Consider the following 72,089-nt stretch of genomic DNA (forward strand, 5'->3'; position numbering starts at 1 on the left):
TTTAGCCTGAATAAAATACCGGGTATACGACTTAACCTTAAATTTATTTTTAAAACTACAGATATATGTAATTTAATATGACTTAGTGTATTTTGCCAGTTTGTAGAGTTAAGTCAACTAAATCAAATCGCCACGCTCAAGAAGACAGCCCCCGATTTTGCCGATTTCCCGCTCAGTTTTGCCAAAAGGAAAATAAGAAGCAGAACCCTTCAACTCTGGAACGATCGTTATTTAAGTGTTTGTTAACTAAAATGTTTTTCCCTTCCATTTTCCATGCCTATGATTTCAGGAGAATGTAGAATGCTGGCTACGAGCTCACCCAGATGCTTACGGGTCACGGTGGGTTCATGAGCTACCTGCATCGCTTCAAGCTCTCCGAGATCGACAGCTGCCCATGCGACGATGAAACTCCTCAAGATGTCCCTCACCTGTTGATGCATTGCCCCCTTTTTTCAGCTTTCAAAGACAACAACTGGAGGCGCGATGCAGAAGCTTGGGTGAAGATCTATGCGACATCCCATCGGTGATAGATAATAAAGAACTCACACGAGAGGTAGTATCATACATGCTCAATATAGTGCAGGCAATTGGTAAAATAAACCAAAGTAGGGAAGAAAATACCGAACACTCCTCTAGTGGAACGGCAGGCCTGTTGACTGCTGCCAACAGGCCGGCTTCTCCTGAAGAGTTTTAAGTGGTTTCCTCTCCACTTGAGCAAATGCTGAGAAGTTCTTGATTGGCCCACATTAGTATATCCCTCCTGATCCCAACAGTTTATTTTTAAATTTAATTGCAGAAAAATCCACTTTTGAAATATAAACCTTGTATATTATAAGCAAGATAATAAAGCAACTCCCGTATAAAAAAATATAAAAACTAAGTCAAATCTGAATATTTTCAAGTTAACGTTTTTCGCCAGTATACCCACGTTATGTTTTTTTTAAATTTATTTACAATTTTAAAAAACCCGTTAGGGTTACATTAGAGATTTAATATTGTCTAGTCATTTTATGTCTCGTCTAGTCTAGTTAGTTCAGTCACCATGTGCTTTTTCAGATTGATTTTAAATTTGTCTCCAGTAAAAGTTTTCAAGTAGTAAGGTAAGTCGTTGTAGTGTTTAAGTCCATTATGTAGTATTTTTGACTGTCCTGTGTTTGTCTTTGCTTTTTCAATATGATAGTGTTGTTGTTGTCTGGTGTTAAATTTGTGTATGTCAGCATTTTTGACTAATATTATGTCGTCGTCTTGTATGTTTCCCAGTGTTATTTTGTGCACAATTTTTAAGGTCTCAATTTTAGTCAAGTAGTTTATGTCAAACTGGTGTGTTTTTTGTACACTTCAGTCGTAGAGGTCAGGTAGGGTAGGTTGTATGTTAGTTTAAGAATTTTATTTTGTTGTCTTTGTATTCTTGTTATGTCTGTCTTGTTGCCAGTTCCCCAGAAGGCGATTCAATAGACCATTTTTAGAAAATTGAGTTATAAATGCCAATTTGTTAATTATCTTATTACTTATTACGCGTTCATGCAGCTAAAGAATCATTATTTTTCGGTTACTAAATAGTATTTTCAGCATTTTTGACTGATTCTCCACTGACTGATTTTACTTATTTGATTTTAAAAGCAAATAAAATGTTTGGTGAAATTTGCAAAATGGTCTGTTGAACATACAAGAAGTAGGAAGGTGAAACAGCAGCAATTTCTACGTCCATTACTGTGGGAATCTTCGGTACTAATGAAAAAACTAGTGTGTACAGATATGCTTTCGTTGAGAGCCCCATCGGCCGAGACTCTCGACAAGACGTTCTCGATAAGTGTGTACAGCCGCCATTAAATGTTAGTAGATAATTGTATTAGGTGTTAGCATAAGTTGTGAACAAAGTAAAACAAAATGGTAAAGGTTATATTTCATTCAAAAGAAAATTTTCTGCCCTACAATATATTTTTGCTTGGGGGGAGACACATGTTTAGACTTTTGCCAGTTATCGGCAATAAAAAGGTGTCTAGTGAGTTTTCCATGTTGGTTTGCATGTTGGTTTAATTGGTGTCCTGGCGAAGAGACGGGTACGTCTCGAAACCGGTAGATATAGAAAAGTCGGTAAGTGGTATTATACAAATATTTAATCATAAAAATATTCCTTATTATTAAAGGGCAACAAAATATATCATAGAAAAAAAAGAGCTAATATCTTTAGTTTGAATCCAGGATAGTGTATGCTTTTTAAAAGATGGAAAATTTTTAAAGATTCCCGATGTGGTTGATTTGAAATATTTTTTTAAAACGGTGTTTCACACTAGAATATTTCATAGTCCCTAGACCAGTACCTGACGCGTAAGACTGATCATCTTACCTGCATGTAGCAAAAAATGATCAAGATACGATGCGATTGGTGTACCAATGCAGTTCCCTATGCACCATTAGGTGTGGAAAGGGATAGATGATGACGATAATGATTATTAAAATGAAATGTTCATCTTTAAACTGTCGCCTATTAAAAACACTGAGTCTAATTCCTCTTTAATTCAATGAAATAAGCAGTTTTTATTGAAAATGATGCGGTGTTGTTACCTAAGAAACGACACGTCTTTTTATCTACGACAGTGGGGTGTAGATCTAAAAGGGAGTCAGCGCTTTTTCAGTATTTTCTCGGTTTCTTGAATCTTTTTGTTGTAGCCAAAAGACGCCATCGGTTTCTTGTTTTTGGTTAGCCGATTCCCGTCGCTGTTTTCGACTGTCGAGTGTTGGGAATTAACATTTTTGCCGGCAATTTGCTGCTGCTGAGAACGACTGCAGGCTCTGACCTTCTCCAGGGCGATGGCGTCCACGACCATTCCCTTGTAAATATTCTGGTGTGGGTTTTTCCAAACTGTCTCGGACCATATTTCTACCGTCTCCACTTCCTGGATAGTCCGGCTGGCTGCCATCGATATCAAGAGTGGTATTCTGAAAAATATTGCGACAATTTACTATTGTAATATTTACAGTTTGTACAAAGGTTTCTAGACAAAAGACTGGATTCCACCACCTAGGAAGTCATCATATATTTATTTACGGACATTGTCCATTTATACAATTCATAAGGATAAATATTACAACATAACAACTAGAAACCTCGGACAAAACATACTCTTTCATACCGATAACCATAGAACTAACTATGGTTTTCATTCTCCTATGCCCAGAATTCTTAGGTCTGCCAACAAACATACCAGTCTTGATTTTTTGATAGCAAGTTGTCTTCTTTCAAACGATCACTGAATCAAATTCAATTATAAACACCTCTCCTTAAAAATAGAAGGTCCTTAAAAATGCCCATTGGGCGCATACATCAATAAATAAATAATTTACATATTTCATCGTATGATACCCGTATCGTAAATAAATCACTTAAATAACTTGGCTTCATTAACAGATTTTACTCTAATTTTACTAAAGTTCGCACTATCAAAACTCTTTATTGCTCAACTGTTAGCCCTCTTCTAGAATATGCCTCCTAGAAAAGTGGTCTGATCTCCATTCTATGTGAATCGCATAAATCACATTGAATCAGTCCAACATCGCTTGCTTCGAAAAGTAGCGTGGATGCTTGGACTAGCGAGAGGTAAATATTCATATACTGATAAAGTCAATGTACAATATTTCTAGTCTAACAAAAACGATCACTGAATCAAATTCAATTACAATTCCCTCTTATACTTAATAAAGAAAACATTTGCTCACATCACCCAAGATTTGTTCCTCAAAATTTATAAAACATATGTTCGTCCACTCCTGGAGTATGCCTACCAAATCTGGAGTCCCTATTTTAAAAAAGGGATAGAGTTGTTGGAGAAAGTCCAGAAAAGAGCAACTAAAATGGTAGTTTCTCTGAGAAATAAATCATACGAGGACCGCTTAAGGGAGCTCGGGTTAAGTTCACTGGGAGCGCAGGCAGCGTGGGGACTTGATCTTAACTGAGCAATATAATGTACCCGAGTTGAAATCAATGTTCACTATGAATGAAAACCGCCATCTCAGAGGTCATTCATTGAAACTCAACACTACCTCCTTCTCATCCAGCCCCAGGAAGAACTTCCTGACAAACCGAGTCGTGGAGAAATGGAATGGCCTTCCGGAGAAAGCGATCGATGCTAGTTCAGTGAATGTTAACTAGATGCACACAGCAATGTACAATGTTTAATAACCACGTACACTTGATATACACGCATCAGCTCAATAGCTGCTAGTACTTGATTTCTTTGATAACAAGTTGTCTTCTTTCAAACAATCACTGAATCAAATTCAATTATAAACATCTCTCTCCCGCTTCCACTCCCACCAAGTCTACTATATACCATTGTGTCTTTCTACTTTCCTTTATAATAATTTTCTATGCATAAATATGTCCTTTAAAATGTCCATTGGGCATATATATAAATAAATATATTAATATTAAATAATCATTTAAATGAATAACAACTTACTCGGTGAGTTTGGAAGAATATTCTGGAAGAACGATCTTGCAATGCAATTACTAACGTATGCAGGTTAGTGCAGTTACCTGCCATATTTATTGAATTCATTTTAAATACATTATAATTAAATGCACAATTTGTATACAATGCGAGTTGTTTTAATTATGATTCTGCTGACAGGAAAACCATTAAAACTGCAAATTGTATTTAAAAGTCACTAGAAAACTAAGATTTATTTATTTTAAGGCCACAGTGTCTAAAGTGACCACTTAAACCAGCCAATGACAGGTCATAAGCCCTGTAAATGCCTAGACTTCCATATTCCCCTTTTAAGAAAGTTTTCCCTCTGTTGCAACAAATTTACATCTGAATAACTCCCCGGGGAGGAGGTCCAGCCTGTCTGCAAACATTTGGACATACTCAGTTTATTGTTGACTGATGATTTCATATACGCGTGTCAATATATGAGGGTATTAAAAGCAAGCTTAGAAATCTCTACCAAAAACTGAAAATTATTTATTCAAATGATTTAGAGAACAAGTGGGTTTTGAGTTTTTTCCGAAACATCACTTCACTCTCACAGCCTCGCACCTCTGCTGGGAGAGCATTCCATACCGTAGGGCCTGCGACCATGCGGCATCTACAGGGCTTATGACCTGTCAATGGCTGGTTTAAGCAATAGGCAGAATGGTGAATGTTACACAGTGTGTAAAGTGGCCACTTAAACCAGCCATTGACAGGTCATAAGCCTTGTAGATGCCTAGACTTCTATATTACCTTCTCTTAAATGTTCTTCATCTCTGTTGTAATTTGTTCATAAGTGGTAATTTTATTTAACAAACCAAATTACAGATTCTATTATTATTATTATTATTATTATTATTTTCGATAACTTATATAGCCACATTTTCGTAAACTCAAGGGCGCTTTACATAGTGATTCTATTGTTAAATAAATTTAATTGAAGCTTTTAAATTTGTAATTTAATTCAAACAATTTATTTTGTTATCAAATGCTACGGATTTATTCAAATGATTTAGAGAACAAGTGGGTTTTGAGTTTTTTCCGAAACATCACTTCACCCTCACAGTCTCGCACCTCTGCTGGGAGAGCATTCCATGCCGTAGTGCCTGCGACCGCAAATGCGCGTTCACCAAATTTAGTGCGCTGCGTAGAGGTATAATAATCTTTTCTATCGCCGTAGACGTAGCTGATCTAAGCGTGAGACGCCTGTCAGCTAGTTCATCTGGAATGCAGAGTTCCCTTAGATTCCGGAGCAGAGTTGTGCAGTGACTTATACGTAAGCCAACAGAGTCCTAGGCAACTACTTTGAACGACGTCATTAGTTCCAAAAACAACCAATGATAGTGTTGTGGTAGGTTTTCGGTTACCGAGAAGCCAATTCACCAATCAGGACAACTCATCAATGATAACTTATGACGCCACAGGCCGTGGTGTAGTCCTGAATAAAAAGTACCGGAGCGCAACGCCACCACTATGGTGAAGTGGGGGGAACACAGGTTTAGAATTTTGCCAGTTATCGGCAATAAATAAGTTTGTTGTTCTTTCGAATTGTTTGAAGAGACTTAAGTAGAAATATTTGCAAAACGTAATATTTGTTCCTGACCAGAGCCAGGGCGCCGCGCCGCTCAGATAAAAAGCGCCGGAGCGCCGCTCCGGTGCACTCCGGCCGGACTACACCACTGGTCACAGGCGGAGTCATTTCAAAATTACAAAAACTTTTGAAAAATCATAGCGCTGATAATACGATACACAAAAATGTGCTTTTGAAAATTTTGACTTAGTTTGAGAGTCCATTAACAATTTTATATTTTATTTATAAAAACACTGATCTCCTCATTAAGTTAGTATGGTTGCAATTGAAAAAAGGTAGTAAATATATTCAATAAATTATTCATTAACAAACAACAATAGATTAAAAAAGACAAATTATAGCGTTTAAGAATGTGTCAAAGCAGTGTCAAAGTACATTTTAAACAATGACTCATCCATAGAATTAAGAATAATCCAGAAGGAGCGTAGCATCATATTTGAATACATCGGACTGTGTCCAATAATTCCCCCACTATGCCCCCACTTTCGCCGCGCGCATACGCGATGTCGCCGCGAAAATGTTGCACGATGGGAAAAAAATCATCATAACACAAATGTAAGGTAAAAAAAAGCAATCTGTTAATTTCTCTAAAATTTTATTGTGCATGCGGAAATATTGATTGACAAAACAAAGAAGATAAGTAAAGGGTCATTTAATAAGAGTAATTGAATTAATGAACTCCAAACTTAAAATATAAAACAAACTATATTTTACATAAAATGGGGTCTAGAATTTCAACCGTCCATACGCTCAGTAGCTGCAAGACATGTTGTAATTTAACTTCTATTTTTATAAATTTGTTTTTTATTGAATTTTTTAAAATATCACTTAAACTCGAAACTTTATTGTCAAATAAAAAAAAAAACAAAAATGTAAATAGGGGCTAGATATCTTATCGTCGATGCGCTCTGAAGCTGCAAGACTTGCTGTAATCTAGCTCCTATATATCATAATTGGAGACGAAGAACTATAATCCTAACTGTCCATGCGCTCTGTAGCTGCAAGACGCGCCGGTATATTTATTTATTGTACAGCACCCTTAAGGTTAATTTTTAAAAAACGGCGCTACATAAATTATCCAAATATATATATAAATATATAAAACTGATATTTTTATATCATGTTAAATAATATTTGATGTTTTGAAGATAATATCGGTCAAATGTCTACCACAGAGTTGTTTAATCTGAGGCCCAATTTTCATTAGTTCTCTCATTGGATGAGCAAAGTAGGGTAAATAAAATTTACTACTAAATTTTGTTAATAATATAAAGGTAATATCTAAATCATATGCTACTTACAACTTTTTTATCAGTGAAACCGAGAATACACATTTTTTTATCTAATTTCCCTTACTTATGACATTAACTGCTTTTGTTTAATTTTATTTAATAAAAACCTTAACATATTATTATTTTTTAGTTACTAAAAAGTATTAATTATAGTTCAAGGTGCGAACTGCCGCCAAAAATCCTTGCCCCTCTTCCCATCACCAACCCCCCTCTGTCTTACATCTTAAGATCTAGCGACTTCTAGCGACTTTTGAACCTCCGTTTAGCGACATTTGCTTGTGACGAGTTGGCAGCACTGGCCACTCTGATGATTAAAGATTAAACGTCAAATGGAGTGTAAAACAGCTTCAAAAACGGAAAAAACGAATGCGGTTTGGTCAATTCCACCTATTTATATAAATATTTGGATAATTTATAAAGCGCCATTTTCGTGAAAATCGCCTCAAGGGCGCTGTACAATAAATAAATATCCCAGCACGTCTTGCAGCTACAGAGCTCATGGACGGTTGGTATTCTAGTTCCTCGTCTCCAATTATGATATAGGAGCTAGATTACAGCACGTCTTGCAGCTACAGAGCGCATGGACATTAAGTAATCTAGGCCCTTATTCACTTTTTTTCAGTGAAATTTAGAGTTTTAGTGATATTTTAAAAAATGAAAAAAAAAACAAATTTATAAAAATAGAAGTTAGATACAAGTCTTGCAGCTACTGAGCGCATGGACGGTTGAAATTCTAGACCCCGTTTACTAAATTTAGATATTTGATAACACCAACCTATTGAAGCTAGATTACTAATCGTCTTGCGGCTACAAAGTGCATGGACGAGTGAAATTCTATAGCAACTTAAAATTATATCAATAAATTTACAAAATAAACATTTAGCACAATCTGAGCTAATTAAGTGTTTTGGGTAATGCGTAAGGTCGCAATAAATGGTCTAAATGAAAATGTTCCCATTTCGTCGTACGTGTACGTATTTGTTTTTTGTTTGACGTTTAATCATCAGTGTAGCCATTACATGAAGCAAATAAAAATAGTCAAATGAATCACTCTCGAGGGGGCAGAGAAGATCCAGAATGTCGCCAGGCGGGAATCTTCGATTAAAAAACTTATAATGCCAAGCAGGTTGGCCAACATTAGTAGTTAATAGACAACAATGAAAAAAGTACCTACCTCAATATAATTTAATAAAACGAATATTTTTTAAGAGGTTTAATTCTTGGTAACTAATTACAAGAAATGAATTATATTTCGACAATTGTTTTTAGTTTACGCTTTATTATTATTTATTTGCTTTAGGAGTACAATAATCCACCTTTATATGAAAATAAACCATTCTTATAAAAAAACTTTGAAAAATCGGCCGCGTAAGTTTGGCAAAATGTTTCATCACAGATTTTGTGATATTTTTATAGGGATGTGGGTTTGGTAAGGTGGGTACAATAATCCGTCTTTATTTAAAAATGAATTTGACAAAACACTCTTTAAAAAAAAAAAAAAAAACAGCCATGTAAGTAGACGTAAAATGTTTCATCAGATAGATTATTTTTTATAGGGATGTGGGTTTTGGTAATGTGGTGGTACAATTATCAGTCTTTATTTAAAAATAAATTTGATAAATCATTCTTTAAAAAAAAAAACAAAAAAATCGGCCGTGTAAGCGGGCGCAAAATGTTTTATCAAATATTTTTTTATAAGGATGTGGGTTTTGGCAAGGTGGGAGGGGGCATTGGAATTATGGCTATGGCCTTCGGGAATCCCTCCCGCATTTGCTTAAAAATAAGGAAACCATAGAAACCTTATCGAGAGAGATCTTAATGAAAGGAATTGATTTGAGGAATTATGTGAAGGTATGTGTGAGGAAAGGGCAGTGAAATAAAACACAGTATTTTTAAGGAGAGAATTCGCTGTCGTTGTCAGAGTCGCCTTCAGGATCTGTCTGACGTCCAGACTCAGCCTCATTTTCTGTTGCCTCATCAACATCGGTTTCGACTGGTATAATACCATTGTTGATCAGGAACTGAAGCGCTGTGTTCAATTCTTGCGCGATCTCCGCGATTCTTCGCTCTCTCTCCAACTTCTTGTCGTCCGCCAGCCGCTTGGATCCGGGGTACAGGAGTGCGATATGCGAAATCGTCGCGTTGAAGACTGAACCTTTGAAATTCCTCCTGAAAACGAACTCTGCCAACCGAGAGCGCAATTCTTTTCGCTTTCTTCCTGTGGCGGGAAGGTACTTGTGTTTGATCAAACCCCACAGGCCTTTGATCGTATTCGTGTGGATAGTTCGGTTGACCACGTCGTGCGAGTAGGAGTACCCGGGCAAACGGTCTAATCCGACGTACGCGCTCGATCCGTCGCTGATGATCCGCGTGCCTTGAAAGCAAAATAAATACTTTAAATTTCATTTCAAACGTAAAATATACTTTCTATAGTCCTTAAAATATAGCTTGATTAAAATACAGCTGCCAAACTAATGACTAGTGGTGGGGAAATACTGATCACCGACCATGTTCCGATCAAATCGATTTTATCAGTTTTTCATGCAAATATGAAACTCTTGTTTCCGAAAATTGATATAAAAACGCAAAAACAAGCCTATTATGGTGTGTTTAAGACAATTATTCATTAAAAAAAACAAGACATTTTTTTTTTCACATGAACAACATCAAATGAATTATTTTTTTCTCGGTCGATTTACATTGATCGATTTGTCCATCTCTAACATTTTTGCAAAATGATATAACCTTGTAATGTCATTAAAAATTGGGTTTATTTTTTGAGCAAAAACAAGCCTATTGTGGTGTGTTTAAGACAATTTACCAAAAAAAAAAATTTTTTTTTCTTAAACATCAAATGAATTATTTTTTTATTCGATCGATTTACACCGATCAATTTGTCCTTTTGTTATTATTATTATTATGATGCATTATCAACAAAATCAAGAAAGGGGTGCTGCGTTGGCTTGGACGTGTAGAGCGAATGGACAGCGAAAGAACGGCTAAAAGGATCTACAATGCTAATGTTGATGGATGAAGACCGAGAAAGACATGGCACAATCAAGTCCATCAAATACTTGAAGATGGACATGTCAAGAGTAAACAATAACCGGCGTGCGTGCATAAGATGTATGACTGTAGAGGAAGCGAGGTCTATATGCAAAGATATAGTGATATGGCGTTCTATCCTCTCTGCCTACCCCTACGGGGAAACGGCGTTATGGTTTGTTTATGTTGATTTATATATCGAGCATTGTATTGTAAAAAAAAATTAACACGCCATATCTGGCGTGATCACGTTGATTTTTCGTGTCAATATAAATCACTCCTTAGATGTTACTACAAAGTTATGTCGTCACTTTTGCTGACAACTGTCATTCAACAAGCGATATTTTAAGGACTATAGTCGAATAAATAATTCAATAAATACCCGGAGCGATTCTCTGCATTATTATGGGCCACAACGTTCGGCGCCTCCGATCGTATATTACTTCGAGAAAACATTTTTGTGGTCCGTCGTCGGCACCTGTAATTTGTGAAAAATATTTAGATCGGTTTGTTGCGTAATATTTATATTCCGTGCGGAAGAAACTTACTTCTCTCCACTCCGCCGAAAATCCACAGCTCGGGAACCAGCCGACCGCGGTTAGACCTCTTCCGTGCGAAAACGGATTTGTCAATCTCGACAACCTTCCCCGGCCCGCCGATCGCGGGAAGGTTGTCGCAGAACGACAAACACATCTCCCGGAGGTAGCTACCGTGGTCGGCAGCCGTGCCGCTGGAGATGTCGCACTCGCTGATGATCAGTTTCACCGGCACCCCTTTCGACCACATAAAAATCGTTTTCAAAATGGTCGAAACGGCCAGGTTACACTGCTCGAAGTAACTACCTACGAGCGGGCTTTCCTTTCTTGTTTTACCGCCGTTTTCCGGGCAATTTCTGCAGGCGAAGGTGAATCCGGCGGTCAATTTTTTGTTTGTATATTTTTTCATGCCTCGATTGCACTTGATGCATACTTTTTCATCCGGTATCAAATGTTTCAAACGACAAAAATTGACCGCCGCCTCCTCGGTGTTCGTAACGGTCAGTGCCAAATTGAAAATTGTCATGTCTTTCTCCCTGAAAAATCACAAAAAAACATTAAATTAACAACGACAAATTGAAATTCGTGTTTTAGGTTGAAATGCGTATTTCTTTCACGTTACATATTAATATATTCGTCGACTTTTGATCAAGAAAAAATGTTGCGACAACGAGCGTGAGATGCGGCTTCTTCCATAGACAAAGGATAAAGGAAAAGGAAATAGATACTATAGATACCGAGATAGATCGGCAAGAAGATACCTTTATCTGAGTAACATTATTTTTTGGTATGTGTATTTTTTGTACATACACAAATCTGGATTTCTCCCGAGGGGGAGTAGGTATATATTTTTTATCAATATTCCTACAGAGATGAGGTAGAATTTTTTTCAAATTCAGGATTATCGATATTCGAGCGTTTACAGGGCTTACGACCTGTCATTGGCTGGGTTGAGTGGCCACTTTACGTTTTTTTAACAACATTCCCCATTCCGCTTATTAGCGAATATCGACATTGGCATCATTTTGATTCCTGTATATATCCTATTAAATGAGAAAGCATTCACTAGCGTGTTGGAGCACCATCTATGTATTGATATTGAAGTTAAGTATTTTTAATTAGCATATTACTTTATTTTATGTATTTAAGACTCTTCCGAGTTAAATTAAGTACTAGTAATCGCCTGCAGATGATTCTGCAATTTATTTATACTTATATTTTGACCAGATCTTATTACACAACATTATTTTTTGGTCTGTGTATTTTTTGTACATACACAAATCTGGATTTCTCCCGAGGGGGAGTAGGTATATATTTTTTATCAATATTCCTACAGAGATGAGGTAGAATTTTTTTCAAATTCAGGATTATCGATATTCGAGCGTTTACAGGGCTTACGACCTGTCATTGGCTGGGTTGAGTGGCCACTTTACGTTTTTTTAACAACATTCCCCATTCCGCTTATTAGCGAATATCGACATTGGCATCATTTTGATTCCTGTATATATCCTATTAAATGAGAAAGCATTCACTAGCGTGTTGGAGCACCATCTATGTATTGATATTGAAGTTAAGTATTTTTAATTAGCATATTACTTTATTTTATGTATTTAAGACTCTTCCGAGTTAAATTAAGTACTAGTAATCGCCTGCAGATGATTCTGCAATTTATTTATACTTATATTTTGACCAGATCTTATTACACAACATTATTTTTTGGTATGTGTATTTTTTGTACATACACAAATCTGGATTTCTCCCGAGGGGGAGTAGGTATATATTTTTTATCAATATTCCTACAGAGATGAGGTAGAATTTTTTTCAAATTCAGGATTATCGATATTCGAGCGTTTACAGGGCTTACGACCTGTCATTGGCTGGGTTGAGTGGCCACTTTACGTTTTTTAACAACATTCCCCATTCCGCTTATTAGCGAATATCGACATTGGCATCATTTTGATTCCTGTATATATCCTATTAAATGAGAAAGCATTCACTAGCGTGTTGGAGCACCATCTATGTATTGATATTGAAGTTAAGTATTTTTAATTAGCATATTACTTTATTTTATGTATTTAAGACTCTTCCGAGTTAAATTAAGTACTAGTAATCGCCTGCAGATGATTCTGCAATTTATTTATATTTATATTTTGACCAGATCTTATTACACAACATTATTATTTTGTGACCGATGCCAGTTCCACTAAGCTTTGAACCTTAAATTATCACCTAGGACTAATACCGTTCACTACACAATATTAATTTAAAAAATATATTTGTTTATTTCATTACGAAATAATGTGCATTTTTTGTATTAAAACTAATTATTATTATGAATTGTATTATATACTTGCTTGCTATTTTATTTTAGTTTTCATTATTATTACGATTAACCTTTATGTAAATATTATTATGTCCCAAAATGAGTTTGTTGTAACTCCTGGGAGTACATTTTTTTAAAAAATATTAATAGAAAAAAATAAACATTACATTAATATTGTATAATAAACATTCGTAAACATACTCTTCTTATGATTTTTTTCCACTTATGAAAAATGGTTGGAATAGGTATGTAAATAATTATGAAATAAAAAAAGTGAAATATTTATACTTATTTCATTTCACTATTCAAATAAATCACACGATTATTTTAAAAATGTCAGAAAGAATTGAGTAAGAAAACTGAGAGAAGCATTTCGGATTATTTTTTGAAAATTCGTTTAACTGTGTCTATTTTCTCCCATTCCGCCAATTCGCATGATTTTTACCCTCGGGCTTTATGAGTTAAGGATTACCTAATTTTCAGAAATAAAAAACTACCTTTTCATGGTATACTATTCATATAATAGTTGATTATGTAGTGATCAGCATTGGATTCCTGATATCCCTGGATGATTTTTTCCTTCATGCAGATCGTTGCGTGTTCAAGTAAGACTGAATCCACTAATTTTCATAAAATTCAAAATCTCGCAACTCAACGTATCATATAGGATATGAGTTTTCTCTATAAAATTGTTAATAACCGAATCGATAGCCCAAAGGTTGTTAGAAGCATTTCATATCGAGTCCGTGTCCGTAGAACTTGTCATTCTGTACTTTTTGACATTCCGCGCTCACGGACTTATTAAATGAAAAATAGCACTCTTCAAAGAATCCAGACTACCTACAATGACAGTTTTAGTGACATCGAAATATAACAGTAAATACTATAGTTTTATCAGATCTGTCAAAGACATTTTTAAATTGTCTTCTGCTTAACTTTTGACTTTGACTTTTACATACATATACTACCTCTATCTAATGAATTATTGTTGGTTGAGAGCAAAAAAAAAAAAAGCCAAAAACAATTAAGAAAAAGAAGAAAAAATGTTGTCTATGGACCTTGATGTTTATTATTTATTAATGTTTATAGGTTATTTTACACTTCTCACGTTGGTAGCATATTTAGTTTTCCACAACCGCCGAATCGCGCCGTATCAGCCGGAATTTTTGTTGCCGGCTATTTTTTCTTTTGAGTTTATTTTTTCTCATTGATAAAATTAAAATGTTTACAGTTTCGTTGTGATCGTTTTCCGTTCAAATTTAATTCACCGTCAGTAGAAACAGTTCATTATTCACTTCTACGATATTCCAGCGTGTACCGAGCCGTAAGTATTGAAAATGTTGAATTTTTGTTCGAGTATATTTTGTACGAACACCATTGTATTTCGCCGAGATTCGAGAATTGTCTTCGAAGCCATCGTCATTTCGGTTTCGAGATGGAGTCAAATATAGCTAAAAATGATATTAACTAGTACTAGATACTGTCTGAGTTTTGTTGTTAGACTAAGACGCAGTCGGAATCATTTGCCAAAAGTGTTGTTGACAGATGGGTCGACGATCCATGAAATCTTCGGTGTCATAAATCAATAAATTGCAGTATGTCCCGTCTGGCGCACCTCTGGGCCGCCCGAGTTCGGGCGCGATGTGCCTGACGGGCACTGTCTCGAAAATGGCCGTTCTTAACTATTTATGTTGATTAAAAATTTTAAAAAGTAATCACTGACCTGTGTACTAAGATCATAAATTTAATTTGATGGAAGAAAAAAGTTCAATGACTAATAAAATGTGATATTGCAATAAAACAAAGGTGATCCGATGCTGAAAAACGCGTAAGCAAACATTTAAATTAGGTAAATTACTACTACTACCATCCCGCCATTTCTCCGTAGGGGTAGGCAGAGAGAATGGATCGCCCCACACGTCTATCTTGGCATACATTCCTGGCTTCTTCCACATTCATACATGCCCTTCGGTTCTGTCTGCTTTTGACATGACCAGACTTAAGATTTTGGTTTGTCTGATCATGCCACGTCTTCCTCGGTCGTCCTCGTCTCACGTTATCATTCATTTTTGCCATCTATACTTGTTTTACCATTCTTTCGTCGTCCATTCGTTCTACGTGACCAAACCATCTCAGAGCCCCTTTCTTAATCTTATTAATTATACTTGACTCAGATTTACACTCTCGCCTGATTTCATAATTCGTAACCCTGTCATACATTGATTTCCCACACATTCGTCTAAGAGATCGCATTTCAACCGCAAAGATATCCGAACGGTAGCTATTGTAAATTGTAGGTATCATGTTTACTGCCAGACATGTGGCCAACAGGCTGCCGTTTGTCGATTCCTGGATGTGCCGTTACCGAGGGATGGTGTGTATTGTTCCAATAACTGGGTGTCCGTTTTGAACGCAACATTTCCGCTCAATTTTTTTTTTAGTTTTAGTACATAATGTAATGAGTAAATTTATTTTAAAGAAAGAAGAGACGAGTTAAGAAATGCGGGCTTGATGCGGTTGGACAGTTGCAGGATGCTGATCCAGGGCGGGCAGGAAGAAGAGGTGGTGGTCGTCGAGGACGAGGACGAAGGGCGGCTGAGCGGGCTCGAGGCGCGCCTGGGCCCGGCCAACTTCCACACCGTGCTGGCGGCCGTGTGCGAGATCGCCAACCCCAGGAAGAGGGAGCGCACGCTGCGGGCGCTCTTCTCCGCCGTGAGGGGACCCCCGCCCACGCCCAACCAAAAGGGATACTTGTAATTATACCATTTTAATTCTCATATATTATGTAAATAGACTAAACTTGCTCCCGCATAAACAGTTTAACAAATATTAAGTTTTTATCCAAATTTAAAAATTAGCACCAAAAATAAAAATAAACAAAATTGGTTTAACAATGCTTCGAGTATGTCCAAATTCATGTCAGGTATTTAAAGATATCGCGTGTCTTAAAATGGTCTACTTTGCTCATGTTCGCAGTTTGCTCGAGTATGTCTCTTCTGTTTGGTCTCCACAATATGTCACACATAAAGAAAAGTTTGAGAAAATTCAATGGACATTTCTTAGACATCTTAACTGGAGATGCAGGTATACCGATCTCAATTATATGTCTTCCTGCAAAAAATACCACTTGCTTACTTTAGAAGATCGCCGTCTACTGTTGGACATGGGGGTGCTTCATGACATACTCAGTGGACGCCTTGATAGTCCGGCTCTTTTGTCGGAGTTATCATTGAATGTCCCCGGCTACCGCACCCGTCACACGTCGAGCTCTCTATTTCATGTGCCTGCAGTTCGTACGAACTATGCCCAGAACTCTCCACTTATACGTTTTGCTAGTGAATATAATTTGATTTTTCCCCTTATTGATCCATTTGATTGTTAAAAAAATAACATTTAAAATGCGCGTCTTAAAACATACTTTTTGTCTTATACTTAGTTTCAATAATAAAGTTTTATTTTATTAAATTTTATCTCTAATTCTTAATATTTTATATATATTTATATTTTCGATACCTGACACCCTCTTTCCAATATAACACCCACACACCCACCCTCTCACTCACTTACACTCACACAAACACACTAGTATGTATTGTACGTGTATTTAATGTATTTCTGTGGATATCTGTCATTGGTTTTATTCTCTGTATATGTTATTTGTTATATTTTTATTACATGTATTACTGTTGATATCCCCAATAAATAAAATAAAAAAATAAAAAATAAAATAATTGCAGACTGGCTGGATTTTCTCCCTGGGGAGTTATTCATGGAAGTGAAATATAAAAATTGTAAAATTGTTTGTTGCCTAGTAGGTGAATTGGTTCAGCCGGATGAATCTCCCCGCATGATAACGGTTTCAGCTCTTATTTCACAAAAGCCAACAGATGGAAGAGTTGGGGAAATGTGGATGTACAAACATAGGCAGAATAATGTATGCTACACAGTGTGTAAAGTGGCCACTTAAACCAGCCAATGACAGGTCCTGTAGATGGCTAGACTTCAGTATTCCCTGCTCTAAAGTGTTCTTCATCTCTGTTGTAACATGTTAATATTGTTGATGAATCCACCTGGCCCATAAAAAAGTATAGAAATTTAAAAAAATATTTTTTAGGCGTTGCCTAGTATGTAGATGAAATAATTCAATAAGATGAATCTCACCTGCATAAATAGAGGTTTCAGCTTTTTAACTTCACAAACATCAACAGATGAAAGAATTGAAGGAATAAGGAAACTTTCAAGCCTTTCAAACTTTAAGCCCTGTAAATGCCTAGACTTTCATATTCCCTTAAAATTAATGTAATTATAATAATTTAACGCTTCGATAGGCATACTTGACTCAAAACTGTCATTTTTATAGTCCTTCAAATATAGATTGACAGTTGTCAGCAAAAGTGACGACTTAACTTTGTAGTAACGCCTAAGGAGTGATTTATACTGACACACGAAAAATAATTAGTGTCTGGCGTGTTAATTTATTTTTTTTATACAATGCTTGACAAATAAATCAACGTAATCCTATAAAATCATCTTTAAAACTAAAATAAACCTGATGTATTTTGTTGATATTTCTTGATAAAACTCCATAGTTGGTCTTGAACCAACCAGTCTTGAAGATGCCTGCTTAGGCGAAAGCGCTCGTTGGTCAAAATACTAAAAAGTAAAACTAAACCAAGAAGTTTTATTGACAAGTTTATTTATTATTTTATCATAATCATTGAAATAAACATAATTATAAATGACGTTCTTACAAGGTTACGTCATTTTGCAAAAATGTTAGTCATGGGACAACTTGATTAATGTAAATCAATCGAATAAAAAAATAGTTCATTTGTTGTTCATGAAAAAAAGTATTTTGTCTTATTTTTTCTTAAACACAAGTAAATAATTTTCTTAAACACACTATAATTTTGTGTTTAAATTTATTTCGACAAAGAGGGAAAACGTTTTTGAGAAGGGAATATGGAAGTCTAGGCATTAACAGGGCTCATGACCTGTCATTGGCTGGTTTAAGTGGCCACTTTACACACTGTGTAACATTTACCACTCTGCCAATGCTTGAACATCCACATTTCCCCATCTCTTCCATCTGTTGACCTTTGTGAAGTAAAAGAGCTGAAACCTTTATCACGTGGGTGAGATTCGTCCGGCTGAACCAAATCACCTACTAGGCAACGCCTGAAAACAATTTTCCAATTTTTCTACTTCTCCTTTTACCAGGTAGTTAATTCAACAATGTTTGAGTATGTCCAAATGCTCGCAGACTGGCTGGATTTTCTCCCTAGGGAGTTATTCATATTAAAATTTATTTCAACAGAGAGGAAAAACATTTTTAAGAAGGGAATATGGAAGTCTAGGCATTTACAGGGCTCTGAGGAAATGTGGATGTTCAAGCATGGGCAGAGTGGTGAATGTTACACAGTGTGTAAAGTGGCCACTTGAACCAGCCAACGACAGGTCATGAGCCCTGTAAATGCCTAGACTTCCATATTCCCTTCTCAAAAATGTTTTCCCTCTCCGTTGAAATAAATTTAAAACAATATATTTGTCTTATTAACCTTATAAAATAAATTGTGTTCCAGCCCTATCCACGAAGCTGTGGTCAACTGCTCGGGGGACCTGGAGGAGCTCGCCCGGGACTTGGTCGCTCGAGGAACGTCTCTCGACCAGCGGACCACTTGTCCCAATAAGTTTGTAAGTGGTTTTATTGTTTACGCATTCTACTGTATCCTCCTCGGAGTGATGACGCGCTATTGATGGATGCATCGAGAAAATAGGAAACGGGATGGCTGAAAACATACTAACATTATACCCATCAAAAACTGAACAACTGTGGGTGGCTTCAGCCAGACGACAGGATTGATCCAGGATACGGCCCTACCCAATGTAGGGAGTACCGCTTTACCCACCGTTAAACTACTGGGAGTTTTACTCAATTCTGACCTTTCTCTTGATGCTCAACGATAAGTTTATGCTTCTACCAGCTGAGACAAATTAAATGCATACGCAAAAGTTTGCCGGTTGATGCCGCCCGTCAATTAATAAATGCGTTTGTAGTGTCTAGAGTCGATTATTGTAATGGTATCTACGCAGGTCTACCAATGAACAAAATGACTCGCCTACAATCTGTATTGAATGCTGCAGCGAGACTTATTTTCAGAATCTCTTAAGTTCAGTCATATCATTCCACTACTTCGAGAACTACACGTTTTCCACAGAGGGTCGAATACAAGCTCTGTTGGCTTATGTATAAGTCACTGCACAACTCTGCTCCGGAATATCTAAGGGAACTCTGCATTTCAGATGAACTAGCTGACAGGCGTCTAACGCTTAGATCAGCTACGTCTACGGCGAGAGGAAAAGTTATTATACCTCTGCGTAAACGGCGCACTATATTTAGTGAACGCGCATTTGCGGTCGCACACCCTATGGCATGGAATGCTCTCCCAGCAGAGGTGTGAGGCTGTGAGAGTGAAGTGATGTTTCGGAAAAAACTTAAAACCCACTTGTTCTCTAAATCATTTGAAGAACATTTCAGAAAAGGTAATATAGAAGTCTAGGCATCTACAGGTCTTATGACCTGTCATTGGCTGGTTTAAGTGGCCACTTTACACACTGTGTAACATTCACCATTCTGCCCATATTTGAACATCTATATTGCGTGTTAATTTTTTTTTTTAATACAATGCTGGACAAATAAATCAACGTGAATGTATCAAATCAACTTTAAACAAAAAAAAAACTAAAATAAACCTAATTATTTACGACGTTCTTACAAGGTTACATCATTTTGCAAAAACGTTAGAGATGGAACAAATTGATCAATGTAATTGCAAAACTATTTACAAAGCAATTATTGAACCGCACGTTAACTACTGTAGTAGCATTTTATTTTTATCAAACAAAGAAAACATAGATAAACTAACTGTATTACAAAATAAAGCCTTTAGAATCATTTTGAAAAAAAACAGATACACGAGGGTAAAGTCGATGGTAAATGAAATGAAATTATTAACATATAAACAAAGAATATTTTACAATACAATGATATTTGTTCATAAAATTATAAACTCTAATAAAAAAACAGAATTTTGGAAAAAAATTGATCGGAACCAGCATGAACACGATCACAATACTAGAGAAAATAACAAAATTAGACTTCCATTTAGGAAAAAGGCAAAGTCACAAAATTCAATTTTATTTAAAGCAATTAAAAAGTATTACGAAATGGAAAAAAATATTTATGAAGAAAAAAACATATCAAAATTTAAAATAATGGTCAAGACATATGTGATAAACAATTTATAAATTAAATATATTTGCAATGTTATTATTAGAACACACATAATAATATGTATGATATGTGTGCCCTACTTTAAAATTTAAATAATTAAATAAATAATTTGATCGAATAAAAAAATAATTCATTTGATGTTGTTCATGAAGAAAGTATAAATGTCTTATTTTTGGTGAATAATTGTGTTAAACACACTATGATAGGCTTGTTTTGCATTTTTATATCAATTTTCTGAAACAGAGTTTCACGTTTGCATGAAAAAACTGATAAAATCGATTCGATCGGTACATGATCAGTGATCAGTAATTTCCCATCACTATTGATATGAGTTTGACAGCTGTCATTTTAATCCAGCTAAATTTTAAGGACTATAAGTAACTTTTTCTATACTATCCAAATATTGTATTTTTGTGTTTCCCCCAGAGTGCGCTGCACCTCAGTGTCCTGAAGGAGAGACACGACGCGATGAGGCTGCTGCTGCGGGTCGGGTGCAGCGCGCAGTGCACGGACGCCCGGGGGCGCGCCGCTCTGCACCTGGCCCTCCTGGCCCCCGGCAGCGAGGCGCTGCGTCTGCTGGTGGCCGCGCTCGCCCCCCTGGGGCAGGACCTCATGGCTGCCGTCACCAGCTTCGACATCGACGGTACAGCGCACCATTGCTTATCCTTGTCACTCGTCTACAGATCGTTTTAACGGCAATATTAGTATAATATTTTGAGGTTTTAAAAAATTGCATTATGTGTAAATTTGACTTCTGCACCTTGTTGGATGCTCGAATCCTTCGACCTCGGGACTGTAAACAAGGCCTGCCCTCTCGCGATACGCGTGTTCGAAGAAAACAGGGAACATTTGATTTTACGTAAACTATTTGACGTTATGGTTGTGAGTGTCAATCCTGGAATTAATGAAAGGAGTAAGGACTTACGGTTTCCTCCCTTTGGCACTGGTCCAGAAAGACACCGTTATCGTTTGCACTGGTCACTTTGCACGTTTTCTGGTATATTGGTGATTCGAAATCACTGTCACGCTCGCGGTACGGTTTTCGTTGTGTTGTGTTGTCACGCGTTGCTTTCTTGACTCGCCGTCAGGGCGGAGTAGGTACATTGGGATTCAAAACAAGGACCACCGGAATCAAAGAAAAGAATGGCTTGACACTTGAATAAAAGAAAATGAATCCGAAACAGCACCTATTTTTAACCCTCTTTTACTGTGCCAAAAACGTCCATGCGTTACGGTTCTGTGTACTGTTCAATACACATTATTATTCCTAATAGGCAGACAGCCTTTGCTGATGCCCCTATATCTCGTGCACTGCTTTTTGTCCAAGTTCTTCTTCCTCAAAAAAAGCATCCAAACAACTGGACTTGGCAATTTATTCCAGTCTGAAACTACCCTGCTGGAAAGGAAGTTTATCTTGGGATTGAGGTGGGATTGGGGACGATGGAACTTCCAGTTATGGTCCCGTAAATTTGTTTGAATTGAAGATGTTAGGATTTGCTCTGCGTACTGCCAGGGTTTTTGAAAATACCCGCGTACTGAGAATTCTTTACAACTCCTTGGTGTAGACTCGCAGTAGACTCGAGAGTGGCTCGATGATTTGGGGGCCACATGAACTGAAGTACTCTCTTATGATAGAGAAAATCCAAAAGGAGATATCTCTACACAGAGAGTGCGGGTATTATCCTCGGCTCTACCCAACCGAGTCTCTCCAGGGTATGCTCGGCTACAGCAGTTTCGAGACTTGAAGGAATGTGTGTTTGACTACACATTTTTATTAACATATTACAACATAGATGAAGAACATTTAAGAGAAGGTAATATAGAAGTCTAGGCATCTACAGGGCTTATGACCTGTCAATGGTTGGTTTAAGTGGCCACTTTACACACTGTGTAATATTCACCATTCCTGCCTGTATTTGAACATCTATATTCCTTCAATTCTTTCATCTGTTGATGTTTGTGAAGTTAAAGAGCTAAAACCTTTATTTATGCGGGTAAGATTCATCTAATTGAATTATTTCACTTCATCTCTGTTGTAATATGTTAATAATTATTAAAAAATGGGGAAACCAAACAATTTAAAACAGTGTCAAAAAAGTGTTTGTTTATTATTTTTTATATATTTCGTTTTCAAAAAAGACTTGATTTACTTTTATTTATTTTTTTTTACACTTTTATTTTATTGATATTTTTAAGATTTTTAAAAAAATATTTTATGTAAAAATTTATTATATTGTGTTACAAAGAGAAATCCCTGCAAAAAAACTGCTTTTGCAGCTTGGCGGGAATTTAAAAAAGAAAAAGAAATTAAAAAAAAAAAAAATATTTAAAAAAAATATTATCAGCTTCCCATGGCGTCGAATCCAGTCCTTGTCTACAAAAATTTGGACAAACTCAGAATATTGTTGCACATTTTTATCCATTGTTGCACTGTGTGATCGATAATTTTGAAATTATGATGAGCATCGGTTTGTATGTTCCTGATAATTACCTAAGACAGCGTCAGCATAGACTGTTTCATAGTCTGATATACAGGACCACCCTACCACCTGGCTGTTGGAAGGGCTCCCGCTACGCTGAGCAACATCGCTCTGGATGTTGATCTGTTCCATGTATCCGAAGGGGTTTTCCGGAGTAGGATTCTCCTATTTTGACAAGTCTCTATGTATTTTTTGTCTTTTTATAATATTTACGTATCAAATTTTAGTTTGTAACGTATGTATTATTAGTCAAAAAGGGAATCGTGTGTTAGAAATACCACATTATAAAACGAGGCTCGCACAGAGACGTGCATCAATTGAGCGGCTAGGCTGTTCATTACATGCCGGCGCTGAATGAATTAAGATAACTAATTTTTCATTATTTTTTACTGATAATATTTTATTGATTCCAAACTTTACAAATTTTTCTTCTTTTAAAAAACACGCACTATCCTGGATTCAAACTAAAGATATAAACTCTTTTTTTCTATGATTTATTTTGTTGCCCTTTGATAATAAGGAATATTTTTGTGTTTTTTTTGTAATATTTTTTATTTCCTTTTTTATTTACTATAAAAAAAAATACCATATTATCTTTTACTGAATATTTTTTTTTTTTTTCTTATGTTATACAAAAATATTATAACTGTTTATTATTTATTATAGGAGCAAAAATTCATTAACATTTTCTTGTATACCCACGAACAAGCCATGCCTTTGTGGGATTTTTTGTTCACTATTTTTCTATTAATATGTAATTATGCTTTATTTTTTTAATACTCTGTTTTATTATTATGTTTATTGTAAGAAAAAAAAAATTTAAATAAAAAAAAAATTAATTGAAAAACCATATTAGCCCAATGTGAAAATGACAATTGTGTGTAAATCAACGGTGGGTTATTTTGAACGCAGGCTACACCCCCATAATGCAGAGCGTGATGCTGAGCAAGGTGGAGCACCTGCACGTCATGCTGTCGGCGCTGACGCACGAGAACGCCCGCAAGTTCGCCGTCAACCTCGCCAACCCCATCAACAAGAGGACCGCCCTCTCCTTGCTGGACAAGTGCGACGCAGGTCAGCGGCGTGTCTTTATCACTTTTGTTGCGTGGAAGGTAAGATGATCAGTCTTACGCTTCAGATGCCAGTCCAGGAACTATAAAACACTGCAGTATTTAAACAATTTTAATTTAAATATTTCACAAAAAATCGCAAAGGAATAACATTTTTGTCCTGTCATTGGCTGGTTTAATAAGGCCACTTTACTCTCTGTAATATTCACCATTCTGCCTGTGTTTAAACATCCACATTTCTGACTCCCTAGGGAGGAAATCCTGCCAGTCTGCAAGCATTTGGACATACTCAAAAAATTGTCGAAGAAAAATATGTATACACATACAATAGACATATTAAAATCAGTATATTATGAACATAAAATGAGTAAATAAAACAGCAGATCATTATCATAAGTACCTTTTTAAAATTAATCGTTAATCATTACAAAATATCTATCAAGAGATGATTTGAATTCACAGAGACTCGAGTTAAAAATGTCCATACGAGAGGTACATTCGTTTCCTAGTCTGTGAATGCGCGGTATTGGTGAGTGACAAAGATAGTTAGTTTGAGAAGGGTGACAATAATATATACTATTTTGTCTTGCTCAATAATCCTTCATCAGTTTATCTCGGATCTCCAGATAAACGACCGCTGTGCGAGAAGATCCTCCTGAGCTTCGGGGCCATCCTCAAGCCGGAGGGGGGCGGGGGGGCCCGCCGGCCCGGGAAGGTGGTCACCGGCGACGGGGAGCTGACGCGCGCGCCCCCGCGCCGCCGCAGCCGCCAGCTGCTGCTCAAGGGCGACGGCCGGCGGACCAGGGCCCCCAAGCCCGTCAACCTCACGCTCATAGTGCCGGAGACGCTCAAGGACACCGCGCTGACCAACAACTGGATCAACTGCTCAGTCACCAAGGTTTGTGTACCGCTTTTATCTCGTATATATCTCGTGTACCGCTTTTTCTCCCCGTTTTTCTTTTACTACCATCACGCCATTATTCCGCAGGGGTAATCAGAGTCTCTCTTTCTTCTGTTGACTATTGTCCAGCCAGTCTGCAAGCATTTGGACATACTCAAACATTGTTGAATCAACTACCTGGTAAAAGAAGAAGTATAAAAATTGTTTTCAGGCGTTGCCTAGTAGGTGATTTGGTTCAGCCGAATGAATCTCACCCGCATAATAAAGGTTTCAGCTCCTTTTATTTATTTATTTATTAACGAACACTGTCCATGTATACAATTTATAGGGTTTAAATATTACAATGGAAGAATAGTTTAAAACTTTGAAAAAAGAAGAAAAGAAGCATTGACAAACATAAGGGACATCCAGACAAGATCTGGACTATTTATTTAGTGCTCGTTTAAATCGCTGTAAACTTAAACCAAAAAAGTCCAGATCTTGTCTCGAGCTAACAATACGACAAAGACGGGTCATTGGATAATTAAGGCCATAGTTTGTTCTATGCTGATCGATGAACGAGTCGGAATATGGAATTTTACTTGTCCCAGTAATGATGGAACATGGATTATACCATTTAGTATGCCGAACATATATATGGAGTCAATATTAGTTCTACGTTTTTGTAGACTATACATATTTAACATTGACTATATCAGCATGAGAATAATTACCTCTCTCTAGTCCAAGCATCCACGCTACTTTTCGTTTGATTCAATGTGGTTTATGCGATTGACATAGAATGGAGACCAGACCACTATTCTGGGAGGCATATTCTAGAAGAGGGCGAACAGTTGAGCAATAAAGAGTTTTGATTGTACGGACATTAGTAAAATCAGAGGATATTCTGTTAATGAAGCTAAGTAATTTTAATGATAATTTTACTGTATTATCTATATGCTCGTTGTATGTCAGTTTATAGTCCAAAACAACGCCTAAATCTCTGATGGACTTAACTACATCAATTTTGGAGTTTCCTATTAGGTACTCGAAGGAAATCGGTTCTTTTGTTCTATGAAATGACATTATTTTGCATTTTTAAATATTAAGTTCTAATTTATTGACTTTACACCATCGGTTAAGAGAGTTAATGTCTGATTGAAGAAGAAAACAGTCTTGTAAAGTTTGAATTATTTTGAGAATTTTGTTGTCGTCCGCGAAGAGCCAAAAGCGAGAGTAAGAGAATGATTTAGCAACATCATTAATAAACAAATTAAATATCGCAGAGCACTTGCAACAAGCTCGCAGAGAAAGGTATGGCTTGACCTAATCCAACAAATACTTGAAGATTGACTTGTTAAAAGTCACAATAATCGGCGCGCTTGCATGAGAAGATGTATGAATGTAGAGGAAGCGAGATTTGTATGCAAATATAGAGTGATCTGGCATTCTATCCTCTCTGTCTACCCTTACGAAAAAACGGCGTGATGGTTTGTTTATATTTTTCACACATTCTATGTAAAATGGCCTCTCCTAAAATGGTCTATTTTTTTAGGTTTCTCCCGACAAAATGTGCAACTCAAACGAAGCTGAAGCGACCCCCGCTCCCACAGAGAACGGCCGCGTGTCTGACCCGACCGCACCGGACCGCAACGCGTCCGGTCCGATCGCATTCCGCCCGGGCGTAACCGACCCCCTGGTTGATCTGGTCGTATCTGACCCGGCCCTTTCCGGCGAGATGCACTACGTGCACGAGGCCCCCTGCATCGGGAGCCTGGTGGAGATCCCCTACCTCGAAGAGTCACCGCCACAGAACAAGTATTTATTATTTTTAATATCAAAAACATTTCTCACTTTGTCGTATGACATTTTGTTCTTATTTATTTATAAATTTTTAGAATAAATTAAATTTAAAAATAAAATTTTTTAAAAGTTAAATTTAAATTTATTCAAAATTGTTAATTCAATATGGGATTGCCCTGAACTATTATCTCTCATCAACTTCAGGGTGCCTGGAAGAATGACTAGACAGGTGCCACCGTTTTGTAGCAACAATTCACGGACAGTGTATACTTGTAATGCCATATTAAACAGACTTCATGAACTCGGCAATAGTTATTCCCACGTATCGGATATATTTAGTGTAGGGTATTGTTCCTATAGAACAAACTTTTTGAACTTTTTCAAAGATGGTGAATGGTAATTACATTTATTTATTCATGCATTTCATAATATATACAGTTTTTGGTTCACTTTGCCCAGCTGTATAAAATAGTACTTATGATTTTTTTGATGTTTTAATGTTTTATTATTTAAACTTTCTACTGAATATGCTGTATAATTTTTAGGTTAATTTTAAAAATATAAATCTTGTTTAATTTTGGGGTTTAATTTTTTTTTATAAATCTTGGGTATAAGCAAATTTATGTTTTAAAAAAATAAAAATATTAAGCCAAATATGTTAGTATTATATATGTTTGTAAAAGGCAGATTTGCAGTTTATGTTAATAAAATAAAATACATTCTTTGTGTTCAAAGCTTAAATTTTGTGGTCAAACATATTACATAATTTTCTTTTTTTAAAAAAGTAAATATTTGTGATCTTATTATTTACTCAAATATTTTGATTATTTTGGCATTTGTCAACGAGTTGTAAATAACTCACTATTAGAAAATGGGAATCAAGCTAGAGTAGAGTGGGGTTCAAACCTCGGACCTCTGATCCGTGAGTCCGCAACACTAGCCACGGGACCACGACCCGATTCCGAAAGACATAACCCCCACAATACAAAACATACAAATAATACAATCACTAGATCCTCAACACAAAGACAACTTAAACAAATACAAACTAATACCACTTTCGGAAAAAGGGATTTTGAGTATTATTCAATTTAAATCTATAACCTACTTCCACTATCTATTAAAACAATTATTAACTAGAAAATGTTCAAAAAGTCTATAAAAAATAGATTGTGGAGCTGGGTAGAAGTAAAATGGATTGTTTCACTCGCCCAAACCCATATTGAATCAACTGCTCCACAAATGTATAGCTTGCGTTAGGTTTTTGTTCTTTCATTGTGCGTTTTATAGTATAAATAATATAGATGTACATAAATTAAAAAATTAAATATAAACATAAAAATGTAGTGTTTAAAACTGTCAGGACATTTTGTTAATTATCTCTGTTTATTAAGTCTTCTTTGTTTATTCTCACATGTAATTTTTTTTTTTAAAGTATGTTGTTAAGTGTCCTCGGCACGGGTAACTCGAGTGAGGTCACATTATTTTTATTAATCTTTGTTGATAATGTAAAAAATGAATAAATAAATAAATGTTAGTAAATATTAGTATTTAACCACCCACCGAAAAATATTTATTGCAAAAGCCCTCTGGGTGTGAAAATGTATTTTTTTAAAAATAATTTTACGGCTAAATAAAAAAATCAGACCAACGCAGAATTGTATTTTCATTCCACCCGGACAATAAATAAAAAAAAACCCCTAATCTTTCTTATTGTTTTTAGGTCTCCTATAGACGTTCCGCTGTCCAGGGCTTGCAAGCGCAGGGAGAGGGTGGAAAGCGTCTCTCCTTGCAAGAAGTGGAAGGAGGAGATCATAAGGAAGCACAGGACACAGGTCAGCTTGCATATCCTCAACGAGCCTGCCATGCAGCCGCATGTACTCCTGACACGAATCAGGACGTAGTGAAAGTAACATAACCAAAGTTTAGGACGCTGTGAAAGTAATATGGACAAAGTTCAGGACGCTGTGAAAGTAATGTAGACTAAGTTCAGGACGCAGTGAAATTAATACGTGTTATACCATGAAATGCTTGAATTTCAATTTGTACCTGTCATGTAGAAGCCCTCTAGGCGCATATAATAATAAATAAATATAGACAAAGTTCAGGATGCAGCGAAAGTAATATTGACAAAGTTAAGGACACGGTGAAAGTAATATAGACAACGTTCAGGACGCAGTGAAAGTAATACTTGTTATAACATGAAATGCTTGAATTTTAATTTTGTACCTGTCATGTAAACGCCCTCTGGGTGCATTTAATAGTTAATAAATATATGCAAAGTTCAGGACGAAGTTAAGGTAATATAGACATGGATCAAGACGTAGTGAGTGTGATATGGGCTACTATCAAGATGTAGTGAGAGTGATAACTAGAATCGGGATACTGCGAAGATGTGAACAAGAACCTGGGCATAGTAAAGTTCATGTGGACTAAGTTCAGAAGATTGTGAAGGTAATACAGACAAGAATCAGGATGCATGAAGGTGATATGGACAAAGATCAGGACATTGTGACGGTAATATAGTCAAGGATCAAGACGTAGTGAATGTAATATGGACTAGAATCAGGATACAAAGATAAAGACGTAGCAAATGTAATATAGATGAGAATTGTGAACGTATTATGGACAGGAATCAAAGCGTTGTGATGATAATATAGACTTTACCATATCTGCCTCTATAATCTATACTTGTGAATGAACCGTGTTTAAGCAATATAAATAAGGACTCTTGTCTCTTGAGTCTTGACTCTCATAGCGACAGGACATAGTGATGATAATAAAGACAAGATTAGGACATACTGGAAGTGAAATAGGTAATAAATGATACCTGTTAGTGCAACGGTGTGAAAGCACGAAATTTATAATATGAACAAAGATCAAGATGCAGTGAAAGTATTATGGAAAAGAATCAGGACTTAATGAACACTGGATTCTCTCTTCGGAATATATCCAAAAGCTCGTCATCGATGGCCTTCCGGGACAGCGCAGGTGTGAAGAAGAGGTGACTTGTGTTGAGGCTCTCCCGAAGCATCCGTTCTCGGACTTCAATGTCAGCTATAAAGTCGACCCACCTCACTCTCGATACTCGGAAGTGTGGTGTTTTGAGTTCAGGTAAGGTACCAAGATTCGCGCCCGTGAGAAGTGCTGGCATTTGACAAATGGAAGCAAAAAACGTGAGTAATGTTCTAAAATTGATTCCCCTGACTTCTATTTCGTGTGCCATCAAGACCGACGAGACAAATACATGTAGAGAATGCATCAATTACTATTGTCCTTAAAATATAGCTCAATAAAATGACAGCCGCCGAACTAATGTGACTAGTGGTGGGGAAGTACTGAGCACTGAACATGTACCGATCAAATTGATTTTATCAGTTTTTTTATTCAAACATGAAACTCATCATCGTTCCCTTTCCGCACCTAATGGTGCATAGGGCACTGCATTGGTACACGAATCGCAGCGTATCTTGATCATTTTTGTTACATGAAGGTAAGATGATCAGTCTTACGCTTCAGGTACCAGTCCAGGTACTATGAAATATTCTAGTGTGAAAACATCACAACATGAAACTCTCCGAAAATTGGTATAAAAACGCAAAAACAAGCCTATTATAGTGTGTTTAAGACAATTATTCACCAAAAAATAAGACATTTATACTTTTTTCATGAACAACATCAAACCAATTATTTTTTTATTCGATCGATATACATTGGTCTATTTGTCCCATCTCTAACATTTTTGCAAAATGATGTAACCTTGTAAGAACGTCGTTAATAATTAGGTTTCGTTTAGTTTTAAAGCTAATTTCATATAATTATGTTGATTTATATGTCAAGCATTGTTAAAAAAAAAAAATAACACTCCAGATACGAATGATTTTTCGTGTGTCAATATAAATCACTCCTTAGACGTTACTACAAAGTTTTGTCGTCACTTTTTCCGATAACTGTCATTCTAATCAAGCTATATTTTAAGGACTATAAGATATGAATTTCAAATATTATATTTGAATTACTATACTATTTGACTGGCCTGAAACATATTTTCATTTCGACTCACTGGTATTTCAAGATTTTCAATGAGATAACATTTTTTTGTATTTTTATACATCGTATTATCGGCGCTATGATTTTTTCAAGTTTTGTAATTCTGTGACGTCTGAAGTTCTCTACGGTGAGTTGTCCCGATTGGTGGCTCGGTTGGCTTCTCGGTAACCGAGTATCACAATACCGTGTCCTCGGTTGATTCCGGAGAACTAGTGACGTCGTTCAAAGTAGTTAATTTTTTATTATTTTTTTTCACACATTTTAGTGAAACTTTGCCGTACAGTTAAATGCTCTTATTTTTACTGCGCCTAAGAATGATTTTTTTATATATATATATATATTTGGATAATTTATATAACGCCATTTTTTTTTAAATCACCTCAAGGGCGCGGTACAATAAATAAATATCCCAGTACGTCTTGCAGCTACAGAGCGCATAGACTCCAATTATTTATTTATTCGCCTTTGACAAAGTCTAAAATAATATTGAAAAAAATTATAATGAAACAAAACACCTGTACACAAGTATAGAAAATATAGATACATAAAATAAAATCAGCAGAAAATAAAGATACAATAAAGTAAAATTAAATAAGAAATTATAACATATGTATGCAGCAAATTAACAATAAATATTTAATTTAAATATAAAAAGTATTAAAGTAACAGAGGTGATGTATCATAGTATAAACAGTTAAACAAATATAACACTTATTACCCGTACATTTTTATAATTTAGAAAAGAAGTGATTAAAAAGTAATGATTTTAATTTTTATAAAGATAAATTAAATAAATCTATGTTTCCATGTTTATTTGCTAATTATGATATATAGGAGCTAGATTACAGCACGTCTTGCAGCTACAGAGCGCATGGACAGTAAGAAATCTAGCCCCTATTTACATTTCTTATTTGACAATGAAGTAAGTTTTAGTGATATTTTATAAAATGAAATAAAAAATTATAAAAATAGAAGTTAGATTACAACAAGTCTTGCAGCTACTTATATCCTATTTCTCCTCGCACTAAACTTCCCCTCATCGAGACCTCCTCCGCAACAACTCTGTATAAATATGTTTTTTTTACTGCTGACGGAAAAAAAAAACGTTTTAAATTTTTAAGAAAATATTTTTTATTACAAATATACAAAGAAAAAAAGTTATTTTTTATTTTTTAAAATTTTGGTGTATTTCTCTTCTGGAGACCCTTCGTCCGCATTAACCAACACATAGAATGGTACTTTTCTGTTGAAAAACACATGCTCGTCCTTATTTGGAGACACTGCTGTTTCCTCTGAATAATGGACGTCTCCATCCTCATCTATATATACTACATCTTCAGGCTCTGAAACTCCAGCATTTATTGAAACATTGTGAAAGACGCAGCACGCATTGACAATTTGACATACTTTCGATGTAGTGTAATGTAGTACTCTGTGCTTTAGAAGGCATCTCCGTCGGTTCTTCAATACACCGATACATTTTTCAATGCAGTTCCGTGCCTTCACATGGACTTTGGTGTATTTCTCTACAATATGGAGAGTCGTCGATATAACAAAACGGCTTGTTTTAACGGACGCTATTACAAATGAACGTTGCTTTGATTTATTTATCTGTAAAAGAGTAGCGAATTATGCATTGAACTTTATGGAAAGGCGAGTATTATTGTGTAAGTGTAATTGAACGTTATTTTTGCTTACCCACCAGGCAGGTTTACTGAGGAAACATTTTATGATCGGCACTTTTTTTTGTGTTAATAAAATGCTGGAAGCTTCTACGCTTTGTTTATTTGTTTAAATTTAATGTTGTGCACACAGTGCTATGTTAATATAAATCTAGACAATATTACGAACAAAAAATAAACCCAACACAGCACCAATTACGTACACAACACAATATATGAAACAACTATCTAACAGTACAACAAGATGTAAGAAGAATTTGTGCTTTGTGTGAATTTACTAGCGATTGTGTTTTTATTGTTGTGAGTATGAAATGTAGTGCGTGGAGTGAGGTGTATGGAGTGATGTGTATAAGATGTGGTGTTTATGTAGTGTGTATTCTGGTAGTACCTAGTTTAGTATTAATTGTTTCTGTTTATTTTCAATGAGGCTAAATGATACTAATATTACAGTAACTTTAAACTTTGAAGTAGGGCACACAATAAGCAAATTCCCCTATGTGCTCCAATAATAACAATAATAACATTAGTAATACTAAACATTAAAATCTATAAGACTCAGCTTCCGTTTGTAGCAGAGAGCTGAGTCGTTAAAGATGTCTAAATCGTACATCTTCTCAATTTTAGAAAAGTTACTAACTGCTCTTCCTAATAGCGAATTTTGAGCTGCTCTGGTGTTGCATTTGTCGTAGCTCAGTAATACAGTGGGAACTATTTGGTTCCGAGAGAGACGTGCGCACTTGCCAAAGGTTCTGCGGGGAATGGTTGGCACGCCAGCAGTAACCTTAATGACTGGGGGGTATGGTCACGTGGTCGCCCGGTGTATTTCGGTGGATCGAACGACGGTTAGATTTTTTAAACTCATTTAAAATGGCGATTTATTTATTATTAATATTACGTTTAATTTTTTTTGCTCCGATCATTGTTGGTTTATTTTTATAATAGTCGTGGGACACGACACCACCCATACCGTAAGATTATTACAGTGCTGTGGGTGTTTTCTGCAAATTGAGAAATACCGTTTTTGTACTCAGCACTATCTTCAGAAGATGATTATTACATTTTTTATATGAAAGCAGCCTGGCTGTTATAAATAGAACATAAAATTGATCTTACTGCACCCGATAACCTCAATATTTCATTTAGCAAAATTGTGGATTTGCTTAGTTATGCTTTCTGCATAACTACATTCAATTATCACTCTTCTTACGTATCCAATTATTACGAACGCACTTGATTATATGAACAGGATCAAAAATAAAAAATAATGTTCTACTGCTATCTATCGGGTGAGGTACAATGAGGAGTAATATTTTATTCGGTTGGAACAATTTGAATGCTTTCCTATTTATGGCATTAATATCAGAAATTAAAGCCCATGTCTTCAACCCCCTTCACAACATTTAATATCATCGACGTTAGTTGTTTGGCTGCCAAATTGTTTGCTGGCACTATACTGACAACATCTTTGTATTTTGACAAAATGCTCGATACTATAAATACTTGAGCAGTTTTTGCAATTTTCGATGGATCAGTATTACTGCTTCCATATAAATTGGCCCCCTTGAAAATCAAGTTGAGCATTTGTATAAATTTCGTCGAATTGCAAATTCTCTAGAAAGTCTTATTTTTTTAAAAATTGCTTTTTCGTTTTCAAATACTCCGCATCGCGATAAAATAAAATAAATTTTGCATTTAATTTCTTAATGTTTCTAGGGTAAATAATTACTATTGTATAACTTGGATACATGGCCGAAGAATGTACAAACATACTTGCTGCAAAGATAAAGGGTTCTTCCTGTACCGACGGAGGTTTTCAAGGGTAGCAGCATATTTATTTGTTTATTCTGCTAACTAACTAACTAACTAACCATCACGCCATTTCCCCGGAGGGGTAGGCAGAGAAGATAGAACGCCACACCACTCTGTCCTGGCACACTTCCTTTGCTTCCTTCACATTCATACATCTTCTCATGCACGCACGTCGATTATTCCGACTTTTCACATGACCACTTTCAAGAATTTGTTGTACTTGATCATGCCATGTCTTTCTCGGCCTTCCTCGACTTCTACAACCAGACACATTCGCATCATAAATCTTTTTAGCCGTTCTTTCATCATTCATTCGCTCCACATGACCGAACCATCGCAAAAGACCTTTCTTAATTTTGTCGATAATGCTTAACTCAGCCTTGCATTCTGCTCTAATTTCGACATTAGGGCACCTATCATACATTGTTTTTCCGCACATTCGGCTGAGGGATCGCATTTCAACAGCATTCAGTCTACTTTCGTCCCTTTTTTTCCAACTCCATGCTTCGCTTCCATACATTAGGGTTGGTACCAGAACTCCATTATGAACTGCTAATTTAGCCTCTTGCGATAGACACTTATTTGCTACGACAGGCTTTAAGGCACCATTAACTCTGTTACCGGCACTAACCCTCCTTTCAATATCCTTGTCCATATTTCCATCTCTAGTAAACATACTACCCAGATATACAAATTCTTCGACCTGTTTCAAACTATCTCCATTTACTACAATCTTACATTAAGTCATAGTTACATTTCTTTCAAAGACCATGACGTTCGACTTTTGCACATTCATTAGCAAATCACTCTCCTTGCACACTTCGTAAACCTTTGTTACCAAGGATTGCAGTTCCTCTTCGCTGTCAGCTAGGAGGACTGCGTCATCGGCGTACAGAAGGCAACTGACAATTAGATTACTCATTTTCGCTCCCACATCCATACTTTTCAATTCTTTCATACATTTATCCATGTATATGTTGAATAACCACGGTGACATTACACATCCCTGTTTGACTCCTTTAGGGATGTCAAACCAGGAAGTTAATGACCCATTTACCCTTACACACGCTACACTATATTTGTACAAAGAAGCAATAGCGCGGACAAGGTTATCACTCACTCCATACTCCGATAGAACCATCCATAATTTTTTCCTATCAACTCGATCAAATGCTTTTTGCAAATCAACAAAAGCGCAAAAAAGCTTCTGGTTTTTCGCCAAAAACTTTTCTGTCATATTGCGTAATGCAAATATTTGATCCATACATCCCCTACCATTCATAAATCCACTCTGTACATCCCATACTTTCTCCTTGGTCACGTTTCTTACTCTTTCTATCAGTATTCTTCCATACATTTTGCCGACAGCGCTCAGAAGACTGATAGCTCTGTAATTCCCACACTCCACCTTAGAACCCTTTCCCTTGTATAACGGCATAACAACTGCCCTCCTCCAATCAGGTGGAGTCCTTTCCTCCTTGAGACACAAGTTAAAAAGTTTATGTAGCCATGTGAGAATTAATTTGCCACCCGACTTAATAAACTCTGCTGCAATACAGTCATACCCTTGCGCTTTACCATTCCGCATACATTTGACAACGCTGATAATTTCTTTCATACTAATCTGACTTACCTCATCATTTGCGTTCAGACACACCTCGGATAATGTCGATACATCGGCACCGCCCGAGTTACCAGTGTGCGATTCATAAACTTCCTCAAAGTATTCCTTCCATCTCTCTTTTATTCCACTCTCACTAGTCACCATTTTTCCATCCTTATTGTGGATAACTTATATAGCGCCATTTTCGTAATAAAATACCTCAAGGGCGCTTTACATGGTGATTCTACTGTTAAGTTAATTTAATTGAAGCTTTAAATTTGTAATTTGATTAAAATAATTTATTTTGTTGTCACGTGCTACGGATTTATTCAAATGATTTAGAGAACAAGTGGGTTTTAAGTTTTTTCCGAAACATCACTTCACTTTCACAGCCTCGCACCTCTGCTGGGAGAGCATTCCATGCCATAGGGCCTGCGACCGCAAATGCGCGCTCACCAAATTTAGTGCGCTGTTTGCGTAGAGGTATAATAACTTTTCCTCTCGCCGTAGACGTAGCTGATCTAAGCGTGAGACGCCTGTCAGCTAGTTCATCTGGAATGCATAGTTCCCTTAGATATTCCGGAGCCGAGTTGTGCAGTGACTTATACATAAGCCAACAGAGTTTGTATTCGACCCTCTGTGGAAAACGTAGCCAGTGTAGTTCCCGAAGTAGTGGAGTGATATGACTGAACTTAGAGGTTCCGAAAATAAGTCTCGCTGCGGCATTCAATACAGATTGTAGGCGAGTCATTTTGTTCATTGGTAGACCTGCATAGATACCATTACAATAATCGACTCTAGACACTACAAACGCATTTATTAATTGACGGGCGGCATCAACCGGCAAATTTTTGCGTATGCATTTAATTTGTCTCAGCTGGTAGAAGCATGAACTTATCGTTCTACTAATTTGAGCGTCAAGAGATAGGTCAGAATTGAGTAAAACTCCCAGTAGTTTAACGGTGGGTAAAACGGCACTCCCTACATTGGGTAGAGCCGTATCCTGGATCAAATTCTGTCGTCTGGCTGAAGCCACCCACAGTTGTTCAGTTTTTGATGGGTTTAATGTTAGTCTGTTTTCAGCCATCCAGTTTCCTATTTTCTTGATGCATCCATCAATTAAATTGACAAGCCCACTTCTCTCGCCTGGTTTGCAATAAAAATAAATCTGCGTATCATCTGCATAGCAGTGCGACCACAATCCACATTCTTTGATAATGTTCTCTATATCTTTAGTGTAAAGGAGATAGAGAAGTGGTCCGAGTACTGACCCTTGAGGCACTCCTGTAGACACCCGAAAGTTGGTTGAGCTTTTACCCTGGAACACGACTGCATATTCTCTTTTATTAAGATATGAACTGAACCACATATGTGCCTGATCACGGATACCATAAGTTTTCTCCAGACGTTCAAGCAAAATATTATGGTCTACAGTATCAAATGCAGCACTCATGTCCAGAAGAGCCATCAACACCAGATTACCAGAGTCCACCGACGTTATAATGTCAGACAGTACTCTTATCACTCCCGTCTCCGTGGAATGAAAACGTCGGTATGCCGATTGCCTTACCGAAAATAAAGAATTCCGCTCGATATAGTTAACGAGCCTGTGAGAAACTATTTTTTCTAGTATTTTTGATACGATGGGAAGATTTGAAATAGGGCGAAAACTGGAAAGATCTTCCACATCTAGTTGGGAATTTTTGAAAAGTGGAGTTACATTTGCTTTTTTTATGGCTCTCGGAACAATGCTGCGCTCCATGGATGTATTAAATAAATCTGTTAAAAATGGAGCTAATACGTTAATGCATCCTTATCTTTAACAACTGTCATGCCTCCGCTTTCACTGCTACTCCTGGAGTTTTTCACAGCTTTCCAGAAAACTTTAATGTTTTCATGGAAATTGTGTGTCATTTTCATTCCTTCTTCATCCTTCAATTTTTTCCTTCTTCATCCTTCAATTTTTTCTTCCGTTCACATACACCCTGCTTAACCTTTTTCTTACTTTCACCATACACGCGTTTAGCCGATTCATATTCAGTTGTATTCCTTTTTACAGCAAGCAAATTTATCCACGCATCCTTCTTTTCTTTAACGAGTTTTTTGACTTCGTCGTCCCACCACGCATCACCTTTCTTTCTCCCTAGCGTTGTCACACCGCACACTTCTTTCGCCGCCTCGCACATACTTATTTTCGAACACTCCCACATATCATTTATACCCATACATTCTACATCTTTTTCGTTCAGTCTGTGACTCACAGATCTTTCAAAATTATCTTTCATGTCAGCATTTTGCAGTTTTTCAACTTTGACTCTAGAAGGAGCCTGCACTTTGTTTGGGACCGCCATCCCTTAAACAGAATCACCCTTGAGACCACTAAAAAATGGTCTGATTCCATCTCGGCCCCTCTGTACACACGTGTGTCGACAGTTACAGGCTTCAATCTAGAGTCAATGATGACATAATCGATAATCGACCTTTCATTTCCTCTCTCCCATGTGTATTGGTGGATTCCTTTATGCTCGAAAAATGTATTTGATACGAAAAGGTTCCATTCCAGGCATACCTCTAGCAGTCTTTTCCCATTGTCATTCACTCTTGCATCCCCAAACATACCTAGAGCTGACTCCAGCCCATCTCTCCTTGTTCCCACCCAACCATTAAGATCTCCAGCCAAAACTATCCTTTCGCTATCTTTTTTCCCATTCATCACATTCATTAGACTCGTCCAAAACTCGTCCTTCTCAGATTCACAGTCGGAGTTGACAGGAGCGTATCCTATGATAACAAGCAATCTTGTCAGTCCGACCTTTAATCTGACAAACATGAGTCTCTCACTTACAAATTCATATTCATTCATGCCCTATATCATTCTTGGCGATAGAAACGCAGCAACACCCCGGCAAGCTCTGTCCGTCTCAGGGAGACCGGACCAGAGGACCAGAGTATCACCGTGCTCCATCGAACCACTCCCTTTCTTCCAAGTCTCAGAGACACACAATAAATCTATACATTTATTCTTCATTATACCACACAGTTCATTCATCTTATCAGTCATACGCCCTCTTACATTCCAAGTGGCAATTCTACATTCCTGAGAATTCCTCCTCTTTGCGCCCCCCCCGAGAGAAGCGACCTGATGGGTTGCGAGCCTCATCGCGGTCAGCTAGCGGCATTCTCCCATTCTACCATGACATTAAAACTAACTTATAACTTAACATTCTTCCCACATAATACTAAAAATATACACTTAATTAATTATCAACATTATATATTGTAAAGGTGGACCTCGGCTTTAGGCTCCGTCGGATAAATCTCCGGGCGTGGCTTTTGACCCCTTCATCATATTCTGCCTTGCTTTCCCACAGGTTTGATTTCACGTGTCCGGGGTATAACAATTAGGTGGTAAATAAGAAATAAAAATCCAATTTAAGATAAGCTCTGGTGGAGCATGTATATTTAGTCAACCAACTAAATTAGGCTTAAGATTACAGCTGTTATAATAAAAAATACGAATACATGCCGGGGAGGTCAATCCCTGCTAGCTAAATAATTGCCACAGCTAATCTAAACTATCAAATCATATTGCCCTGATAAGAAATTGTTTGGAAGACAAAAAGGACTCACGGCTGACTGTAGTTTTCCTGGCCAGAACTGGAGTGGGGCTCCAGGTCGATTATGCAGTCTCCATGGTCTGGGGACGGCTGGGCACTGGCTCTTCCACTCGTAACTTTTTGACGGATTTATTGCACAATTACGCGTCGGCAATTATCCATACAATTAATTTACCGATCGGGTTCTTATTTAGACAGCGATAACTAAGATCCCTGACTCCCGTCTCTAGGCGACGGAATCGACGGCAAAGAATTTCTGGCGGAGAAAATAATATTTAATTAATTCATTCCGCACTTAGCAATTATTTGGAGGAATAAGATTTTGTCCATCTTCAAAATGATGGAATCCGAACTATTCAGCGGGAATAAGTCTGCGATGCGACAAGATTGAACTACTAACACAAACCGAAGTAAAAGGACTTAGAATGCCTTAGAATGCTTTAGAACGACTTAGAATGACTTAGAATCACTTAGAATGATGCAGAATGATTTAACATGATCTAGAATGCCTTCTAAAATTAAAGTTTTCGATTTTATAGCATTTAATTAATAACATATTACGCTTGACAGTATAAGTGGCCAATAGCAAGAGCTAGACCTGTAACTGTCTTAGTGTAACATTAAATGTCCAATGAGAGACAAGATAATACATACTTAAAATGGCCGCTAAGATTCTACCCCTAAGTAAGCCAATAAGATCTATTTGCGGTCCATTTTAAAATATGTTGAGTTATGGTTACGCCCACTTCCTTTATTTGTGTGCATAATTCGTTGAACTTCTGTGAGGTCACTGATGTTGGCGGAATGCAAAAAGGAACAGATCCTCACTATGGTAAACTCTTGTACATTTGAACATCTGGCAGCTATATTTCATTGTGAGTTATTATTTCCTTTGACCATAAAGCTGTCATGTCCCTGGTTTCATAGATAGGGTGACCATAATTTTAGTATTTTTGTAATAATATTCCCCTTGAGTCTGACTATTTCTTAATTTTACATATTAAATTTATACTTATATATATATATAGGTAGGTTAGATCTGTATGAAAGTTATGTAAATCTACTACATAACAATATATAAACTAACTTAGTATCCTACACAGATTGTTCACAGTTAAGCAATATACGGTACAAGTACCTACACCTCGTTTTATAATATTATGTATTATAATATTAATTAAAAGTCCTTTATAATCTAGCCTATACTGTTTTGTCCTTTTACTTCACTTTCACTCTCTTGCTGTCGGCTTGTCGCGCGGTGGTGCGGTGGTGCGGTGGCGGGGTGCGGGGCGTCACTCAGCTGCAGGGGCGCGGTGGGCGCCGGTAGGGGTGCGGGCGCGGGGGCGGGGGATGCAGGGGATGCGAGGAGGCTGGCCGCTGACCGCCGGGTCGCGGCCGCTAGCGCTGGTCGCTGCTCGCTAGGCCATCTGGTCGCCACGTGCAGAGACTACTCTGCTGGCCTGCACTTACCCACATGTTGAGACGGGGACAGGGGAATTCCAGGAAAATACTATATTGATTTCGTGTACCCGGTACCGGCGGTACCCGGGTAGCTTTTTAGTCTTATTATTTTCAACAGCCCAGAATATTTATGTATAAATAATTTTAAACTGGCTACACTATTTATAAAAGACACAGTTTTATTCGATCACATGTAACACAAACTATAGTACAAATTTATTACCAATAATGCGTATTGAAGTATCTTGCAAATTTTCAAATATTTTCCCACGTATTATGTATGCAGGTTTCTTAGGTACAAAAGCGTGTCTAAGGAGGTTTGTCGCTTCCTCCCAAGAGCTAACGCCTTCTTTGATTCCATGCCACCATGTTGCGGCCTCTTCTGTCAACAGGAGCGATAGTCCTCTTAAAGCGTTTTTGTCGTCGATGTCTTCGGTACTATAAACACTAATGATGCTGCGACAAATGTCTCAGCAACGTTCTGATTACGAGTACCGTCATATCGAGCGGTACACGCTGTCAATGTTCCACATCGTTTACTTCCATTAGTATGCACGTTTTTCATGGATTTTATTATTTCACTTAACTGTTCGTTCGTAAATGTTATAATGCGTTTATCTTGCATTTTCACAACAACCTACTGCATCAACTTAATATATAAATAATATTTATAAGTAGCTAAGCAATACGTTCCTTCATCACAATAGATGAATATTTGAGGTTAAGTATGAATAGCAAAGAGTGAAATTTAAGATTCAAAGCTGAAAACAACCGTTGTTGGAACAAGTATTGGAAATTAATACTATCAATACCCACAAATAATACTATGACAACCTCGAAAAAGGTAATTAAAAAATAAAAATATATAAAATGAAATAAAAATTAGCGTTAAAAAAAACATATTAATTAAGAGAGTGAGAGACGTTTGGTTTAGTCGGGCGCCAGTTATCCGTAAAGAATAACAATTAGATTAAAGTTGCATTCAGTTTAATTATGTCAATGTGGAGGGGTAAGAAAGGAATAAAGATAAAATGTGGAAATTAAATGTATTTAAATTAAATTATGAACAATATCTAACCTAGCTTAGAATTAGACTTAACCTACTTAAACCATAAACTTAAAATTAACCTGACGCCCTGATGCGGCGCGCGGCGTGGTGACGCGAAGGCGGCGTGGGTCCCTGGCGTGCGGCGTGGGCACAGGACGCGATGTGGGCGGCGGCGTGGTGCATCGTAGGGGGAGGCGGCATCTGGCTGCGGCGACAGGGGTAGCTGGGACGGCGGCGTCCAGCTGCGGTAAGGTATGCCGCGAGGACGGCTCGTCATGAGCGGCGGCGTGGCTTCCTGTCCCATGGCGGGGCAAGGAAGAGAGTCTAACAAGGAAGAGAGTCCGGGAAGCGGGCGTCACGGTTTTTATCATCTTTTAGACGTCCCCCCTTCCCGGTTGGTCTCGTCGCTCTCATTGGCGGGCGCACGCTTCGGTTGGGGCGGTCTTCTTTTCTCGCCGAATCCCGTCTTTCCCGCCAAATGGTGTTCTTAAAACTTATTCTACTACTTAAATATTAAATTAACCTAGTCTTATAATTAACTTATGATAAGAATCGGAATAATCGGCGAGCGTGCACGAGAATAGGTATGAAGGTAGAAGAAGCGAAGTCTATATGATGAGATAGAGTGACGTGGCGTTCCATCCTCTCTACCTACTTTCACGGGGAAACGGCGTGATGGTTGCTGTTATAATTTTCATGTAAAATATAAATATGTTATTCATGGAAATAAAGTGATTTGGATTTCGAAATATAAATATTATTTTAAACTATTATTATTCGCGTTTTTAAAAGTGTCCTGAGCTTCACAAGTATTGACATGTGGCCGGTTCTTGGGGGTACCTTCTCGGCAAGAACAATAGGCTCCCGATTGCCTGGGCGAACGGACTTTTATTACCTTCAACGACCCTTGCGAAAGGCGCAATTCGGGTCATTGTTGCTTCCAAAAAATCTAACGGTATTTTTTTAAAGATAGACGCGTTCACAATAATTATTTTTAAACAAGAAATTATAGAATTGATGGATTTGGCACAGCGGTACTTTCGGTCTATATCAACTATTTTACATACCTTTGAGCTTTTATTCCTTTCATTTCAGCACTTATAAAGTCCGTATTTGCAAAATACATACCTTTGAGCTTTTATTCCTTTCATTTCAGCACTTATAAAGTCCGTATTTGCAAAAAATGAAGCCATCATAAAAGCATATATTTTCGGCAAATTATCAGACTGAGCTTTCACAAAACCAATGTCTGACATAATGTTAGATATGTAATATCTTTCTAACCTGTTTATCGTTGAATATGATGACAGTTCACCAGATTTTTTCACAGAAAACACATCAAATAAACAAACCGCACGCCAAGTCCCCGTCTGTCATTAATCTTGGATTGCGACGTCACAAAGAGAACAACCGATGACGGCGCGTTTATAAATGTTTAAATTTCATACTAATTAAAAACGCAATTTAATGATATACAACGAATTCCAATTGAATTTTAACTGTGATATTCAGCGTGACCAAAAATATTTCCGTCGGTAAAACCAAATTCTGGGTAGGCTGGACATTCTAAATTCATTCGTTGGAATGTACGGGACTTAAATAAACTTCCATTTCTACAACTTTAGTTACATCGGGACATCTCCATTGCAGTTGTAAATACGACATATCGAAGATCATGTCTTATATGGGATTAATAAGAATGAATCTTAATACTAACAAGAATTGCGACACTTTAACCCTGCAATAGTTTTTTCATTAAAAACTTGACAATCTCGAAAAAGTAATTAAAATAAAAAAATATATAAAATTAAATAAAAATTAGAGTTAAAAAAATCATTAATTAAGAGAGATTGAGAGATGTCTGGTTTTGTCGGGCGCCAGTTATTCGTAAAGAATAACAATTAGATTAAAGCTGCATTCAGTTTAATTATGTCAATGTGGAGGGGTAAGAGAAGAATAAAGATAAGTGAGGAAATAAAATGTATTTAAATTAAATTATAAACAATATCTAACCTAACTTAGAATTAGCCATAACCTACTTAAACCATAAACTTAAAATTAACCTTACGCCCTGATGCGGCGCGCGGCGTGGTGACGCGAAGGCGGCGTGGGCACAGGACGCGATGTGGGCGGTGGCGTGGTGCATCTTAGGGGGAGGCAGCATCTGGCTGCGGCGACAGGGGTAGCTGGGACGGCGGCGTCCAGCTACGGTGAGGTGTGCCGCGAGGACGGCTCGTCATGAGCGGCGGCGTGGCTTCCTGTCCCATGGCGGGGCATGAGAAGTGACGTCGGGTGCGTGGAGGGACGCACGACGTGGGCGGCTCGTCATGAGCGCAGCGGCGTGGGCGCGTTGGCGCGTGGGGTGCGTCACCGTGGTGCGGCGACGTGAGCGCTTGGGTTGCGTCGTAGGCGGCAGCGTTGGGGCTGCGGCGTCAGGGCTGGTTAGCCAGCGCGGTGGCTTCTCTCCTGGGCTGCTGACTGGGCCACGGGGATGGCAAGGCACCCGCCCGTGACCCTTGAGGACAACTGACGCAGGAGAAGAGAGTCCGGAGAGAGAGTTCGGCTCGCGGGTCCGCAGAAGAGAGAGAGTTCGTAGAAGAGAGTGTTTCCGTAGAAGAGAGTTTCCGTAGAAGAGCGTCCGGGAAGCGGGCGTCACGGTTTTTATCATCTTTTAGACGTCCCCTCTTCCCGGTTGGTCTCGTCGCTCTGATTGGCGGGCGCACGCTTCGGTTGGGGCGGTCTTCCTTTCCCGCCAAATTCCTTCTTTCCCGCCAAATGATGTTCTTAAAATCTAACTTACCCTACTAAACTTAAATATAAAATTAACCTAGTCTTATAATTAACTTATGATAAGAATCGGAATAATCGGCGAGGGTGCACGAGAATATGTGTGAAGGTAGAGGAAGCGAAATCTATATGCAGAGATAGAGTGACGTGGCGTTCCATCCTCTGCCTACTTTTACGGGGAAACGGCGTCCTGGTTGCCGTTATAATTTTCATAAAAATGTAAAATATAAATATGTTGTTCATGGAAATAAAGTGATTTGGATTTCATGGATTTTAAAATATAAATATTATTTTAAACTATTATTATTCGCGTTTTTAAAAGTGTCCTGAGCTTCACAAATATTGACATGTGGCCGGTTCTTGGGGGTACCTTCTCGGCAAGAACAATAGGCTCCCGATTGCCTGAGCGGACGGACTTTTATTACATACCTCCAACGACCCTTGCGAAAGGCGCAATTCGGGTCCTTGTTGCTGACTAATAAATCGAACGGTATTTTTTAAAATATAGACGCGTTCACAATAATTATTTTTATAAAAGAAATGATAGAATTGATGGATTTGGCACAGCGGTACTTTCGGTCTATATCAAACTTTTAATGTCGAAGGCACATTTTGTTTTTAAAACTACTCGGGCACCGTATTTTGTATGACAACGTGTGTTCAAATTTCACAAGTGACCTTTTTTCTAGTTTGTAGACTAAAGGAGCTTCCAACATTCCGTTGAAATCATCAATATCAATGAAGGAGAATAGGCACCTATGCATGGAACCTGGTGCCGGCACCAATCGAAATGAATGATATATCTTTCGAAATTTATTTTTGTGTAGAATAAGAATAACCGTGGCGCCAGTCCCGATTCACTCTCCGATCAGAGTTTCCTACCTTAAAAAGTTATTAAATCGGTTTTGATTAAAAATCTCTACAGAGATTCTTTTTTGAAATGCATAATTTTGATTGCTTGCCATATCACTTTGTTCCCATCCGTTGTTGTAACATATTTTTTTCTAGTGTATCAGACAGCTGTTTTAAGTCAAACATGTCATTTGTTGCCATTTATTAACTTTATAGGGCTTTCCATTTTTTTTGACCATAGCTGTTAATGGGTACCCATTGAGCTGGTATAAAGACTGGCGCACTTTTGGACATTCTCTTTTTTTCTTTTTCGATGAGCGAGTTCATTGCATCTCCTTTATTTTGTGTGTGACCCGTAATCAAATATTTGTGTGTTACGGAGTTAATAATAGGTTGTTCAAAAATTTATTTCGCATTTTTCAAGTTATTATTTCAAATGATTTTTTTGTCTGTTCAAATAAACAAAATCAATCCGAATACTGTCCATTATTATCGATGGTCTTTTGCCATCCTTCTGGTAGAGCCATGATCCCATTCTCATAGAACTTCTGTTGTTTGTAGTTAAAAAACTAAGACAAGTCATTTTCACGGTCATTTCTTGATTTCAATTTCTTTTTCTTCAGAAAGTTTTGAATAGACCGCAAAAAATGGTAATCTGAAGGCGCAAAATCAAAGCTATACGGTGAGTGGGTCTAAACTTCCCAGCCAAGCTCATCCAGTTTTTGTCGGGTGACCAAAGATGTGTGTGGTCTCGCGTTGTCCCGGAAACGCCACGGGATTTCGTCAATTCTGGTCGCTTTTTCTTAATTGCTTCTCTTAGTCTCTTATGTTGGGCACCACTATTGCGGCCTTGCAGACCTTGTTTGGTTGCTCATTCGATTGGAAAACAATGTGACCTCTAATTTGTAAGGTTCTGTGTAAGGATCATGTGTAAGGTTCTTGTAAGAGGATTATATCCGGAAGATTCCTTCTGCCGAATAATTCCTCCTGGGCTGCCTTGCACCTCCCTAGGTTCCATTGCATTATTTTAATGTTGCGCTCTGGGTTGGTGCCTTGGCCATCCTTAGCAGTGGATGCGATTTATTTCGCCGTAGTCGGTCATCTGTCTGATTCTTTTGTCCATTCGTTCTTTCATCTTACATTCGCCACTGAAAGCGTTGTGGTTAGTTTCCAAGAATTTATGCTTGATGCGGTTTATGCGTTTGGCTTGCTTATCTTTATTTTGGCATTCCTTGTAGACGTGTTCTTCAGCGCAGTGTGCGCACGACAGTTTATTTTCGCAGAAGGGCTAGTCGTGGTACTTTCGGTCTAAATCAAACTCTTGTTGGATTTTAGATAGTTGGTGCACTCTTCGAGGTCTGGTGGACTGCCCGGGCACTGGTTCATCCACTTGTGAACTTTGGAAGGCTGGTTTTGCACAATTGTGCGTCGGCAATTATCTTTACGTTTAATGTAAACGCTCGAGTTATTTGAGTTATTATTTACATAACCCATTCTCGATTTTTTTTTTCCACCGGTGAGCAGCAATCAGATTTTTGAGTCACTCTTGCCTCTAGGCGACGGGATTGGCGCTAAAAAATGGATGGTGGAGAAAATGTAATCAAGTATTTTAACGGAATATATTTAATTAAACCATTCCGCAGTTAACGATTTTTTAGAGAAAAGAATTTTGTCCATCTTTAAGCGGACGGATTCACAAAAAAATTCTGCGAGAATGAGTTCGAGAGACGAAATATCGAAGATTCAGCTTTTATAGCGTTCAATTAATTCAATGTTACGCTTGACAGTGAGTGGCCAATAGAAAGAGCTAAACCTGTAACTGTGTTAGTGTAAAAATAGATATGAGATAATAAATAATCAAAATGGCCGCTAGAATTCTTTCCGTAGATTAACCAAATAGATATATTGGCGGTCATTTTTTAAATAGGTTGAGTCTCCCCACTTTCTTTGTGTGTATGCATAATTTCTTGAACCAAATCGATGGTTGCCCGGAACAGGACTGACTTACGACAATCTTTGGCCAAATGTCCCCGTTTTGAGCATTTGGTGCAAGCCCTCTGGTCCCGCAGGTGGCACTCCTTCGAAATGTGCCCCCTCTTCCCACAGTTATAACACTGGTGGGGCAGGCAGCACGCGAGAAGACCAGTTACGGCTGTCTTCAAATGCCCTTTGTGGAGCCATCGGACAGCAACTCTGGTACCTGCACTTTCTGAAGGCGTCTGGCACCCATCCAGTGAAGACAGGAATCCCGCATATAATTCTTGCGGAGTCGAGCACTGGAATGCCTTGGCGTTCGCCCGCAGTTCGACTGGTAGACTCCGAATGAATCAGGATATTTATTTTTATTTATTTATTTATTTAAAGAAAACAACAGCCATTACAACAAAAAATACAGTATATACAAATAAACCAAAATTTTAGGCCAATTATAGTTTTCTATATAAAAACTAAATAGAATGTAAAAATTAAAAAAAAAGCGTACCTGTATTAAGCCACTCCGTATCATATCACTTGCAAAAAATAAAAAAATTAATAATAACTAAAAGTACAAAATTTAATTTATTATTAAAATCATTTTACGGATCCCCACGGAGTAGCTTCAGATCAGCTTTTCCTCTTAGACATAAATACAAATGTACAAGTATATAACAAATTACAAATGTTAAATAGATAGTACTGATTAAGTTAAATGATTATTATCTGCAATTATAGCCTTGGCATTTTTCTTATAGTTAATTAAAGTTAGAAAATATATATCAATTTCAAAAAAATGTTTGTTATAACTATTTAAGATTCTGGGAAAAGGTGCATTCTTGTTGTTATTTGTGTTTGATCTTCCAACATGAAACAATTGCTGCAGCCGAGTTGTGCGCTGAGGGATACGAATTTTAATTTTCTCAAGAAGTTGGGGACAATCTAATTTGTTATTTACTATTTTATAAAGGAAGACGGTATCAGATATAGTTCTTCTGGATTGTAAGGTTTCAATATTGTGATATAGTACAGCTTCTTCATAGTTATTAAAATGTTCATTTTGTCGATAGTTTAGATGCTTCATAAAATTTTTTTGAATCCTTTCAATTCTTAAAATGTATTTGGAGTATTGAGGAGACCAGACTGTAGAGCAATATTCAAGAATACTGCGGACATGTGCAAAATATAATATTTTTAGTGTTTGTGGATAGTTAAATGGTTTACATACTCTTATTATAAAGCCTAATGTTTTGTAAGCTTTGCTGACCATCTTCTCTATATGTTTCTCATAATACAATTTTTTATCCAAATATACACCAAGATCACGAATACAATCAACTTCGGTAATTGTGCATCCATTAATACTGTAAAAGGATGGTTTTAAAATTTTATTTCTAGTAAAAGACACTTTGTAGCACTTGGAGACATTTAAATAAAGTTTGTTATGATCGCAGTATTTAACGACCCTATCTAGGTCTTTTTGAAGATTGTTAATATCTTTTAAGGATTCAATTTTTGTAAAAAATTTCATATCATCGGCGTACAGGGAAAAAAGGCAAACTCAAAGCAGTAAAAAATATCATTTATGTAAACATTAAGAAGAAGTGGACCTAAAATCGATCCCTGGGGAACTCCAGAAGGGACGCATTTATATAAAGATACAAACCCATTCACAACCACGGCTTGAAGTCTTTTATTTATATAAGAGCAAAACCATCTATATAGATCACCGTGAATTCCAATTAGTTTTAATTTTTCCTTAAGATATCGCATCCTCATCGTCTATCTTGCATCGGTGGACCAATGTGAGCTTGGCGTGGAAGTAGTGAGTCATGGACTCCCCACTGGTCTTCTTCCTCGCCACTAGCTTCCGCAAATTCGTGCCATGGCGAAAACGTCCAAACAATCGGTGGCATAAACAAAAACAATCAACAGGTTGTGGCGTAGCGTCAGTCAACAAAGAAAACAAAGGCACACATAATTTAACTCTCGATTTTCGCAATTTGGATGAATCCCACTTCTGAATTTATGACGGCCCTCAAATAATAACACGGTTTTTGTTAGTAATTAAATAGTTTATTGATAAATTATCGCTCAATTCTCACTTATCGTACTTTGCACAATTCTCTTTCGATACAAAGCTTTCTATCACCCCCCCTAGCAAAATTCGCGGTGGCGTCACCAAGCTGGCATCATCCCAGCCCTTGGTAACACCTGACATCTAGTGGTCGATTATTTGAGCTTAGACCCCCGGCGCCAAATTCGAATTTTCGGCGTCATGGGTCGTAACAATCAAAAATTGTAATAATCGGTGCGCGTGCACGAGAAGATGTATGAAGGTAGAGGAAGCGAGATTTGTATGCAGAGATAGAGTGACGTGGCGTTCCATCCTCTATGCCTACTCTTACGGGGAAACGCCGTGACGGTTTTCGTTGTGTTTTACACGTGGGAATAAATATTATTTTTAACTTATTTTGAACTCGTGTTTTTAAATTTTTCTCTAGCTTCAAAATACTAACCACAAGGCCGGTTCTCGGAGGTGCCTTCTCGGTAAAAACAATAGGCACGCATCCTCTTTGTCCGGGAGGGTATACATTTATTGCCCAGCTTCATCGACCCTTGCGAGGTGCGCATTGCGTGTCCTTGTTACTTTACTTTAATGAAATGAAATAAAAATAAAGTTTTAAAAAAAAAAATAAGTTTTAAAAACATTTTTTCTGTGTATTTTGAACAGATACTCGAGATACATTACATCTTTATGCAATTTATCTTTGAGAATAACTGGTATTAGTTAGCAGCGTTCGAAATTCGGTTAATTTTATTGTGTACCAAATCTTTATTCTTGCGTATTAGATTTATCAAGAATACGAACTTTGAAGTTTAGCCACTACATGTAACTTTCACAGGTAAAGTTTACTTGCACCGGCGAAGGTCTTACCTGCCCGGAATCTAATTACAATAAAATACTTAACACATATCATGGTTAACCCACCGAAATTCACGGAATTCCTACACAAATTTCATGAACGTAGGTACGTATTTTTTATTATTTAAAGCACAATTTTTTTTATCTAAATGTATTTTTTTAAAGTTGTAAATCAACAGTTGTATTCGCATTTTTTCCTCATTAATCGAATCTAAGGATACCACAACATAGACACCAAACATAGCGTGAGCACTTTTTTATCTAGGCTCAGCTGTTTTGCAATTTTTTTCCAGGTGGAATCAGCCACATCTAAACTCGTCGTACGAAAACTTGCGCTATTTTCTTGTATGCAACCGAACTGCTCGCCGGGGGCTGGGGGACGAATGAGATGCAGTTAAATCCAGAATGGAGGGACTGTCCATCCATTAAACCAATCTCACCATAACATCTGATACACTTAATCGAGATTCTAGAATTTTTTAAATAATTTCTGCAATAACTTAGTGTATCATTTTAAATTAAATTTGGAGAAATAAAACTTATACTTTGTTTTTTGATACACTCACTTTATTTTTACCAACTAGTTTCGGTAACCAACTGTTACCTTCTTCGGGGTATTTTTATAACTAAACATACATAAAAGAAACAGTGAACAAATTAGTGGGTGTCGATAAGGATGAGGGAGGGGGTAATTGTGTTTAAGACGAGGGAAGGGAAGGGGGTAATTGCGTTCAGAGTAGAGTTCGATTTTATAGGAAAATTATTAAAATGGGACTATGACTTAAGTTTAATTGATTATTAATTATCGTCGCCTCGGGACAACAAGGTTCCATCTTATAAAACCAAAACTGTTGAGGAAGAGCATTTTAAGAATTTTAGAAAGTTTTTTTTTTTAAATTAAATTATTTTTAAGTAAAAATGATTTATTTAAATGCATGATATTTTAAAAAATAGTATTCTTACATTATAAAATTATTTTCTTTGATAAGCAAGTAATTTGGTTAATTTAACTTTTTTGAAAAATATAGATAGAACTTTGTTGCTTTCAAAAGTAGTGAAATTGGCCAGGTCTACAAAGTTCCAACAAGATAGAACCTTGTTGCTACTAGGAATATATATTATTATACGTGTTAAGGAACAAAACCATTATAACATATTATTAAGAAATAAAAATATTTTAAAAAACTAACTAAAAATAATAATTATTACTAAGTTTATTAGAATTACTCGAATATTGCCATGCCAGGAACTGTTTCTGACGTGCGTGTACGAGTTTTTTAATGTAGGTATAAAGCCAGCAAAGTGTGTTGGAACAGAGTCTAGTGGCGATCTATCCTACAGGGAGAGTTGTAGCCTTTATTTGCCTAAACAAGGCCGAGTAATACATTCTGTCATCGGCTGGCATCCATTTCATCATAAATTTTATTGATTTTATTTTGTTTTCTTGTAATTTTTTCTTTTTGGTTAATTCTCTTGGAATTGGCAAATCTCTTGGGTACATCACTGAAGACCCATCTCCACTTTGTCTTCTTCTCCGAGGTCTTGGTAAAGATGGAAGTAAATCGGCTGTTATCCACTCACTCATCCCATGACTGGTTTTGTAATATAAATTGAAGAATGATCGAGTGATTTTCATTGACGTTATTTTTGTATAAGGAACGTTTACATAGTTCAACATTTTTGAGCATGCGGAAAAATCCTTAAAGTCGCCATTATAATTCAGTAGATTGATGATTTTGTATGGTTTTTTTGGATTTACCCTTTTCAAAATCCTCATTAAAGATACAGGAGAGTAAAATTCTGCTGCGGATAAAATATTTTCAATGCAAGAGTGAACACAGTCTACTTCTTGTATTCCAGAGTGCCCCGGAGTTGAATATTTCACTACAATGCTTTCTAAGCTAGGGTTGCTTCTAAGAAAATCTGTTATGGCGTAAGACAGCAAAGAATTCCTATTTTGAGGTACACACGAGTCAGACCATAGTGTAAATACTTTTGAATCTGGATGATCTTCATAAACAGCTTTTAAAATTGTTATGATGGCACTTGCAAGATCATTTCCACTTCTTCCTGAGACAGTTTCATTCCAAACAGAACAATAAACCTGTTTGGTTGTAGAAAAATGTCCGGTCAAATTATAAACATTTAATTTGCTCTGATAAAAAAAAGAGCTGACATCAGCCTTTGGGCAAGTAATTACGTTTTGTAAATCGAAACATAAAACTGGAATTTTAGATTCTCTATCTCTTTTTCTTTCAGCCCTCATGGCGTCCTTCTCCCTCTCATGTTTTCTATATTTTTCATCGAGGTTGGCAGTCATCAAATTTTCTTTTTTGGCAATTTTCCACTCTTCACACATATCGCATCTGTCTTTTTTTGGAATATGAAACCCGTAATTAAATTCTTCATTGAAAATTTTCGAGTACATTGACATTTTTACCGGCATACATCCTTGATCTTTGCATTTTTGCTCGTAAAACTTGAACATTTTACAAATGCTTAAACTGGTTTCCAAATACTGTTTTTTAGTGGTTGATCTGCAATAATGTGAGTTGACTGTAGGAAAGTACTTGATATGATCTCGGACAGACTGTTTTTTATCTTCCTCGACACGTCGATGATTATTGTGTTTTCCTCTTTGTTTGTAATGTACTTAATAAAACTGTTTACACACTCTATGAAGTATTCCATTGACACTAAAATGAAATACAAATGAAAACTTTCTGGTATCAGTATTATTTGTGCAGTTTTTTTTTAGGGTACGTTCAGTGGTTCCAATAATAAATAGATATTTTTCATTTTGTGACATTTTGTAATATTCTTTATTGATTTCCTTTTGCTGAGAGATGGACAAAAATCTGCTGCAATTAAACATGCATGAAATAAAGCAGTTTTTCTTATTTACAACACTGCTTTTGGGTTCTACTTGTTTTCCTCGACTTGTTAGGTAGGCTTGACCGGCTTGATGCTTATTTTTGCGAATATTACGTTTCCATTTTGTTGGATTACATAATCTTTTCCTCGTTAAAACTTTTGGTTCGGGTTGCAATTCATCTAGTCTGAAAAAAAACCATTATTAAAATACGACAACTTAACCATTTCTGTTAATTTCCACTCCCATTGTTTTGAAACTTCGGTATAGCGGGAAAAGTCAACTAACTGTATATAAAATCATTTTTGTGTCCACTTTATTATCATAAAAATATGCATTGACTCACCTTGTTTCTGGAACTTGTACATCATTTAAAGTAATCCGAAATTCACCAGTACTTTCATCCAAAATTAAAAAAAACAATCCTCAGACATTAAATCAAACACGTTAGAATCCGCCATCTTTACAAACTAACTTGCAAGATGTGACTACCGTGATAATCTCATAATATAATTTCTCGCTTACTCTAATGAAAAAGCACTATCTGTTTCATTTTTGCAACCGACACCTACGTGAAACACACTTATGCGTACATGTTCGCTAGTGAAAGAGACAAACAATAGAACGTCCGTCATTACTCACACCTTAGGGATTTTGTCAAGCTTCAAAATGGAACCTTGTTGCTCTGTAGGATTTTAACAATTTGAAGATAGAACTTTTTTTAACTTGAAATATTTTCTGATTTAGGTACAATATTGATATTTCTTGAGTTTAGATAGAACCGGTTTTTTAAGAAGCAAAATATTACATACAAAAGTCATTTTACGAAAAAAGTTAAGATAGAACCTTGTTGTCTTGAGGTGACGTTATGTCTAAGTTCTGTTTTACCGCTTTTTTTATTTCTAAAATTTCAAAAAGATTAATTAGTTTATTTTTATTATTTAAATGCAATATTTCAATTCCATTTTCAAAATTAAAAGAATGATTAAGGTAAGCGTGGGGGATATGACGCACAATTCGGGTTTTCGCAATATCTCAAACGCTAATACCTATTATGACATGATGATTGGTGTTTATGGTACCTAGGACTATTAGGTACACACAGCATAAATTGCAACTAAATCTTACAATGAGAAATACTAAAAATATATAAAATAAAATAAGTTAACTTTTGCGTCATATCCCCGACAGGGGGGGTAATATGACGCACCAGGTGTTGGGGATATGGTATATGGGAAATTACATGTAAACCAAAAATAAAAACTCAAATTTTTAAAAAATTAAAGCTTCAATTTTTAATAAAATTTTATTCATAATATACATACTACACAACTGACACGGTGTTGGGGAATTTTACTGCAAAATTGAAGTGTCCGCGACGAACATTAGGTTTCGGCATGATTTTCTTAATTTGTTCCATTTTGACAATGCTGATGTCTTCGGCTAATGGAAAGATGAATTGTACCTCCCCTTTTTTCATGAAGTTAACTTCTACGCCATCATTATTGATGCTAACGACTACACCCACATAATACAATGGTTTACTTTTTCCTGGAAACTCAACCAACACGTATTCGTCGACGTTAACAGTTTCTACACATTCGAGAAAATCTACCTCATCTAAGCTTTCATCCTTGGAAGATTTTTCATCCCACTCGCCTCCAGATGATGATGGTAATTCTTCTTCCAAAGGGATCTTCTTTTTTGCCGGCTTTCGAGGCTTGAATGTCTTCTGCTGCTTTGCAATTTTGATTGCTCGTTTGGCCTTTTTAGCTTCTATATTTTCAGGCGTTGTCAAAAGCTGAGCATGCTGTTTATTTTTCGCCACGGCAGGAGTAGCACTCTTTGGCACTGGTGACACGATTTCTAAGAGTTTTGTAGGAGTCACTTCTGTGGTTTTATTAGAGTGGGTTTCAGTGGGTTTTTTCTTTGGGGTGTGTGAACCCGAATTGGATGTGCTGGGTTGAGGACCCAAGTCAAAGCCATCACTTTCGTCGTCTTTTTGCATAGAGTTGGACTCCGGGGCTCCTTGTAAGTAGGCGTAATCGGGAATGGATGAGGGGGCGAATGGAAACACACCGCAGGCCCGGAAGCCTGCCGAACCCGTAGACATTGTTGCAGCTTGAGACCAGCCTTTTTGTAGAAGTTGGCCAAAGTGCCTGCGCTCTATCTTCTTTCCAGGATTTGCATTTCCCCATTCTATAGCAGCACTTCGATAATAGGCCTTCAATGGTTTGAAAAACGATCTATCAAGAGGCTGTAAGTAATGCGTCGTATGGCTGGGAAGGCAAAGAAAGTGGACGTCATTTTCCAACGCTTTCTCTAATATGTCAGGCGAGTTAGTGTGTGATCCGTGACCATCAAGTAGTAATAGGCATGGACCAGCTGTCTTCCTTGGGATAAAATGGTTTTCCAGCCAATTCTTGAACAGCTCTTCATTTATGTAGGCTGATTTTCCACCCATTACCACTTCCGATCCGTTAGGCATATTATCGAGCCACACTTGTTGCTTGTAAACGCCTTTGAAGACTACGTAAGGCGGTAAAAAGCTTCCCTCTGCATTACAACAGGCAACAACTGTGACTGTTTCACCTTGTTCTTTTGACTGCCGAACTTGAACTGATTTGCTGCCTTTGGCTGCTATGACTTCTTGCGGAGGGTTGTTCAGCTGTAGACCTGACTCATCTACATTGTAAATATTTGCTGGTTTGTTCAAGAGGTTCAATGAGTCTAACGTTGTTTTTAGCAAAGTGAAATAATTATTCACTTCTTCCTTTATCATGCCATCCGTGCGGGCCATAGACACTCCTTGTGCTTTTCGAATTGCCAATGATGGATTTCGTTTGAGAAATGCGTTAAACCATCCCCTTCCTGCCTTGCGTTTCTCTACGTTGAAATGTGCGCTGGAAGCTCGGCCCATTTGTCCAGCCAGGTTGAAAGCCATTCGGCAGAGTGAATCCCTTGTTGGGGCGTACCCGGCAGCCTGCAGTCTCTTGATATGAACCACTAATTTTTGTTCTGCGTCCAAGCCAAGGACAGGAGGTTGCCCGAGCTTGCCTTTATTGCTGTTCTTTGTTTTGAGACGGAATCGTAGGGTTTTTTCCGGTATCCCATGTTTTTTAGCTGCCCCCCTCACTGAAGAGCCGCCTGCTACATCCTTGAAAGCGGCATGAAGGTTATCTTCAGTCCAGCAGCCCCGTAGGTTCTTAGACTTGTAGCTAGGCATATCTAAAAACAAGTTAGTATTACCACAAATATTATGTGGGGGATATGACGAGCGTCATATCCCCAATTTGACGGCATTTTAAGTAAAAAATAGCAAATAGTAAGCGATGAGGGCTATGTAAATATACAAGTCATATTATTGATTTTAAAGACAGCGCGATAACGTAAAATATACGAAACCAATAAAAACATAGAAAGAAAACAAATTAACAAGCTTTAAAATTTATGCGATGAAATTTCACATGTTGTTACCTGCAAAACTGCGCACAAAACAGGCCCTCTTTCCACGACGGTTCACTGCACACTGACTTAGACACGCTTCATCTGGTGGCAATGGTCGGTACTATCATTCCCCAATACCTTTCCGTCACTAGTAGGCCGAGTTTGCGAGATCTCGAAAACGCGTCATATCCCCGACCGCGTTATATCCCCCGCGCTTACCTTATTTGTTATAATATGGTCAGCAAATTCAGAAAAATTATTGTTATTGAGACATCTCATATGCTCCTTGATTCTTATATTAAATGGACGCGATGTTTTTCCTGTATAAAAGGATCTGCAATCATGGTAAGTTCATTTATACACCCCTGATTTATATAATTTCCTAAATTATTATTTGTGTAGAATGCCGGTCTTATGTCACTAGGCAAGTCCTTAAGAATTTGGTTGCTTAGGTTATCAAAATATAAAAATCTCCTCCGCCGTCTATTGTCATTCAAATCTATTTTGCTTGAATAAAGGTATTTATTATTGATTTATTGTTTTTTTTTTTGTTTAAAATATAATCTATTATATTTGGGTTATACCCATTATTAAATGCGATTGTTTTTATTGTGTTAAGTTCAATCAGAAAGTTATTTTTTGACATGGGAATATTTACTAAACGGTGGATCACAGAATGGAATGCGGAGTGCTTATGTGAGATTGGATGGTTGGAGGAATTATGAATTATTATGTCAGTGTACGTAGGTTTGCGGTATATTTTAAATTCGATTTCGTTATGAATTAATTATAAATTTAAATCAAGAAAATTTAAACAATGATTTTGTTCTATTTCTACGGTAAATTGGATTTTAGGGTGAAAGGAATTTAGGAGGTTGAGGAATAATTTGAGTTGGCGATCGCTTCCGGGAAATATTCTAGAAGGAGATTCTAGAAGGCTATCTGAGAAACGTTACTGAAATATTTACATGCACAATGAATTTTTTTGAAATTTCTGCCGGCGCACCGTGGGGCCAAATAGACCCAAACCTGGCATCAATTCGGAAAGTGTAGAAACAATGCCTAATTTGGGTTAGTTTCATCCAAAAAGGTTACTTGTTAATAAAAAAACTTAACTTCATAACAATTCGTTCGTTTTAAATTTGTTTTTAGCCAAAATACAGAAATAAATCCACATAAATAATACAGTAATTTACGGTCTCGAAAAGAAATAATGTATTTAGTATAATTCTGGAAATTTGAAGGACATAACATGTCAAAACACAAAAACAATTGCTAAATAAAATTTATATGCACACATTAATCAGAATGTGAAAAAGAGTCTTCTTGTATAATATTATCAAAATTGTCTGTTCTCAGGTAGCAATAGCATTTCAAGAACTTCCTCACTGAAGGGTTTTCTTGGTTAGGAAGGAGGATCTACGCTCGATATAATAGGGTCTGAGCCAATGAGCAGCCGGTTCAGTACATCCCTGTTCGTCTTTTCCCTGCTAGTTTTTCTTGAAAATCTTGCCCGATACTTTTTGAAAACTTTATGATTAGCTTCTTGGGCCTCCTCACTCAACTGTCCAATTGGCAACAAAAGCTAGAAATGACATCAGAACCATGGATGAGAATTTTACGAGCTGTTGGTGGCTGTATTTTGTTAAAAGATTAAAACTTTCTTCAAATAAAGAGACAAGATCTACTCATTCATTTTTCTTACAATAATTTCTAAAAGAGAATTTATTGACATCAAAAGTGTCTTAAAATCAGGGAGTAGAAACTGATTTATTACCCTCTCTTTCTAAATCCAGCTGGACAAGTTGCTCTTCTATAGCTCTAAATTCAGTCACTGTCCCGTCGAACGTTGTGAGAAAAGACTACGCCTAACTCTTCGACGGCGTGTAACCCCCCCCCCCCCTCCCCCCATTCTCTTCCAATGGAAGAATAACTGTTGGAGAAACAGCTGCTACGGATGATGACGGTGTTGGTGGTGATATTGGATTGATTCTATACTAGGGATGTCATCCATTCCCGAATCACTAATACTAAAGCTGGACGTCTGAAAGAACAAGACATCGAACGATCTGCCTCTGTTCGTAACAGCCTTCCTATTCATGAATGTACCCATATCCTTAAGATATGAGAAACTAGTTGCGTTGGTTATTGAATTATAGTTTACATGGGTCAGCAATATATTAAAGTGTGAGTGCCCTCCTTGAACAATCACAATTCTCCTCGCGAAAGGAACATTATCTATAACCCGTATTGAAACAAAATGATTGTCTTTCTCGTCACCTAGTACATAGGTTAAGACCTCGTATCTAATCTTATTATGAATATATATTGTAGTTCTCTCACGAGCCGGGATGGAGAGGTGAAGCTGGACATAGAAGTTCTGTTCTCCTTCTTAATGAAGATTCTCTTATTTTCTAGGTTTTTAGCCATGGTGTTTAGCGAACAATCAGACAGAACAGCTGTTGGCATTGGGGCCCAGCTTTTGGATGCCCTTGAAAAATCTATGGTATTTCTTCCAGGTACTTCTTCAAACATTTCCACTACGATTGGATGCTGAAATTGAAAATACATTTTCGAACTAGTTTGTGTTCGAATGGTAGTATTGTGGATCAGCAGTCCGTGACTTAAACCCTAGACATCAAAGATAGATTTCCATTTCTAGCATATTTATTGACATTATTTTTGTTTCTTTAAAAATCTAGCTAAAATCTACAAAATTACATTGTTCAAATACAAGACTGCTTTCAAAGCGAATTTTTTTAGACACAAAATTGCAGTAATAATAATTAAGGAAATACATCTAGTAGGAAACAAAATGCCAGAGGTACTTGAGTGGTGTAAGACGTGTGTTTCTGGCTATGTCCTAATTCCATAGCATCAGGCTCACTATTCAGAGCCAGAGGAGACATCAATGCGATGATATTTTCTTCGTTGGGAGTTAACCTCTCTAAGCTCCCTGTTCCGCCGCTTGTTGCTGTGGCTGAACGTCTGATTCGGGATGCGAGCGACGGGACAACCGTCCGTGACGGACACTAGTAAACAAATGACGCGACCTGCGCAGGCGACCGTACATGCACACACACACACACACACACACACACACACACACACAGGTACACCGTACGGTGTCACTACAAAGAATTGATTTTCGATCTTCCACCGGTCGCCTGCGCAGGTTCAAAAAACGGCACAGGTCTATTCCTACACACGCTCCAATCTACCAGCGCAGGCAAACCTGCACGGGTAGACCTCTCCGGTGGACCGTAGTGTGTATGGCCGCCTTTATCTTCTGCCCCCACATGTACAGCCTTGGCCAAATGTAATGTATATGAGATATCAATGCGATGATATTTTCTTCGTTGGGAGTTAACCTCTCTAAGCTCCCTGTTCCGCCGCTTGTTGCTGTGGCTGAACGTCTGATTCGGGCAGCTTTTTATTTAGCCTTTGACTTGGCACCTGCCCAAACCTAGGTAATAAGCAAAGGCCAGACATAATTATATGATATATTTAATAGCATAATTGAAAGCTTAAAGCCACATTTAAAAAAAAAATTACATGTGTCACTCTAAGGGCCTATTTCACCACCTCTGAGTAAAGTCTTGATTAGAACTACTCGTCGAGTAAAACAAATAATCTGTTTTACCACCGCTAAGTAGCGCTATTCGGCGAGAAAGTCCCTGAGTAAACTACTCAAAGCTCTTCCCTATGATTAACTGCTAATCATAACCTAGAGAAAAAATAAAATGGCGGCAAAACAATTTGACAGCCGGCAAAGAGGGTTTGTGTTTCGATTTGTTAGTTTGGAAAGTGTGTTTTTTTATAAATTATGGAACTGATAGAGCTTGTGGGCGATTTTCTGTAAGACTGAAAGTGGTTGGATTTGGAGCACGCGTTAAACTCCGCTTCTATTGATTTCCACGCGGAAATTTTTTCTTTCCACAAAACATTGTCGCTTTTTTTATTTTCAATCACATTTTTGTGGCGCAAAACTAAATTTATTAGTACTTCGCATTCCTCAGTACTGAAGTTTACACTCCCTTCGAGCTTATTCTCCATTATAACGCAGTTTTTAAAAAACACGTGCGACTCCCAAAGTAATGAACGAATACAATAAACAACACACGAAAGCTAGCAGTAGACGTTGTCACGTTGTCAGACGTGAGCCTAGACCGTTTAAATGCGACGTTGCCACACAAATTATCTTTTTAGCAAATCAGAGGATACTCACAGGTCGTGAAAACTTTGCTCGGTAATCGGGACATTAATCATCGGATTAAGTTATGTGATGGTTAGTTATTCAATACTTTACTCATAGGTGGTGAAATAGGCCCTAAGTTTGATATAATTAATAAAGAATTATTTATAACAAACAAATAAATTCTAATTTATTAATTTAATTCATTCATCATTCATTAGACGTACTTTCTTCCACTTATCCTGGGTTTTAACAGCTCCCGTTAGATCTTGGTTTAAAAGTTCGGTAACATCCTGCCACTTTCGTGACACTGTTAGACGTCCTTGCGGACCAACCGCCGGCAACTGCAGATCTCCATTACTTAAACAAAACTTAAGGTGAGGAAAGTACATTCTAATTTCAAATGCAGAAAATAACCCGAAGGTGAAGACAATAGAATTTACTTTCCTCACCTTAAGGTTTGTCTCTGCATACGGGTATAAGCGTATGAAGTAAAATTGTAATTGTATACAAACCATTCCATGTACTCTATCAAAGTGGTCAACTCTGAATCGCTAAGTCGCCTAGAAGTCATAATTACGTCTGTAATAAGTAATATTATTTTGCGTATATGAAAAAATACTTAAGTATTTCAAATATATTTATGTAATTTGTTTTAAAACATTAATAACTCGCCTAAACAAACGACCAGCTTCTGATCCACATAGATCGTACCTAAAGATTGTATCTGTCAGTTAACGAAAACCCTAGAAAAATATGTGTTTTTGACCGATTTTTCCGGAATCCGGAATTCGATGTCACGAACCCAAATAATATCCACTTGTGCAACCGTTTTATAAAAGTTTTCGCGTGGAAGAAGGATGGTAACGAAAAACTATATGATCGGCCCCTAGACGAGTTCATGTTAAAAAATATTATTGTCTACCCGCAATAATGTCGATTGTTTCGAAATATAAAGTATACCTTCGAATATTACAATTCCTAAAAATATTTATAAATTATATTAATTACCAACAATAATAATTTGACTAGTACAAATTATGCAATTACCGTAACTAGAAAATGTGTCCTAGCATTTCTCAATTAAGGCGAATACTACACAATCATTTATGACGAAATCATATTATAAATTATCACTCTAACCTAAGAATTTCTACATAATTTTGTATGAATTTAAATAACAAGACAAAAATACAAAATAGCATTTTTTCAAGATGAAAGACAATAGCGTTCGACGTCTACTTAGACCTTGAAGAAGCACGTGGTTCCAGATAGATTTAGTAATGTTCCTTGTGATGATTTGCCACATGAAGATTTCATCCAGCATGCTTTCTCCGTCTTACCGAGTAAAATATCTGAGGTATCTCGTCCCATCATCATGTAAATTAGAGTAAATATATTTCAAAACTCTTCAAATCTACCACACAGATCGGTGACAATTTCGCCATACAAATCGACAATATTCAGTAGCATGCGCTCACATGAATCAAATGGCGCTTTATGACTTCATATATAAAATTAATGATAAAAGGATTGAGGTTAAGGACTGTGAAAAAATTTCACATAGTATGTGGGTTTTTTTAACGTCTTGCTAAGAGACGTCCATTTTAATGAGGGATTACATCTTTGTTCTTTTTCTCCTCGCGTTAATCAAATACTGCCCGCTGCGTCACGGTTTAATGTGCCCGGATACACAAGTCACACAGTATTGCCACTCTTAAAAATTTCAACTCGCGTGCCGGCAATGTGTAAAATGTTCACAGCCGCGGAAATTAAAGTACCTACGCGTCGAAATTGACTCGTTACATCATACTAAGGAACCGCCTCTGCTAGCCATAAAGAAAAACAGCCATTTAAACCGTTTCGAAACAGTATTTTTGGAATAGCTCTTCATTTACGTAATGCCCGCAAAAAATAATGGAAAGCACATTTGAAAATCTTTCAATTAGTTGATGATGTAATAACTTATATTTACATATAAGTTATTGTTCCACAATTTGTTTGACCAATTAGCGCTTTCGCCCTCTAATGAACAATAGGAATTCCATCAAGAATTGTCAATAAATCACTTAAATCAAATCAAATTTCAATTAGATGTTAATCAATCCCAGTTATTTGGGAAACGAGTGTCGGATTTTAAAAAAAAACTTCCGTGCCGTGTTACCGTCATTACTATTGCCTCCACCTTGTTTTGGTTGATCGACAACTAGGCCCATTTCTTTGTAAAAATCAGTAGCTATTTTGCTTTACCTCTCTTTTACTTTTTCTTTCGCGTTTATACCTCTTGCTTGCCACTGCTTTAATTCTAATTTACAGGCTATGTGTAGCGAATATTCAGAGCACACAGAAATACCATATTTATAGGTATCTTCATTACACTCTGTTTTTTAGTTTTTTAAGATTGTTTAAATCATTAGGAGTAGCTTTACATACATTACACGCTTGCAAACTTGAGGTATTTGTCAAAATGTTCACAACTTTTCCATCCAGAATTGTACAAATAGGAATATGTTTGAATTTAATTACTTTAGTGCCAAGAACGATTACTGTTGGCTCTAATTGCAGAATTTGTGTGTATTTCATTATACTCTTTGACATTCTGATTATTTTTTTATTTTGAATGCGATTGGACGGCAATATCGTGTTGACGATGGTGATATGTTTTTCCAAAATATTTTACAACGATTAGGTTCACACATTTTCAGTGGCAGAATTGTACACAAAATTATATTGCATATTCTGAGTTATTCGCGAAAATTTGTTTATACATACTGTATAATGTTGTCATTCACAAGCTATACATGTTTCTTGTTTTGCAGTTTCGATTCTTAAGTAACAATCAAAAGTTAATTTATATAATAATGGCCAACAGTCCGAACCCAACCGACAGGTAATCCGTCAAAGAAAATTGAATACAACTGACCTGGGCAATCCCGAAGTCCTGGTCTGCATCCACTTCGTCTTCCGTCTTCCTGGTCACTTCCTAGGAGATGGATTAACTGTTGACTCTGAATTTTAACACCTTCGCGATTATTTCGAAGATTTAAAAGGAGATTACAAAAACCCAGTGGCGTGCCCAATATGGCGAAATTTGCAATGATAATTTTTAATGTATTTCCGCCCGTGTGCAGTGACGGAAGACCAGGCGAGCCATCTATCGACGCCCATTAAAACTACGTATTTGATTAACTAATCAAATACGTTGTCCTTTTCGGTTGACTTCATCTTTTCTCAACAGATGTCACTGCCGTGACGAATTCGAACCGATGGCCATTACACTTCCCATTGCGAGTCCTGAAGTTTGGTTATAGAATTTATCATTAAATTGGAAATAATTTTGGTTTAAGCAAATATTAAATAAACGACCGGATCGAGGCGAGAGTTGCGTGTATCGATTTCACTTATGCGTGCTTTGGTGTGTCGCTGACCTGAGTTCGATGCTCCCCACACACATACACACATATGAACATACATATACACACATAAATACCCTTGAGAATATTACATAATTATAAATTCTGTTTTATATTTTTTCGATCTTGCACCGGTCGCCTGCGCAGGTTCAAAAAACGGCACAGGTCTATTCGTACACACGCTCCGGTCTACCAGCGCAGGCAAACCTGCACGGGTAGACCTCTCCGGTGGACCGTAGTGTGTATGGCCGCCATTAGGAAATGAAATACTTTATGATTTTTGTAGCATTCCTCATGCGCAGTAAAGATTGCGATATGAGTGCGATCGACACACCCGAGCAAATGGGAAAAGCCACATTTCTCCATAAATTCCTTTTCTATGCGCACACGAGCTGCAGAAGAAAGATGTCCACGTCCCATACGAATTCTCGATCTCGAGATCCATAAAAGAATGCAACAATTTGTAGAGGGTGGACACTATGGCTAAAAAATAGTCTTGACTGGTCCCCCTTTGGTAGCTGCCTGTAGCAAAAAACTATATTGGCGCTAGAATCTGAAATGAGAAAAATACACAATAAGTTTTTCTGGGTTATTATGCCGTGTGTCGTTCGTACTTTTTACCGACGTTTCGGATCGACACGGTACAAATTCTAAGTACTGTTACGGGCGGGAAGTGACAGTACTTCCACTGAGTTTACATAATACTTTCTACTTGAAGACGGAGATTACCGCTCTTAGCTTTTGCCCGGCCAGATTCAGCGGAGAGTACAAGACACTTATCCAGGTTAAATCGTAAGGGTTTTGATGACTCCAAACCCTTCCTCCTCAACGCTCGAGACCACAGGAATCACAAATAAGTAAAACAGCTTTGTTGTTCAAGGCTCGGGGCCAATTTAATATTACAATATAACAGATTTAGTTCTACAAAACTCTCAGATTACATATGACAAGGAGGAATGGCGGGATAGGATAACCACAACACGCTTGATTCGGATCTAAAGAAAAAATAAGGGTTTAGCTAGCTCGAAATTATGGAACGATCTCACCGTGACGGGGTGTCTGAAGAATCCCGAAGACCAAGGCGACCTGGCCTAGCTGAAGCGAGGCCGGTAAACGGCCTCGCGTTAAACACGCGGGATGACGAGATGTTGTCGAGGCTGCATCACGTGGAAAGTGGCTGGCTCGGGAAGTAACTCTTCCAGGAGCTCGTTAAAGTCCTCCGGGGGGCTATCGAGGCGGTTGTTGGGGCTCGAGTGAGCGCATGGACAAAAGGAAACCGTTCCTAGGGTGCCAGAAATTCCGTGTTGAAATCAGAGTCTCCCAAGGACTATCGGAGACACGGATGGGGCAGATTACGAAGGATGGAGACCAGCGTGGTCACGAGGCGTGGACAGGTGGGCGCGAGGAATCGCTTACTGCCGACTGACGCTCGGGTTGAAACGGTCACACGCGGTGTCGTATATAAAACTTCACAACTTTATAATGCTTGTTGACAAATATAGAGATCGTCGCCCGTTGATAACGCGGTTTCTAACAACATGGCTGGAACGGGTTATCCGCGGAGTCCGGGGCGGCTCTTAAAGAAACGTCCTTGCTGTTTGCTGGCTGGCCCGGATCTGCCGAACTTCCCGTCGGAGATGAAAGAAGCCCTTTCTAGAAGGTTTTTGTTAGGTTGTCAGTGCTGAGAATTAAAGTTATTTTTGGTTGGTATGATTGGAATAGTTGTAAAAAGTGGGCGTAAGTGGCGCTGTTGGTCGTTTGCGGGAAGATTTGAATAATAAATCCTTTAAAATCTTTAAGTGTGAAATATAAACATAACACAATTCCCGGAACCAGGGGGGATGAAAAAAAAATTTAACCAAATTTTTTAACCGACGCGGTAGTGAAGGTTTTAGGTCTAAAAAATCCTCTAATCTATCTATATGTGGTGCGTGGGGGAAGACATAGGACATTCAGTAATAAATACATACAGCAAATGGTTATACAATAGAATCTGTACATGATAAAACATACAAAAATGATGGTAATTGTAACATAGGGCGATTAGTGAAATATGAATGTGTATACAACAGACGGTGGTGTAGTGGAACCTGAGCATGGAAAAACATACAAAATTGATAGTAGTAAGAAAACCTATTCAGTAGTATGTTTGAGGAACGTATTACGCTATGGCGTAGCCTAGCATATAAATGATGATTGTGATGAATTTGCACTGTATCACATTTGAAGAAGCCAATTTTTTTTTTCACTGAATAACACTTTGGCTTTATGATTTTTAGGTGAAGCCCGCACTTAGCGTAGAATCGATGGGTGAGATTTCTTGAGGCATTTTCTTTTTAGTTCCCCTATGCTAAGTGTTATTTTTTAAATATTCAAAATTTCTTGAGATTTACCTTCCTATGTGTGTGTGGTCTAATACGTTGTAGGAGTTAGGAAATTACAATTATTTTACATAATAGTGAGAGAATGCAGAGGTAGCAGGAAAAGCGAGTTATATATAAATTTAACAAAAAAAAAAAAATATACATAAATTACGTTTGCAAATGCCGACACAGAGAGATGTTGCAACATTAGTCCGAGGACTCGATTCGCTCGTGTAAGGAGTGAATTACTTCTTGTTTGCACCAGTACTACAGTGTATCAACTTGACATTCGTAATAAAATCATAACAGCATATTGTGACTGAAACAGGCAGGTATAAAATAGGTCAGCGATCCCAATTAACCGAATTCACTCTATAGAGATAAAATTTTCTGAATCTAATAATTATTCCATGCCTAATCTCAGGCACATTAATAATGACATATACATACAATTAAATATACAAGATAGAAAAATTACATCAAGAAATAACATTACAAAATATATTGCAAATTGTGTCAGGATGGGCAGGAATGATGTAGATCAGCGGTACCAATTAACCGAATTTACTCGACAGAGATAAAATATTCTGAGACTAACAAAATTACCTCCTGCACAATCCTAGGCACTTCTTATACAATTATTAAAACAGGAAATGGCATATCAAGAAGACAAATACAAAAATTCAAATACAAAATACAATTTCAGAATATAATACAATACGATATCCATAATACAATTTCAATAATACAATACCACACAAAACCTTTGTGCACAAATCCGAGCGACTAATTCACATACCACAGTGAATAACGCTTCCATGGAATATTCGTATAACACCACGAATTTCATTTTTGAACAAACAATTTCCTGTGCCAGTAATGTTATACACACAATTACTGCACCAAATCAAACACTAGCTCATTTCACAAAACTTGTGACGTGAGGGTATGTTGTTCACCATACCTCACTGTTCCAGAGCCATGAGATTATCTCCCTTGAGTGCCACCAGAGTTTTAAGGGGTACGTTTCTGGAACCCAATGACATTAAATTAATAACAAAAGGATTTAGAAATTAAGACAGTTTTGGTTTATAAAAAGTAGGTTGTTCCTGAAGCAACATAGGCCTTGAATAAGGATGTTCTGCCGTATCAACACAAAGGTGGTGAAAACAATTTTAACGGTTGTCAAGACAACACATACAGATTACATGATGTTAAAATTTTTCAAAAGAATTGTGGCAAGAGTGTCGTCTGGCTTTTAGGTTTTGCCAATAATAATACAAAGGTATTGTTATTCATGGGACGATGTTACTCTTGACAAAAATCATATAAGGAATTTATTGAAAGAGATTAAAGAAGATTGAGAAACATTCTCAAATAACCAGAATTGCTAAACTTAAACCGGTGAAAATATACGTACATGTTTATACAGCCCCTATTCGTGCCCGATACGAATAGTGCTTTACACAATTACAAGAATATACAATAAGAATAAATACACATACATGGAAATAGTTATTTCGCAGAAGATGATAAAATTCTTCAAATTATCATTTGCTTAACCTATGCATTATTTACAATATTTTACAAATTTTTACACAATATTTACAAGTGGTATCCCTTACAGGGATTTTGGTTTGAAAAAGGACATAGCCTATGAGTCGGTTTAGTAGCTGAGCCGCTAAACAGACAGATTCGGGAGCACAGATTGTATAACATAAGGTTAAGGTCTTTTCCCATTAAATTAGAAGGTCAGTATTGTTGGCAGTTGATTTCGACATATAAAAATATACATAAAATTTGCCTTTTTGCCTTGAGGCAAGAGTATCTTTTTTTTTTTTTTTTTTGTGGGGGGGAAATCCCTTATGGACATCCATCTCTGGATAGTGCCGGACTCGCACCGGCTAAAACCCCCCCTTTTCTCCTTGCAGTCGTGTTCCCGCCTTACGGCCTACCACGATGCTGCTTGTGTCTTTATTCGTGTTGTCTTTCATCTTCTTCTTTTTTCAGGATAATTTTTTCCATGTAACCAGCTGCATTCTTCCAGTTTGTCTCGCTTTGGAGCATGATTTTCACCAAGTTGTCTGGTGTTACTTCTTGATGCCCCATTTGCTGCATCATCGTTTGTCTTTCCGGTGACCATTTTGGGCAGCGGAATAGCGTGTGCTCCGCATCGTCTGTCTCCGCCTCGCAGTACACACATGCCTCCGTTGTGGCTTTTTGGATTTTTTTGAGATACTTACCGAACACTCCATGTCCCGTCATGCACTGAGTCATTCGGAAGGTTACTTCTCCATGCTTACGCATCAGCCATGGTTCAACATTTTTAATTAGTCTATGCGTCCACCTTCCACCGGTTGCCTCCGACCATGCTTGTTGCCACTCCAGCAATGTTTTTTTTCCTCTCAGATTTTTTGTCTTCTTCAGTTGTCATGTTGTACTGTCTGTAAAGTCTGTCTCTTTCTTTTGCCAGCAGTTCTATTGGGATCAAATCCGCTAGTACTAGGGCAGCGTCTGTCGACACCGTTCTGTATCCACTGCACACTCTGAGTGCTATCAATTTTTGGGTGGATCTGATTTCTTGACGATTTTGGGTCATATTTACCTTGTTTGCCCATATTGGCGCTGCATACAGGACGATGGATTGGGTTGCCATTGCCATTACTCTTCTTTTCCCTGCGCTTGCCCCTCTTGTGTTTGGTAGTATTGTACTTAGGGCCCTTATGGTTTTTTGCGCTTTTTCGCAGACTTTTTTTACATGTTCTTTCATGGCCAGGCGTTTATCTATTATTACCCCTAGATATGTTACACTTTTTACTGGCTTGATCTTTACTCCGCCGATCTCAAAAGTCAAATCGGGAATGCCCTTTTTTTCCCCTAGTATAATAGCTTCTGTTTTTTCTGGTGCAATCTCCAGTTTGTTCTTCTCCATCCAGAGGTTGACTGAGTGTAGCGCCCTATTAGTTTTAGCCATTAACTCTCTTTTGGTCGCTGCTGTAACGGATATTGCTAGGTCGTCAGCATAGCATACAAATTCTACACCTTCTGAGACGTCCACCTCCATCACGTCATCATATAGAACATTCCACAAAGTTGGCCCTACGACCGATCCCTGCGGAACACCTCCAGATACTTCTTCTTCAGTTTTCTTGTCAAGTATGACATGTCTATTAGTCAGGTAGTCTTTTATAATGTTGAATATGTGCTTAGAAACATTTTTCTTTTGGAGTTTCAGTAAGATTAATTTCCAATCGGCGGTATTAAAAGCATTTTTAACATCGACCAGGACCAGGCAGTTAATTTTTCCTGCCTCTTTAGCCTCCTTCGCCAGTGTCACCACTCTGTCTATGGCATGAACAGTAGTTCTCCCCTGTCTAAAACCAAATTGTCCTTTGTTAAATCCTCCCTTTTCGTTTATTTCATTTGTGAGTCTGGTGTTTATGTAGCTTTCAAAAGCTTTTGCTATCACGTTTATGAGACATATAGGCCGGTATTTAGTTAGGTCCGTTGGGGACTTTTTGGGCTTCTCGATTAGGACCAGTTTTGCCGTTTTCCACTTTGCCGGAAAACTCCCCTCCGCCAAGAGGGTATCAAAAAGAGTTTTAAAATAGCCGGTATTTGTCTCCATGACAGTTTTGACTGCACCTGGAGGAATGGCATCGGGGCCTGGTGCTTTTCCCGTTTTAATACGCTTGATGACGCGCACCATTTCCATATCTGTCACGCCATTGTAGCTTGAGGTCTGGTCACAGCTTGGCTCTATGCTCCCTGGACTTTCTCGGTCACAGATGAAGAGTTCTCTGAAGATTTTTCTCTTGTCGTCCAACTCGAGGTTCGTATTAGGTGTCGTTATTTTCATCTGTTGTTTGACTATTTTGTAGGCGTCTCCATAGATGTCGCTCTCCAGTTCGTCACATAGACGGTCCCAAGATTTTTTTTTCTCCGCAGAGATTTTTCTCTTTAATTCGCCCTTCGCTAATTTGTATGTGGTGTATAGGTCTGTCCTGCGCTCTAGGTTTCTACATTTTTGGTAGGCTCTTCGTTTTTTCCGTGCCTCTACTATGGACTTTTGGATATCGGCATTCCACCAATAAGGTGGTTTTTGAGTTTGTGCGCACCTTATACGGGGCGTACTTTTTTTAAAAGCTTTGTTGAGTGCTATTTCGCATTCTACAGCATTCACATCTTTTTCCGCTGTCAGTTCCCTAAAAGAGTTGCTTAGGACTTCTTTATCAGTTGTTCCGAAGATGTATCTTGGGCTCATGCTTTTGTTTGCTGCTGGAATGCTTAGAGATATAAAAGCATGGTCGCTAAGGCTCTCCTCTTCTAGGACTCTCCATGTTGGGTTCTTTTTTAAGACATTATCGCAGACTAGTGTGACATCTATAAAAGAAGCCCCATTTGGCCTCACACATGTTGGTTTTGCGCCATCGTTCAGAATATTCAGATGGAGGGAACTTACCCATTCTTGTAGTATCACCCCTTTTTTATTTCTTGACTGCCCTCCCCAACATGGGTTTTTTGCATTTAAATCACCCGTTATTATTATTCCTTTATTTTTGTTACTGTTTTTGAGGTCTTGTTCCAGGATATTTAAATGTTTTTCGAAGTCACTGTCTGAGCATTTGTTTGGACTTAGATACATGTTATATACTATGTATTCTATAGTTTCGATACGGATAGCACAATCTAGACTTTGATAACGGGTTATGTTGAATCTTTTGCTGAAATTCAGGATCATGGCACCGCCGTCAAGAGCATTGTAGCAATTGCGTCCTTTACATTTTGAGAGATTTGGCTCACTAAAAACTATTATATCAAAATCCTCTTTTGCAGCGACGCAGGCAGCCATGTCATGAGATCTGATACTCCTTCCGGCATTTACTTGCAGAATCTTGAAATTTATATGTAAGGAGTCTGGCGCGTCCTTTGTAGGGCTTCTCTGAAGAGAGGGCATCTGCCTGAACCGGCCATGTGGCCCCTTTCTTTGCAATGTGGGCAGAATGCATCCTCCTTGCAGCTCTTTGCATTATGTCCGTCTCCTGCGCATTTTCGGCACTTAGCACTTCGGTCCTCTTCTTTACAATCTGCAGCTCTGTGGTTGTATGACCAGCATCGGTAGCATCTTACAACGTCGATTCTTTCTCTTATGCTGCAAATGCATAGGCCAACTCTAATTTTTTTAATTTCGGAAAGACTCC

General features: G+C 37.4%; 2 protein-coding genes and 1 long non-coding RNA gene across 3 annotated transcripts; 1 reads left to right on the forward strand and 2 right to left on the reverse strand.

The window, feature by feature from the left end:
* Positions 1–1,891: 1,891 nt before the first annotated feature.
* LOC148285744 (uncharacterized) lies at positions 1,892–4,591 on the reverse strand. The gene is made up of 2 exons (XR_015823438.1): positions 4,461–4,591; positions 1,892–2,940 (listed from the first exon to the last, which is right to left on the reverse strand). It is a non-coding gene; the product is annotated as an uncharacterized LOC148285744 (long non-coding RNA).
* A 4,026-nt stretch (positions 4,592–8,617) lies between these two features.
* Positions 8,618–11,652, reverse strand: LOC148285745 (uncharacterized). Its single transcript, XM_088230024.1, has 4 exons — positions 11,562–11,652; positions 10,952–11,475; positions 10,786–10,881; positions 8,618–9,732 (listed from the first exon to the last, which is right to left on the reverse strand). Coding segments are annotated over exons 1-4 (1,104 nt in total). The 5' UTR covers positions 11,564–11,652; the 3' UTR covers positions 8,618–9,250.
* Positions 11,653–14,379: 2,727 nt separating this feature from the next.
* On the forward strand, positions 14,380–30,648 carry LOC148285746 (uncharacterized). The gene is made up of 8 exons (XM_088230124.1): positions 14,380–14,586; positions 15,788–16,015; positions 18,845–18,956; positions 20,983–21,199; positions 23,949–24,110; positions 24,733–25,004; positions 26,542–26,804; positions 28,513–30,648. Exons 2-8 carry the CDS (start codon positions 15,795–15,797, stop codon positions 28,691–28,693), a joined length of 1,428 nt encoding a protein of 475 aa, XP_088086250.1. The 5' UTR covers positions 14,380–14,586; positions 15,788–15,794; the 3' UTR covers positions 28,694–30,648.
* The last annotated feature ends 41,441 nt before the right edge of the window (positions 30,649–72,089 follow it).

This window comes from Micrasema longulum, unplaced genomic scaffold, assembly GCF_059751315.1.
Source record: "Micrasema longulum isolate JH-2025_06_02 unplaced genomic scaffold, ASM5975131v1 h1tg000008l, whole genome shotgun sequence".
Lineage (NCBI taxonomy): Eukaryota > Metazoa > Arthropoda > Insecta > Trichoptera > Brachycentridae > Micrasema > Micrasema longulum.

Bases quoted from the DNA above. Each gene is read 5' to 3' on its own strand.
- LOC148285745 (XM_088230024.1), bottom strand. The intron at 10,882-10,951 runs GTAAGTTTCTTC...CACAAATTACAG, and splicing joins TTTCGGCGGAGTGGAGAGAA to GTGCCGACGACGGACCACAA. The intron at 9,733-10,785 runs GTATTTATTGAA...TTTGCTTTCAAG, and splicing joins AATGCAGAGAATCGCTCCGG to GCACGCGGATCATCAGCGAC.
- LOC148285746 (XM_088230124.1), top strand. From the start codon at position 15,795: ATGCTGATCCAGGGCGGGCAGGAAGAAGAGGTGGTGGTCGTCGAGGAC. The intron at 16,016-18,844 runs GTAATTATACCA...ATTGTGTTCCAG, and splicing joins CCCAACCAAAAGGGATACTT to CCCTATCCACGAAGCTGTGG. The intron at 26,805-28,512 runs GTATTTATTATT...TATTGTTTTTAG, and splicing joins GAGTCACCGCCACAGAACAA to GTCTCCTATAGACGTTCCGC.